Source organism: Aegilops tauschii, chromosome 6 (assembly GCF_002575655.3).
Source record: "Aegilops tauschii subsp. strangulata cultivar AL8/78 chromosome 6, Aet v6.0, whole genome shotgun sequence".
In the NCBI taxonomy this organism is placed as follows: Eukaryota; Viridiplantae; Streptophyta; class Magnoliopsida; order Poales; family Poaceae; genus Aegilops; species Aegilops tauschii.
Window position 1 is genome coordinate 297,137,934 of NC_053040.3, and position 72,089 is coordinate 297,210,022.

Consider the following 72,089-nt stretch of genomic DNA (forward strand, 5'->3'; position numbering starts at 1 on the left):
AGGGCTCCGGCGGAGCTGTTCTGCCAGGGAAACTTCCCTCCCGGAGGGGGAAATCGAAGCCATCGTCATCACCAACGATCTTCTCATCGAGAGGGGGTCAATCTCCATCAACATCTTCACCAGAACCATCTCCTCTCAAACCCTAGTTCATCTCTTGTATCCGATCTTTGTCTCAAAACCTCATATTGGTACCTGTGGGTTGCTAGTAGAGTTGATTGCTCCTTGTAGTTGATGCTAGTTGGTTTATTCGATGGAAGATCATATGTTTAGATCCTTAATGATAATTAATACTCCTCTGATTATGAACATGGTTAGGTTTTGTGAGTAGTTACGTTTGTTCCTGAGGTCATGGGAGAAGTCTTGTTATAAGTAATCATGTGAATTTGGTATTCCTTCGATATTTTCATGAGGTGTATGTTGTCTTTCCTCTAGTGGTGTTATGTGAACATGGAATACATGACACTTCACCATGATTTGGGCCTAGGGGAAGGAATTGGGAAGCAATAAGTAGATGATGGGTTGCTAGGGTGATAGGAGCTTAAACCCTAGTTTATGCGTTGCTTCGTAAGGGGCTGATTTGGATCCATATGTTTCATGCTATGGTTAGATTTATCTTAATTCTTCTTTCGTAGTTGCGGATGCTTGCGAGAGGGGTTGATCATAAGTGGAGGCTTGTCCAAGGAAGGGCAGCACCCAAGCACCGGTCCACCCACATATCAAAATATCAAAGTAACGAACGCGAATCATATGAGCATGATGAAAACTAGCTTGACAGTAATTCCCATGTGTCCTCGGGAGCGCTTTGCTTTATATAAGAGTTCGTCCAGGCTTGTCCTTTGCTACAAAAAGGATTGGGCCACCTTGCTGCACCTTAGTTACTTTTGTTACTTGTTACTCGTTACGAATTACCATATCACGCAACTATTTGTTACCGATAATTTCAGTGCTTGTAGAGAATACCTTGCTGAAAACCGCTTGTCATTTCCTTCTGCTCCTCGCTGGGTTCGACACTCTTACTTGTCGAAAGGACTATGATAGATCCCCTATACTTGTGGGTCATCAAAGACGAACCCACTCCACCTCCCGCCTCTGTCTTCCAGCTCTGCTCCACGAACGATGCTCCCAAGAGAGAAAACGACACTGCAATACTGTCATCGTCCGATCTGGAAAGACCAGATCCCAGGGTTTCCCCCGGAGCAGCACGAGTGGTTCGACAGTAGTTAGACGACGATGCCTTCATCAAGGTAACAAAGCAGCATGCCGCCATCGCCTGCCATCGGCTCGGTTTTCACCAACAACTATGTCTTCCCGACTCGCAGCCGGAACTAGATGGCGGATCTTGAGATCTGACCATCCAGCCTCATGCTGACCACCTCCGACGGAGGAGATAGCCACCGCCGCCAGCGGCACCGACCAGATCAAATCTGACCGGAGGCGCCGCCGACCAGTCAACCATGGACACATCCCCTCCTGATCCGCCCTCCCGCGAAGCCGTCGGAGCAGCGCCGAACTGCCAGGAAAGACGAAGACTGACGGGCGACCTCACGCCGCCGGTCCCTCCAGACCGCGGGGCTGCAGCCTAGATCCCCGCTGTCCCCATCATCGGCGGCGCCCGAGCTTAGCCGGCGCACGTCTCTGGGGACGACGAGGTGGAGAAGAGGGGGAGGGGGCGGCGACCGGGACGCTGGGGTTGGCCCCCTGATTGCCCTGGAGGGAGCGATCGAGGGAGCCCTCAAGCGATACGAGGGGAGGGAGCGATCTGATTGATCTGATTCCAAATTGGAGGAGACTATACACTCATCCCTATAAACGTACGCACACCTTACCCCTATGGGCACCTTCGAAAGACTGAGGCAGCACATTATCTTAAGATCGACGAAGTCGTCACAGACACCATCGTAGTTAACGGGAACGTCTCCTCCCACTGAACACACATCGGTGGAAGGACTGGAATAAATTCAAGAAAATGCGAGCGTAAGTGTGAAGTCTAGGACTTGAACTCTAGTGAGCTGGGGATACCACTGTCTTCTAACCATCCAACCATAAGTTCGTTCACACCATGGTTATGTCACGCGCGTGTTTTTTCATTTTCTTATATTTTGAAAAATACTAAATACATATATTATGGGAAAATAATTTTGTTAATTTTGTTAAAAGTGTTTGTCGCATATTTAATAAATGTTCATGCAGTGTAATAAATATGTATGTGACATTTAAAAAATGTCCATGCATTTCAAATAAATGTATGTGACATTTGAAAAATATATTATAGAATGTAAAAAATGTTTGTATAATTTAAGAAAGTGTTTCACACCATTTAGAAAAATCTATGTTATATTTTAGAAAATGTTCGCATCTTTCAGAAAAATGTTTGTGGCGTTTAAAGCAACTTATACAAGGTGAAAATGTTCGCATATATTAAAATAAATGTTTCATATCGTACAAAAAGATGTTTCTACTTGTATTTGAAAAAAACTGTTCAAAACATGTTTTGGAAAGTAAAATTCAGGGTTTGAAATAGGCTAAATATAAATAAAAATGTTTATATGTATACAAAAAATATAAAACATGTATGTATAAAAGTAGACATCAGAGCTTATACTTGAAAATATGTTGATTGTGTATAAAAATTATTCTTGATGTATATGAAAAATATACAATGTGTATGGAAAAATTAGACTTCTGGTGAAAAAAGGAAAATACAAAAATGAAAAAAAAATGAAGAAAGAAATGAAGAAAACCAAATAAAAAAGAAAATAGAAAGGCAAAGCCAAAGAAAACCCTAGAAAAGACAATGCAAAATAGTAGGAAAAATGATTAAAAAACACAAAAGGAAAAAAAACTAACGCGCAACTATAATATCGGCCGGGCCAATAACACCGCCGCCTAGTAGGCGAGACGTATTTCTCTAGCTAAAAGCGAGACATAGCTCCCGCAATCCAGTAGCTCGCTCGCCAGCCAGTAGCTACTAGTTCACGGGAAACGGCCAAATCTAATATTTTATACATTCAAAAATGCAAAAAAAAAACTTCAAATATTTCAAAAATATATCATTTTTAATTATAAATTCTAGAAATATACATGATGTTTTAAAAAATTACGGAATTGAAAAATGTTCTCAAGAAGTTTAAGAATTTTAAATAATGATCATGAATTTAAAATTATTCATAATTTAAAAAATGATCATGGATTTTAAAAATCTTCCCACGTCGAAGAAGTTCATGAATTTGAAAAATATCGAAGTTCAAAAATCTTCCCACGTCAAAGTTTTTCTAAAGAAACAAAAATAAAAGAAAAACAAAGTAAAATCCAGAAGAAAAAATAAAGTAAAAACCAGGGGACATTTTAAGGCTACTCATGGTGGGGAATATCATATATACTAGTAATGCATATGATACTAGTGTATGATACTACCTTCATAGTGCATAGTATCATATTATAGTATTGTAGATGATCATATTTATTGTCATGGATGACACAAAGTAGCATATCATTTAACATGATATGGTATCTACCTATGTTACTCTAACCATCTCTCTCTTCTTTAATTCTTTGCCACATCAGCATGTTTGTTACTCCTGAGTGCATGATACTGGCTATGATGCCATCACTATGGTCAGCCTAAGCTTCCAAACACCGAAAAACTGCGGTCTACATGTGCTGCCCTTTTTATGTTTTGGGGGTGTGCCCCCTCGTTTAGGTAAGAGCAACTATAATAGAACCTCTTGAACCCTCCTTTAATGTCCGGGCCGACAATCTAAACACCACCCACATAAAAAAAACTCCACCCAATCGATCCCTACAAATGTCTTGGTTGTACGACACCCCTCAAACCCAGCTCATGTGGGGAGGATTTTGTGCTGCTCGGGCATGCCCAAGCGTGTCCACCACATTAGACCGGTCCAACCTGACACCACATATATCTCGTCCCCATCTGCACCCCGGACCCAGCCCTAGCCATTTTTGCCACTCCACTCCACTTTCAATCCTCTTCGATCAGCTCACCTTCGATGATCTCTCACCATTGCCATCATGGCAGGCAACAGATCTGAGTCCGGCAACTCCTGACCAGTCGATTGGAACCTTGTCTCTTGCACAAACGAGGAGGAGATAGCCATCCGGCTAGATCTCCGTCGGTCATGACACGATAACCAAGCGTCTGGGTCTCTGCGCCATAGGAGCCAGTGGGGCTTGGATCCAGCAGCGGCAATGTGCCCGCTTCAAAGCCGGAGCCATTGCTGACAAAGGCGCGTGAGGAACCCCTATGTTGGGTCATTGTCGTTGCGACGTCGGGCTTCGAGTCCGAGGCCCGGGGTACCTGCAGTACCCGTAGTGGGAGGGCCAAGGTGCGTCGTGTTGAATACGAAGGAAATATGCCGTAGAGGCAATAATAAAGTTGTTATTTATATTTCCTTATATCATGATAAATGTTTATCATTCATGCTAGAATTCTATTAACCGGAAACTTAGTACATGTGTGGATACATAGACAAATAGAGTGTCCCTAGTATGCCTCTACTAGACTAGCTCGTTAATCAAAGATGGTTAAGTTTCCTAACCATAGACATGTGTCGTCATTTGATAAACGGGATCACATCATTAGAGAATGATGTGATGGACAAGACCCATCCGTTAGCTTAGCATAATGATCGTTTAGTTTTTCTGCTATTGCTTTCTTCATGACTTATACATGTTCCTCAAACTATGAGATTATGCAACTCCCGAATACCGGAGGAACACCTTGTGTGCTATCAAACATCACAACGTAACTGGGTGATTATAAAGATGCTCTACAGGTGTCTCCAATGGTGTTTGTTGAGTTGGCATAGATCGAGATTAGGATATGTCACTCCGTGTATCAGAGAGGTATCTCTGGGCCCTCTTGGTAATGCACATCACTGTAAGCCTTGCAAGCAATGTGAATAATGAGTTAGTTACATGATGATGCATTACGGAACGAGTAAAGATACTTGCCGGTGACGAGATTGAACTAGGTATGATGATACCGAGGATCGAATCTCGGGCAAGTAACATACCGATGACAGAGAGAACAACGCATGTTGTTATGCGGTTTGACCGATAAAGATCTTCGTAGAATATGTAGGAGCCAATATGAGCATCCAGGTCCCGCTATTGGTTATTGACCGGAGATGTGTCTCGGTCATGTCTACATAGTTCTCGAGCCCGTAGGGTCCGCACGCTTAACGTTCGATGACGATTTGTATTATGAGTTATGTGATTTGACGACCGAAGTTTGTTCGGAGTCCCGGATGAAATCACAGACATGACGAGGAGTCTCGAAATAGTCGAGAGGTAAAGATTCATATATTGGAAGGTTACATTTGGACACCAGAATGGTTCGGGTCGTTTCAGATTAGTTTCGGAGTACCGGGGGTTACCGGACCCCCCCCCCCCCGGAGTTAATGGGCCTTCATGGGCCCTAGTGGAGAGAGGAGGCGGCGGCCAGGTGGAGGTGCGCGCCCCCAAGCCCTAACCGAATTGGGCTAGGGTTGGGGGGGGCCTTTCCTTCTTCTCCTCCACCTCCTTCCCCCCCTTCTTCGGAAAGGAAAGGAGGGGTCGAATCCTACTTGGACCCACTACAGAAAATGACACTTCCGTGATGATACGTGTTTGTCATAATAGGTCACATTTTCTGTGATGCATGTACATCCATGACGATTTTATGACAGAATCAAGATAGCCATACCTGTGATGTCGTAGAAGTGTTCCATGACATTACCAAAATTATCATCACGGAAGTGTTTGCTTCCATGACGATAAATGTCGCGTCATGGAAGTTCTTTCGTCAAGGGTGACCGACACGTGGCATCCACCGTAACGGGTCGCCGTTAAGCTATCGGGTCCAGTTTTGGATCCGATAACCCGCTAACAGCCACGACCAATGACGATTTTCCACGTGTAAAATTCTCATCGGCCGACGGAACCACGTGTCAGCTCCGCGTTGGCACACGTGTCACTCATCCAATGGGCGAGATGCGCCTATGATATGTTGACACGTGGACCGGCCCAAAAGTGGCCCTTAAAGATTAAATGGGCCGGCCCAACTAAAGGCCCACGGGATTTTGCGTACCATAATGGGCCGGCCCAGCTAAAGGCCCACGAGATTTTGCCGACCATAATGGGCCGGCCCAGCTAAAGGCCCACGAGATTTCGCCGACCATAATGGGCCGGCCCAGCTAAAGGCCCACAAGATTTTGAGGGCACTAATGGGCCGGCCTGTTAACAGGCTGCCATGTTTTGGGCCGAATGCCGGCCCATATTTGATCCGGTCCATTAACAACCTGCCACGTTCCGGGCCCAATAAAGGCCCATATGAGATCCGGCCCGTTAAATGCCTACCACGTTTTGGGCCAAATTATGGCCCAGATCAGATCCGTCCCTTTAAGAGGCTTTGGGCTAAATTATGGCCCATATCAGATTCAGCTCGTCAACTGGACGCTATGCTTTTGGGCCTGCTTGCTAAAGGCCCATTTAGTAATTCTGTCTGATATTAGTTTCGGCCTATTAAAGGCCTATTTAACATTTCGACCCTATATTTATTTCGACCTGTTAAAAGCCCGTCATATAGTTCGGCCTAACTACGGCCCGGTTTGCATCCGGCCTGCTCACAGCCGATAATCTGATTGGGCCAAACAAGGACCGAGACAATTTTGGCATGTTAACGGCCCGTGATGTGATTGGCACAATCATGGTTCGGGGTCTATTTTGGCCTGCTGCCGGCCCATGAGCTGTTCGGCACGTTTCAGGCCCAACCTACTTTTCAGCCTCCTAAAAGCCCATTGAGTTTTCTTGCAAAAATAGGGCCGGCGGTTTACTCGGCCTATTAGAGGCCCAAATCTACTAGTGGGCCAGTTTATATTTAGGTCTGTTAACGGACCGATTATGTAGTGATTTGCATGACGACCCGATTATGTACCATAATTTTACGGTTTGGCCGGTTTACTGCGAAGACATGATATATATACAGTAAAATAATTGCAGCATCGTGAATAAGAAAAAATCTGGACTATACAATAAAGAAATTACAACATATTACATCCACTGGGCATCAAAGTTCGCCACTATGATAATAAAGCACAAGCAGACAGCAGATTACATACACTGGGCATCAAAGATCACCACCAGTGCAAATAAACACGCGACAAAATAATATACAAAACCGACAGCACTTTAATAGAGTTCAAGAAAGGTTAGCCCTGCTCGGGAGCTGCAGCGCAAGCAGCTGAGCAAGTGCATGAGACTGCGCTTGTTTGACACTTATATCCTCCTCACTCTGAAAGATAAACAAGCAGACAGATGACAGGTTTTGCACATATAAGTATCAGTGCTGACAATTCAACACATTTCTTACTGACGAATAAAGTGACACAGTTTAAAATAGCATTAACACAATATGGTATTGTTCAGGTTAAGACATGGCAGGAAATGACATTGTGAAGGAGTTGGTAGCTTCACGACACCACTGGATTACAGATCAAGAACTCATAAGTATCAATGGTTAATGTGCTGTCAATTTACCCCGTTTCAGATTGGCAAATAAAGAGACGGTTTAAATAATAGTAGAATGATATGACATTGTTCATAGTTAAGACATTGCAGAATATGACATTGTGCTGTAGTGGGTAGGTTCACCACACCACTGATTACGGATCAAGAACAGAAGCATACATGCAGTGCAAAAGAAGATCAATTTCTCTATATAGTTTAATTTACATGGTATGAAGAAGGAACTTGGTTGTACAACTGAAAACTTAAGTTGAGAAGGACAAACTTTTGTTTATGAACTACATAATAAACTTTAAACATGCAATTTGATGCAAACACCAAAAATAAACAACTGTTGCAGTCATGCCTAACCAAATATACACAACAAAGTTTGAAGGCTTGAGAAGGACAAACTTACATTATTGGTGAAGACAGGCTCTATAAAGCCCTTGTCCATGCTGATGGGGGGGTGCAATTCAAGAAGTTTACCACAGAATCTTCTTGATAAGCATTGCCTTTATTCTACATTTTGTTAAGAGTAAATATAGATGTGATAATATAAGAAAAAATGGAGAATATTTAAGATAAGATGAAGAGTGATGCTACATGACCAAGTAGCTATAAATGTAAGTACAGTGATACAGGCAAAAGGTACAGCCAAGAGCAATGCAGACCTAAACTTCTTCAGGACCATCGGTGTTATCCAACCTTATGGTAAGAGTAAATATAGATCTGATGCGTAGAAAATGGAGGGCAAAGGAAAATAAGCTACAGAGTAATGGTACATGAACAACTACCTGTCAATATAACTACACTGATAAAGGATAGCAGGTACTTACAAGAACAATGGAGTGCTAAAAAATTTCATTGGCATTGGATATATTCTACACTAATGTAACCATTCATACAGATCAGATAATTTGGAGCGAACAATTGATAAGCAAGCTATCATGCATACTGCTGTCACATAATGAACCAGGTATGAATGCAAGTACAGTGATACAGGACAACAAGTACTAACAAGAGCAAAGCAGTGAGCAACATATTTGCAATATCCTGTCGTTCTTTTCAAACCGGAATTCTTCTTCGAGCTGATTTCCTGCAAAAAAGATCCGTAAGGCACATGCGAAAAAGTAGAAGTTCAAATTGTCATGTGATATCATAGACAATACCTCATCCAGGGAACGAGACCAGTGCATAACAAGGTTTTTCCATTCAATGTCTTCTAAATTTAGCACAGGAGACTTCACCGGAAATTCGTTTATAGACTTGCCATCAAAGTGTGATTTCCTCAGGTAACACCGATACTGCTGCAATGCTTCCTTGAAAAGCGCAAGCAAGCTTTGCTCGTCATGACTATCCAGATTGACCCTCGCCTACTTACAACAATGTAATGTAAATCATTGATGTGTTCAATCAGCAGAAAACAGGAAAATAATCACCATGAATAATAGCACTTACACGTAAGTGGGACAGGAAGATGTGAAAATGGTGTTTGTCTTCACTATAATCTTCCCATGATGGGAATATATGCACGTAGTCCCTAACAACATTGAAAGCATTGTCTTTAAAACTGGGAATAACTGGAATGTGGTTCCAATATGCAGGAATTGGTCGTCTCTGCAGTTGGGATAGGTCTTCGGCCGGTGGACTTGTTGTAGTTTTTGCTGGACTGGGATTTTTCTGTGGTACGGCTGGTGCTATGGCAACTGAAATCGGCATACCTTTTGCTGGAGTGCGGGTCCTATGTGGTGGGGCTAGTGGTGTGGCCAGTGAAGTATGGGTACAGTCTGCTGGAGTCGGACCTACGTTTTGTGTCACTGGTTGTACATCCAATATAAGTGGGGTGATGTCTGATTTCTCCGGCACCACCACATTTTTCAAGGACTTTGCTGGTGCTCCTTCAGGTTCGGCAATCACCCTCTTCCTTTTTGATGTCTGATGCACAAGAACAGCATTTGAGTGGAAAAACATGGTATGATGACAGATGGAATATGTATTGATAATGGATGGGCATGGCATCTTGACATATATGATGAGTAAACTAAGCAGATGGCGGTGCAACAAAGTAGAAGAAATGCAAGACAACATATGCAAGATACGTGCAATCAATAAAACCTTGCCAAATTAGAACATGCACCTTGATGGGTGAACAGGACATGCCATCTGCCTTTGACTCCTCGAGGTTAGAATAGTCATTAGGATCATATTCTGAACAAGAATCTACAGGTGGGGAGCGTATGAGTCTCATTGCATCCAGAATGGCACTCAATGCCTTGGTGCCAATTTTGGAAGTCGTTGCAGTGTTCCACAATATTCTTCTGATGCGCGGATTCTGATATTCATTGTAATTACGTATAATATCTGAGAACCATGAAAACATAAATAGTAGTGAGATTATCTTTGTAATGCAGAGGATATTCTAATATAGGGGCGCCCCTGTAAACCCTTGTGTGCTATCACTGGATTCTGATGAGAGAGCTCATGTGTGCTGTAATATGGTGCATGCATTAATATAATCTGGCACAACTACACAAAAACTAGGTTCCAGAAGTAAGGATAGTTGGCATATGATAGGTTCATAATATACTGTATAGAGATTTTATTGCAAAACCATGATAAAAAGAGCACACAGCAACTAGGCAGATCGTAGTGCACATAAAAGTGGTACACCATAACCACGATATATAAACTACGAAAGTGGAACTGGCTAGAAATATGGTGTTGTATTGCCACTACTAATTGAAAGCCTATCGATCACGTACAGGCCAGCTCTATCAGCTGTTGACTGCAGATGTCCCTGCTCCCCTTCCGGACAAGGAACATATTGTACGTACTAAATACAGAATAACAAAAGAGGAACATGTTAAAGAACAGAAGAGGAAGCATATTCTTGAGGTTCCACTTCATTGCATACAATGTTGGTTGCCCACTCATGATGAATCACAACGCCCAAAGAAATGCAATTCCATGATGTCTCTCTATATGTGGCCACATGCATTTGGAAAATCAAGTGGGAGCATTACCTGACCAATTAAATGTGTGTCTATTAACTAATATCAGTATCATATCACAATTCGTATTTGAAGAAGTAAGCTTTGGACTTATGATTGGTGTGTTGTTTAGCTTCAAGAGTGGACTGCTGCTAGTGCGACACATAGCAGCTACACAGATCATAGTGTAGATATAACGGGAAAAGCGTAAGCATCAGGAGTAAAATCAGCAAAGTGGAACTTGCTGGAATATATGTGCTAGTATTGCCGGTACGGCTAGAAAGGCTTCGGATACCAGCTCTCTTCCACTGAAGGTGCGGTACTGTTAATATTAGTGTAACTCTCAAAGGCGACACAGCTCCTCGCATTTCCTTGCTAATCTTATAGGATTCAAGTGGGCAGGCCACTACAAATCCTATTCCTATGTTTACAAAATACTACGAACCAAAGAGGCCCGAAGAGTTCAAAGTGTCCATCACAACCGACCGTATAGACCTCTACACTGCAAATATCCCTGCTCATCTTCACTACAAGGAACATACTGTACTACTATCATACTCCCTCCGTTCCAAAATATAAGTCTTTGTAGAGATTTCCACTATGGATCACATACAGATGTATACAGATACATTTTAGAGTGTAGATTCACTCATTTTGCTCCATATGTAGTCCATGGTGGAATCTATACAAAGACTTGTATTTAGGAACGGAGTGAGTACTTATTAAAGAAGAACGGAAGAGGAACATGCTAAAGAAGAGCAAGCAGATTTTGGATAATAAAATGTTCGTTGCGCAGTGCTCACACATGATGAACCAGAGCGCATTAAGAATACAACTCCCTGCTGTCTCTCTATATGTGGTGCACATGCTTTTCGAAAGTAAAGTAGGAACATTATCTCACCAATTAAACGTTATCTGTTTTAGTAATATCAGCATCATATCAGATTCGTATTTGAGCAACAAGTTTGGAATTATGAGTGGCACATTGTTTAGCTTGATGGATTCAGGAGCAGTGCTAAGCAGGTACGATGATGGTACTGAATATAAAGGCATGTCTGCATGCAAGTCACGTGACTTTTGTCATTTGGGCCAGTCAACCATTTCAGGCGGTTGGATGAAGATCCTACGTCTCCTAACCCTTCTTCTTCCTCGTCTCTGATTCTTCCCATACAGAACACCGCACGGGCCGCCGGCCGAACCATCGGCCCCAACCCCCCGCCCTCCCCTGAATCGCCCCCACCGCCTATGTTCCTCCGCCACCCCCAGCCCCCACCCTCGCCCCACCCGCATCGAGTTTTCTTCGTTCGGCGAGGCCCCACCACCGCCCCCACCCGAGCTCCTTCCTTCGCACCGGCGAACTCCGGCGAGCTCTAAAAAATGACTGACCCAATTTTGAAATTTAGTCTACTGTCATTTAACTAGTGTGGAATATAAAAGGGGAAAACCATAAGCATTGCGAGTATAGTGTTGAGTGTGCCATGGCGGATCTGAAGGTGCATACCGGACAAAGGCAACTTCGCAACCAATGTTTGCTTTCAACTAACAAGTAAGTGATGGACAAGAAATCAGAGTAAAGCAATGGCGATCTATTTTCTTGCTACGATAAATAAGTTGAGCAGATACGAAAGAGTACCACCTCTGGTGCGGACCCATGTATGCATCTGCTGAGAATTTGACGGTGCTGCGGTAGCAATGGCTGTCAGCGGCGTGGAAGCAGATCTAGGAGGGTAGACGGTGGCGGCAAGGTGCGGTAGACGAGGCGGTCGTAGGAGCGGCGCCGGCAAGGTGGACGATGGCGGGGATGAAGCGAGAGGACGGGATGCAAGGATCCCGGTCCGAAGCCATGATGAGAGAGGTCGATCTCTTGTAATGGACGACGGTGTCGGGGTATCAGCTCAGGCATGGTGGAGGAGGACAGCGGTGGATGGGGTGGCGGACAGAGGAGGCTGGGGTGGAGAGGGTGTTTTGGCGCCCACGGAGTACCAATGGGGAAATGGAGGGAGAGAGGAAGGGGGGAACCATGTCTTCAGGGCGCGCTTGTCTCAAATGCCAGGAAATTTACAAACTTAGTGTTGGGGAACGTAGTATTTCAAAGTTTCATACGATCACACAAGATCTATCTAGCAGAAGCATAGAAACGAGCGGGGAGAGTGTTTCCACGTACCCTCGTAGACTGAAAGCGGGAGCGTTAAGTAACGCGGTTGATGTAGTCGAACGTCTTCGCAATCCAACTGATCAAGTACCGAACGCACAGCACCTCCGCGATCTGCACACATTCAGCTCGGTGACCTCCCTCGAACTCTAGATCCAGCTGAGGCCGAGGGAGAGTTCCGTCAGCACGACGGCATGGTGACGGTGATGATGAAGTTACCGGCGTAGGGCTTCGCCTAAGCACTACGACGATATGACCGAGGTGTGTAACTGTGGAGGGGGGCACCGCACACGGCTAAGACAAATCTTGAGTGCCTTTGGGGTGCTCCCCTTCCCCGTATATAAAGGAGGGAGGGAGGAGGCGGCCAGCTTAGGGGGTGCGCCAAGCATAGGGAGTCCTACTAGGACTCCCAAGTCCTAGTAGGATTCTCTTTCCTATTCGGAGTAGGAGAGAAGGAAAGAGAGGGAGAGGGAGAAGGAAAGAGAGAGGCTGCGCCCCCACCCCTTGTCCAATTCGGTTTGGCAACGGGGGAGGTGCGCGCCACCTCTTGGCCCTTCTCCCCTCTCCACTAAATCCCAATAAGGCCCATTACTTCTCCCGGTGAATTCCCGTAACTCCCTGGTACTCCGAAAAATACCCGAATCACTCGGAACCTTTCCGATGTCCGAATATAGACTTCCAATATATGAATATTTACCTCTCGACCATTTCAAGACTCCTCGTCATGTCCGTGATCTCATCCGGGACTCTGAACAAACTTCGGTACATCAAATCACATAACTCATAATACAAATCGTCATCGAACGTTAAGCGTGCGGACCCTACGGGTTCGAGAACTATGTAGACATGACCGAGACACATCTCCGGTCCATAACCAATAGCGGAACCTGGATGCTCATATTGGCTCCTACATATTATATGAAGATCTTTATCGGTCAAACCGCATAACAACATACGTTGTTCCCTTTGTCATCGGTATGTTACTTGCCCGAGATTCGATCGTAGGTATCATCATACCTAGTTCAATCTCGTTACCGGCAAGTCTTCTTTGCTCGTTCCGTAATGCATCATCCCACAACTAACTCATTAGTCACATTGCTTGCAAGGCTTATAGTGATGTGCATTACCGAGAGGGCCCAGAGATACCTCTCTGTGACGCCCCCGATTTGAACGTACACTAATCATGCACGCAAATGTGTACGACCAAGATCAGGGACTCACGGGAAGATATCACAACACAACTCTAAAACATAAATAAGTCATACAAGCATCATAATACAAGCCAGGGGCCTCGAGGGCTCGAATACAAGTGCTCGATCACAGACGAGTCAGCGGAAGCCACAATATCTGAGTACAGACATAAGTTAAACAAGTTTGCCTTAAGAAGGCTAGCACAAAAGTAGCAACGATCGAAAAGGCAAGGCCTCCTGCCTGGGACCTCCTAACTACTCCTCGAAGCCGAACTCCATGTAGAATCATCCTCGGGATCTCTAGCTCCTGGACTCCAGCATCTGGTTGCGACAATCCGGTATAGAAAAAGGGAAAAGAGGGAGAAAAGCAACCGTGAGTACTCATCCAAAGTACTCGCAAGCAAGGAGCTACACTACATATGCATGGGTATATGTGTAAAGGGCCATATCAGTGGACTGAACTGCAGAATGCCAGAATAAAAGGGGGATAGCTAGTCCTGTCGAAGACTACGCTTCTGGACATCTCCATCTTGCAGCATGTAGAAGAGAGTAGATTGAAGTCCTCCAAGTAGCACCGCATAGCATAATCCTACCCGGCGATCCCCTCCTCGTCGCCCTGTTAGAGAGCGATCACCGGGTTGTATCTGGCACTTGGAAGGGTGTATTTTATTCAGTATCCAGTTCTAGTTGTCATAAGGTCAAGGTACAACTCCGGGTCGTCCTTTTACCGAGGGACACGGCTATTCGAATAGATAAACTCCCTGCAGGGGTGCACCACATAACCCAACACGCTCGATCCCATTTGGCCGGACACACTTTCCTGGGTCATGCCCGGCCTCGTAAGATCAACACGTCGCAACCCACCTAGGCTCAACAGAGAGGTTAGCACGCCGGTCTAAACCTATGCGCGCAGGGGTCTGGGCCCATCGCCCTATGCACACCTGCACGTTGCGTACGCGGCCGGAAGCAGACCTAGCCCCCTTAATACAAGCGCGAGCTTATGGTCCAATGCGGCGCGCGCCACTCAGTCGCTGACGTCAAAAGAGCTTCGGCTGATACCACGACGTCGGGATACCCATAACTACTCCCACGTAGATGGTTAGTGCGTATAGACCAAATGGCCAGACTCAGATCAAATACCAAGAACTCGTTAAGCGTGTTATGTATCTGCGAACGCCGACCAGGGCCAGGCCCACCTCTCTCCTAGGTGGTCTCAACCTGCCCTGTCGCTCCGCCATAAAGTAACAGTCGGGGGCCGTCAGGAACCCAGGCCCACCTCTACTGGGATGGAGCCACCTGTCCTTTCAGCCCCCTCTTCAGAATCACTTGCGGGTACTCAACGAGCCGACCCGACTTTAGTCACCACATGTGTCATGTATATAGTATATAATATATACCCGTGATCACGGCCCAGTAGTATAGCATGGCAGACGGACAAGAGTGTAGGGCCACTGATGGAACACTAGCATCCTATACTAAGTAGTAGGATAGCAGGTAAGGGTAACAACTGTAGCAACAATGACAGGCTATGCATCAGGATGGGATTAACGGAAAGCAGTAACATGCTACACTACTCTAATGCAAGCAGTATAGAGAAAGAATAGGCGATATCTGGTGATCAAGGGGGGGGGGCTTGCCTGGTTGCTCTGGCAAGAAGGAGGGGTCGTCAACTCCGTAGTCGAACTGGGCAGCACCAGTGTCGGTCTCGTAGTCTACCGGAGAGAAGAGGGGGAAGAAACAGTAAATACGGAGCAAACAAAGCATCACAACATAAGGAGGCAAAACGCGGTGCTAGGTATGCCCTAACGCGGTAGTAAGCGATACCGGTGAAGGGGGGAAACATCCGGGAAAATATCCCCGGTGTTTCACGTTTTCGGACAGATGAACCGGAGGTGAAATGTTGCAGGTTCACTATGCTAGGGACGTGTGGTGGACGAACGGACTGCGTATCTTGATTCGTCTCGTCGTTCTGAGCAACTTTCATGTTGAAAATATTTTAATCCGAGTTACGGATTAAAAGATATGATTTTCTAAAGATTTTATTAATTTCTGGAATTTCCTGGAATTAAATTAATTCGAAAATAATTTAAACGCTAAATGCTATGGGTACACAGAAGTGTACCCATAGATGTTCATGTGTGGCTGACAAGGGGGCCCAGTTGACTGGGTCAACTGCCCAGTCGGCAGAGGCTGACTGGTGGGGCCAGGGGGCTGAGTCAGCATGTACAGTCAGCAATTTACCAGTCAACGTTGACTGGTCAACAGGGTCAGCGGGGTCCACATGTCATTGACTCCTACCTTTTAACAGGGTCTTGTTTTAATTTAATTTATCCTAATTAGTAGGTGGGGCCCTGCTGTTCGTGTCTATTAGAGGGTAGCTAGTTTGGCTAATTAGATTAGTTCCTAATCTAATCTGCTGGGGCCCGGGTGTCGGTGGCACGTGCTGCTCACGCACGAGCACACCCAGAGGCGGGGCGCCGGCGGTTGGCGAACGTGGCCTACGGCCACGGCGGAACGGGTCCGGTGAACCACGGGGGAGGGGCTCCGGGAAGCTACGAGAGCAGCGGCGGCTGGAGTCGTCGCGGGCGGGGCCAGCGGCAGGCAACACGGCCGGGCGGCACGGGCGGAGGCGGGGGCCCGACGGGAGCGGCGGCGGTGGGCACGCACAAGGATGGTGCGCGGGTCTGCGGGGACCGAGCGCGGCCACGGCGTTGGGACGGAGGGGGGAAGACGGACGGGGCCCGACGGGGAGCTCACCCCCGTTGAAGAGAAGAGGGCGGCGAGGCGCGGGGAGGACCGACGAAGGAGACGCGGGGACGACGCGGTCCGGCGAGGGAGGTCCGAGAGGTGACGGGGTTCGGCGTCGATCGGCGCAGGTGGCGGCGGGACGCGCCGGGCGGCGGCGTCGCGACGTCGGGAGTGAGCGATGTGCGCCTGCGTCGTGGAGGGCGGCGGCGCTAAGGGAGAGCGAGGGGAAGGGAGGTCGGGCGTGGAGGCGCCTGGCGGCGGGGGGAGGCGCCAGGGGCGCGATCCAGATGTGGATCGTGGGGGGGGGGGGAAACGGGGACCGTGGGGGAACGAGGTGAGAGTGGGGGTAGGTCGTGTGGGTAGTTAGGGTTTGGGGGGTGGGGGTTATCCAGTCGGGGTGGGCCAGCTGGGCCGCGTGGGTGGCCAGCTGGGCCTGTTGGCCCAGTTGGCCGGGGGGGTCCTTTTTTTGTCTTTCTCTTTTCTTATTTTTGCTTTTTTTTAGTTTCCTTTTATTTTAGTTTTAGTAAATTACCAAAGTGACACCTAAATAGATTTTACAAATTATGCCACTGCCACAATAGTTTAATACTTATAACAATTTAGTTTTGAAAATGTTTATTATTTTTAAAGCATTTAAATAATTGTATTTGCTACTGTTTTATTCATTTTAGAGTATTTAAACATTTTATAAAAGTGTGGTTTCTCCACCATAATTACCTATGCAATATTTGGTTCACTCCGAACATTTTAGTTTTAATATTTGAAAACTTTTATTGTTTGCTTTTATTTAAATTTTAAATTTGTTTCAGTTCTGAACTATCGAGAGTTTATCAACAGTAACCGCGGTGACATGGCATCATTAGCGGGGGATCACTGTAGCTTAATTATCCGGGCGTCACAATTCTCCTCCACTACAAGAAATCTCGTCCCGAGATTTAAGAGGGGAGTAAGGGGGGAAGGTTTGGTAACGAATCTAGCGGGTCTTCTCATCCTGGCTTGCACTTCTGGAAGAGGCTGGTCCAATACATTGATGTCTTCATTTCTCTGCTTCGGTCATCATGATGAAGTCGGCGTCCTTTCTTCAGGAACTCCATCGTACTTACGAAAGAATAAGGGGTGGGCATTCTGGGAGAACGGGCCTCGACAAGGTTGTCTATCGGGTCGACAACATCGAGGAAGGTGGCGAAAAGTAACCCTCGAATAGAAACTTAAGAAAATATCGAGAGCAAAGTAAGGAGGTAACCTGGGGAGTTTCGAGCGGGCAGGCAATCGTTCGATGCCTGTTATAGTGCATGAAAGGGTCAAAGCAACGGGAATAAGTATTGTGTCCGATATCAGACCTGAAGGTGGCTCGTGAATTACATACGAGGCCAGGTGCGAGGAACAACCTTGGAAACAGGGGGTGTACATAAGAGTCAGGTTTCGATCCTGTGGAACTGTGGGTTATGGGCCCACCATGTGGGTTAAAAGTAGGAAGGGCGGTGACATCTTGCACGATCATGATAGCAAGGCATGGCAGAGGGTAGCCTGTCAGTTATATGTCAGCAACATCGTCGGTACCAAGGGCGAGGGACGAAGAGAACCATTTTCCTGCTCGTTGAAACGAGGCGGACCATTAGGCAAAGTTCTCGTCCATCGGTGGTTACCGAAATGTCACCAACAATAATAACAGGGTCTTACTGACAGAGTTGTACACCGAGGTGTTTACATAAGCAGGAGAATATTACTGCTTAGATCATATAGTTCACCAGAAAGGTTAAACCACACAATGGAAAGGAAAATATGATTATCAGATTAAACAGAAGAATGGAAAGGAAAATGTGTTTAAACACATATTTCAAGGTTATATCCTTCCCAAGGACAAGCTGAGCATGATATTCATGACAGGATATAATGTAGAAAACTCTTTAGGTAGGGGAGAGAAATTTCATGACATTACCCATACAACGGTGTTTGGATAATTGAGCAGGAAACATTTAGCATTGGGCTTCAAATGTTCCTGTTGAAAATCGGAGTACCATAGACATGCTTCGAGATAGCATTGACATGGTCAACAGGGGAAGATCAGACTTTGGAAACAAAAAGGAGAGATAATTGCACGTATCGTCCTGGAAGTCGACGGCGAGGTCCAACATGATCCTGAAAGTTGAGAAGTGCTTCAATACGGTCCCGATACATGGAAATACGTGATCAATACGGTCCTGGAAGTTGAAACGACAGTCCTAGCTCTACACGCTGCATACATATTGCATATTCTCGCGTACTACATGTCAGCACGGGGCCACGTCCGTATAGGACCCATGTGTCAGTGGGCGCCAGAAATAGAAGAAACAAAAGGCGGTGGGGGGTTTCAAACCTGCGACCTCGGCACATACGTCGCGTGTGCTTAGCCACCAGACAAGCGCTTTTTCTTGATTGCTGTAGGGATGTATTTCCTACTCCCTCTCTTCCGAAATAGTTGTCGTTGGGGTTTTTTTTTCAGACCAGGTGAAAACGAGCAAATGTACAAAAATACCCCTGATTTGAAAACGAGTCGTCGTCTTCCTCCGCCTCCACCAGGCTCCTCCTCGTAGCCTTCCTCCGCCAGGCCACCTGCGGCCTCCACCTCCTCCAGCTGCTAGTCCGGCCACCACCTCCTCCGCCCTCCACCTCCTCCTCCTCCGCCCTCCACCACCTCCTCCTCCTCCGCCCAGTCTGGTGGCCACCGCTCCCAATTTGATCGCCGCCGCCCCAGCCTAGCCGCCGCCACCTCCTCCTCCTCCTCCGCCCAGTCTGGTGGCCACCGCTCACTGCACTGACCAGCCTGATCCTTGCCACTCCCCTGCCCGGTCCTGGCTGCTCCCCCACCTGGTCCTCGCCAGGTACTCCTCGTTGCTCCCAATTCATATCAGTTTTTGCCAGATGCAGAATTGGGAGAATTTTTCGATGCTTATAGGTACAATAGTCTGTAAAATTGATCAGGAGACATTCAATCAGGAAGAATTTGTTAAGATCAATAACTATAGCAATCAGACAAGATCATCACCCTCATAATTGGCATCAAAAGAAATTACTGGAGTGTAATGATCAATTGGGAAACCTGTAATGCATGAGAAAATGATGTTGTTGCTGTCCTCCTGCTGATGTTGTCCAATTGTCAAATTTAGAGATTGATGTTGCACATGTAGCCTGGGCCATTGGTTGCACCCACACAATAGCTGTTTGAACTGACACATGCATAACCCATTGGCCCCGTTGCTCCATCCTTTGGGTAGGAGCCATTTCTGATGGCCCAGTCAGAAATAACAGGGACACCTCTCTTGGCTCTCTTGTTGATGAACCCAAGATGCCTGACAAGGTCCTGTTGACTGAAGCTGTACCATCCAACCTCTGCAAGCATAGCGTAGAAGCATGGGTTGAATGTCCATACACTGCTCTGGTTGATGATCAAGAGCGCCGCAAAGTTGGTGAGGTTTGGGGTGATGGTGGTTTTGCAGCAGCCCTTCCTAGTGCACGGCGCACCGTTGGACATGTTGTTGATGCCCTGGCAGTAGGAGTAGCAGCCGACCACGTACAGGTCTGGGTTGCTGTGCAGGTAGCCACCAATGATACCCATGGTGTTGCAACCGATGACCATGAAGCGGTTGCGCGTGGTCGATGGAAACAAATTCAATAGACTATTTGAGATCAATACTTGGATATTTAAAGAACTTTCTATAAAACGGTGTATCCTGATGAATGATGCCAACATTAAGAAAAGCCAACAGTCCTGGCAGTAAATAAGAATGAAAATTGTGAAAAGTGTGAATGACAGATGTGGAAAACTAAAGTGTCAACAATGTCCACATGCTTCTAATAATGAGGAAAAAAAGAGGTATCTCAATCCAATGGGAATATGGGATCATTTACTCTGTTGACATAGTGTGTGATCCTTGTAAAACATGGTGTGTGTTGATGGTCTCACTCACAGGATGGTGTGCGTGTCAGGGAAAAGAAGCAATAATCCATCCTGTGAGTGAGACCATCAACACACACACACACACCATGTTTTACAAGGATCACACACTATGTCAACAGAGTAAGTGATCCCATATTCCCATTGGATTGAGATACCTCTTTTTTTCCTCATTATTAGAAGCATGTGGACATTGTTGACACTTTAGTTTTCCACATCTGTCATTCACACTTTTCACAATTTTCATTCTTATTTACTGTCAGGACTGTTGGCTTTTCTTAATGTTGGCATCATTCATCAGGATACACCGTTTTATAGAAAGTTCTTTAAATATCTAAGTATTGATCTCAAATGGTCTATTGAATTTGTTTCCATCGACCACGCGCAACCGCTTCATGGTCATCGGTTGCAACACCATGGGTATCATTGGTGGCTACCTGCACAGCAACCCAGACCTGTACGTGGCCGGCTGCTACTCCTACTGCCAGGGCATCAACAGCACGTCCAACGGTGCGCCGTGCACTAGGAAGGGCTGCTGCGAAACCACCATCACCCCAAACCTCACCAACTTTGCGGCGCTCTTGATCATCAACCAGAGCAGTGTATGGACATTCAACACATGCTTCTACGCTATGCTTGCAGAGGTTGGATGGTACAGCTTCAGTCAACAGGACCTTGTCGGGCGTCTTGGGTTCATCAACAAGAGAGCCAAGAGAGGTGTCCCTGTTATTTCTGACTGGGCCATCAGAAATGGCTCCTGCCCAAAGGATGGAGCAACGGTGCCAATGGGTTATGCATGTGTCAGTTCAAACAGCTATTGTGTGGGTGCAACCAATGGCCCAGGCTACATGTGCAACATCAATCTCTAAATTTGACAATTGGACAACATCAGCAGGAGGACAGCAACAACATCATTTTCTCATGCATTACAGGTTTCCCAATTGATCATTACACTCCAGTAATTTCTTCTGATGCCAATTGTGAGGGTGATGATCTTGTCTGATTGCTATAGTTATTGATCTTAACAAATTCTTCCTGATTGAATGTCTCCTGATCAATTTTACAGACTATTGTACCTATAAGCATCGACAAATTCTCCCAATTCTGCATCTGGCGAAAACTGATATGAATTGGGAGCAACGAGGAGTACCTGGCGAGGACCAGGCGGGGGAGCAGCCAGGACCGGGCGGGGGAGCAGCAAGTATCAGGCTGGTCAGTGCAGTGAGCGCTGGCCACCAGACTGGGCGGCGGAGGAGGAGGAGGAGGTGGCGGCGGCTAGCAGGGCCGGTCCTGGGGCAGGGCGAACGGGGCGGCCGCCCCGGGCCCCCAAAAGTCAGGGGGGCCCTCCCAGGTACATATACGTTTGTACGTACAGGCATGCAGTTCTTCGATTGAAAAAAATTGAAGCCAAGCTGAACGCCTCGCTCAGCCTCTGGTGTGCTAGCCTAAGAAACTAAAAAAGATATGGTGGGCCTGGCCCATGTTTGCACGTACGTGGAGACCGGAGAGGAAAAGGGGTCGTTCGATTCACTAATCACGATTTCTTGTAACTTCGGATCGGTTGTTCATGCCCTTTTGGCTGTTCCGCCATTCCTGTTCGTCTAACCCTCTTTGAATCTGCCTCCTCGTGAACGACGCGATGACTGCAGCAGGTACGTCTCGTCGCGCCCTCTTCCTTCGCATGTTCTTCTTCCTTTCTTTTATTTCTGGTCCTGGTTCCCAACTTGTCGATCGATTGAACATGTTAACAGGGAATTGTTGTTAGGGCGCTCGAATCATTGCGTGCTTGTAGCCACATTAGATTACGGAGAGAAGTTACTATACCATGCCTAGCAGATTATCATTAGCTTTGCGCTAATTTTATAAGCTAATTTGTTCCTTTTAAATTTCAGTAGGGTCATGTCGAGTTCGGGTAGAAATTATGCATCCGGAAGTGATAAAAGAAAAAGGAAGAAGGAGGCAGTTGAGGAGATAGAAGAATTAAGAGGATCTCTTTCTAAATATATTGTAAGAGCGATACAAGCACTCCAAGAAATCCCGACGAGTTGGTAATAGTTATTGCGGGTGACCAAAACTAATTGCAATCAGGAAGATGATGGTCATACTCCAATAGAAGGCAATGTTGACATCAACATGCATTATAGCAATGTGAGTGTCCAAGTGATCATGAGCCCATATTTATTTCTATTGCATATCGGATTTTCTTTACTATGCATGTTACTGAAAGAAAGTTTTTCAAAGTTGAAATTGTTGAAGAACTACCTAAGATCTACAACGTCGCAAGAGAGGTTAAATGGCTTGACAACTTTATGCATTGAGAAAAAATTGCTTGATGAAATTGATATTGATACTATCATTAGTGATTTTGCATCTCATAATGTTAGGAGAATTTTTTTTGAAGGTAATATGTAATACATTATGTGATATGTACAATCATTTTGGACGCACTTAATTATTTTCTTTGACACAATTATATCTTCATATGATGATTAATAATTAGACATTTATATTAAGGGCCCGAGGGGCCCCGAATTGTAGTTTCGCCCTGGGCCCCCGAATTCTCAGGACCGGCCCTGGCGGCTAGGCTGGGGCTGCGGTGATCAAATTGGAGCGGTGGCCACCAGACTGGGCGGAGGAGGAGGAGGTGGTGGAGGGCGGAGGAGGAGGAGGAGGTGGAGGGCGGAGGAGGAGGTGGCCGGACTAGCAGCTGGAGGAGGTGGAGGCCGCAGGTGGCCTGGCGGAGGAAGGCTACGAGGAGGAGCCTGGTGGAGGCGGAGGAAGACGACGACTCATTTTCAAATCAGGGGTATTTTTGTACATTTGCTCGTTTTTACCTGGTCTGAAAAAACCCCAACGACAACTATTTTGGAACAGAGGGAGTATTTATTAATATCGATAGCCCTGGTTGAGTTGGCTAGCACGTGCGAGCGAGCGAGCGAACATGCATTCTGCCTGGTCGTGTGTTCGACTCGCTAGGCGATAGCAATTTTAACTTGTATTTTCTCCTCGCGCTCACTGACAGGCAGGTCCCACACAGGTGGAGAGAGAGTTGACCTGTTGTCCAGCAGCGCGTTACGCAATACGTATGCGATGTGTAGAGCCAGGACCGTCGTTCCATGTATCAGGACCGTATTGATCACGTATTTCCATGTACCAGGACCGTATTGAAGCACTTCTCAACCTCGAGGACCATGTTGAACCTTGCCGCCGACTTCGAGGACGATACGTGCAATTATCTCCAAAAAGGATCCATCAGGAACAACTTATAGAATAAGTCTTACAATTTCCTCATGGAAGAACAGCTAACCTTGCTAAAAGGAAAAACTTATAACAATAGGGCCTCCCGCCAGGTGTGCTGGGTATCATCACCTTACCGGGTCATAAATAGGCCAATGTTATAACTCTTGGAAATATGTTCCAACCATCATATCTGACCGAGATTCAGATCTGATTGGTGTCAGGATAACTCAGACTTACGAGGCCTGAGAAGAAAAGGTGCAACACAAATTGTCGAAACGACATCGAAGATTCTCGGGAGATGAACTATGGAAGCGAGTTCCGAACAAGGGTTCATAATTAAATCAAGGAGAGGTGAGGAGGTGACTGCTTGACTCAGCGACAATCCATTGAGATTTCCCAAAAGATGGATTTCCACCACTATGTGAACAAGGAGATAACATTAGCTAGATCGAATGACTTAATGATGTATGCTCGAGGAAAACATACACAGTTAAACATTGGTTGAAATGTGCACCCGAAATATGGGCTAGGTAGCACAATCAATGTTCGAATGATGATTCATTAAGCCATAGACGTAGAATGAAACTATAGACCAATGACTTCAAATCAATAGGGTTGCTAGAAGTTTAGAATTTACACATCACAGACCATTTGTTGGTATTCCTTTTAGAAACAACACGGGGACCAAGAAGAATGGTGATGGGGAGAAGTATCACTGTACCAAGATGTCATGCGAGGTAGTGAAATTCTTACGACATACTTGACATAAAAGATGGTAATACTCCAAGGTAAAGAAGAACAATTGCTGGATAGCAAGGAACTCAAGGTATAACACCAAACACGAACAAGCTTGTGTTGGTGGGAAGGCAATAAAGTGGTCGATGATAACACAGATCATCAAGGGCAAGGATGGTATTTCTCATCATGAACTCAATCGATATCCTGGAAGAGCGCATAAGGTTGATGATGATCACGACACATTTGTCGAGAGATTTCATGAAGATGTAATCAATCAGCGACGACATCAAGTCAAAGGAATGATGAAGCAGACGGTTATTGGAACCATGGGTAGGACACACGCTTGAAATCAAGCTTGTTGTTCCAGGTGAAAGGGTATGAGAGGAAGATCGGCGTAAGCTTAGCTCATCATCGAAAGTTGTGCTCCGGGGTTAAGGACCAGGTAGCATAGTTAAAATTTAGCACGCTAATGATATAGCCGATCAGGCTAGGAATGACTTAATGATTATTAAACTCGTAAGCAACGAAAATTACCTAGAGTTATTGAATCGGAGTGCGGACTTGATTCACTATTTGGTGTTCTCGGTTGACAAACAACCCAGAGCCCATGAAGTGACAAAGACAAGGTAAGGTAGTACTTCATCAAAGTTTATAAGATGTACTGCAATGGTAAGATATCCCCGAGATACCAGGGGTAATACTCAAAGGTAGATCATAATAGAGGTTGGGCAGGCGTATTGACCTGCAGAAGACAAGTGATTTAACTTGTCCAAGAAATGGTATTTAAAGGAGAACATGGTCGGAACCACGATTGCAAAAGGCCAGATCCCAGATATAAGATGAACTTATACCAAGGGAATAATTAATTTAAGAGAAGCTTTTAATGATAAGATCTACATCGTGTCCATGGGCATGAACGCAAAGTTCAAGGTCGACTCCCACTTCTTCAATGCATAACCTTCCCTTCGCCTCTCGTATTTTGATAATGACATTAGTTGTCGAAAGTTTTACCTGGTGCAATACCAGATAAGTATGTCCCGCGAAATCTTTCGGGTTCACACAGATTAAGGAAGGCATAGGTTCAACCCATCGGGGCATCGAAGAAAGATATACTACAAACTTCAGGAGTAAATAACACAAGCTCAGAAGTAGAGCATGGTCGACAAAGCAGAGGATACAATTTACCAAAGGCATCATGTATCCGAGGAAAAGCTCACAAGCTTATTTAATATGGAGGACATTGTCGGATAAAATCCGACAAAAGGGTCTGGTGGTCCACAAGGGATCTGATGTGAGCATCAGTACTCAACCAGAGGAAGAAAGAATGCAAGGAGATCTGATTAAAGAAACAACTGACTAACTCAAAGTTCAAATGCAAAAGAATTATGATTTCCAAATCATGGGGTCAGAAGCAACGCTCTGATCAAGGATGGATAAGTTGGGTAGGCTTAGGGGTACAATCGATGGCAATTTGATAGGTCGAGATCCAGCTCACATTTAAAATGTCGTCTGAGCCGGAAGAATGAATTCTAGGGTATGATTGAGGATTGCAAGCATTCGCAACAAATTGAATCAACGGACTCAAAATGATAGTGACAAGAGATGCCAATAAGATTACGAGACTTATGGGATTAACCATAATGCAAGCAAACAAGAATTTCAAGAGCAATAGGCTCCTGAGGATTTTCGGAAGATCGAATAGTATTTTGAAGACTATTGTGGAATACTTGAATCAACTGGGGATGAGCGGATACTCGGTAAGTGCAAGGATTATCCGTAGGGGTATTCAGGTGTCAAAGAAAAGCAAGGCAGTAAGCTCAAAGGATTCTCGGAACAACAGAGAAAATTTCGGGGTACCTTGTAATAACAAGATCATCTGGGAAACATTGTATGAATGGCGAGTATACGTGGTTATCCATAGGAGTTTATCGATGAAAGGGAATTGTAAAAGCGATGAACACAAGTTCTCGGGTTGTCAGCGGAGAGTATCTTCAGGGTCTTCACGTGCAACAGACGATCATCAGTAATAAGGGGCTCTCCGGGTGAAAGTGATAACGAGATCCTAATGTTAGATTTAGTAAAATCATTTAACCCGAATAGAAGAGAGATCAGAGTCCCAGAGTATAGGCAAGGAGTAAAAGATCCTAATACCACCCAATGGCGACGTGGGCCCGTAAGACACACAGCCATGTTAGTAAAAGTTTTTGAAATGTCTAGACTCGACTTCGGCCAAGGAGTTGGAAAGGGGGATTCCTACAGGCAGTTGGCTCTAATACCAACTTGTGACGCCCCCGATTTGACCGTACACTAATCATGCACGCAAATGTGTACGACCAAGCTCAGGGACTCACGGGAAGATATCACAACACAACTCTAAAACATAAATAAGTCATACAAGCATCATAATACAAGCCAGGGGCCTCGAGGGCTCGAATACAAGTGCTCGATCACAGACGAGTCAGCGGAAGCCACAATATCTGAGTACAGACATAAGTTAAACAAGTTTGCCTTAAGAAGGCTAGCACAAAAGTAGCAACGATCGAAAAGGCAAGGCCTCCTGCCTGGGACCTCCTAACTACTCCTCGAAGCCGAACTCCATGTAGAATCATCCTCGGGATCTCTAGCTCCTGGACTCCAGCATCTGGTTGCGACAATCCGGTATAGAAAAAGGGAAAAGAGGGAGAAAAGCAACCGTGAGTACTCATCCAAAGTACTCGCAAGCAAGGAGCTACACTACATATGCATGGGTATATGTGTAAAGGGCCATATCAGTGGACTGAACTGCAGAATGCCAGAATAAAAGGGGGATAGCTAGTCCTGTCGAAGACTACGCTTCTGGACATCTCCATCTTGCAGCATGTAGAAGAGAGTAGATTGAAGTCCTCCAAGTAGCACCGCATAGCATAATCCTACCCGGCGATCCCCTCCTCGTCGCCCTGTTAGAGAGCGATCACCGGGTTGTATCTGGCACTTGGAAGGGTGTATTTTATTCAGTATCCAGTTCTAGTTGTCATAAGGTCAAGGTACAACTCCGGGTCGTCCTTTTACCGAGGGACACGGCTATTCGAATAGATAAACTTCCCTGCAGGGGTGCACCACATAACCCAACACGCTCGATCCCATTTGGCCGGACACACTTTCCTGGGTCATGCCCGGCCTCGTAAGATCAACACGTCGCAGCCCCACCTAGGCTCAACAGAGAGGTCAGCACGCCGGTCTAAACCTATGCGCGCAGGGGTCTGGGCCCATCGCCCTATGCACACCTGCACGTTGCGTACGCGGCCGGAAGCAGACCTAGCCCCCTTAATACAAGCGCGAGCTTACGGTCCAATGCGGCGCGCGCCACTCAGTCGCTGACGTCAAAAGAGCTTCGGCTGATACCACGACGTCGGGATACCCATAACTACTCCCACGTAGATGGTTAGTGCGTATAGACCAAATGGCCAGACTCAGATCAAATACCAAGAACTCGTTAAGCGTGCTATGTATCCGCGAACGCCGACCAGGGCCAGGCCCACCTCTCTCCTAGGTGGTCTCAACCTGCCCTATCGCTCCGCCATAAAGTAACAGTCGGGGGCCGTCAGGAACCCAGGCCCACCTCTACCGGGATGGAGCCACCTGTCCTTTCAGCCCCCTCTTCAGAATCACTTGCGGGTACTCAACGAGCCGACCCGACTTTAGTCACCACATGTGTCATGTATATAGTATATAATATATACCCGTGATCACGGCCCAGTAGTATAGCATGGCAGACGGGCAAGAGTGTAGGGCCACTGATGGAACACTAGCATCCTATACTAAGTAGTAGGATAGCAGGTAAGGGTAACAACTGTAGCAACAATGACAAGCTATGCATCAGGATGGGATTAACGGAAAGCAGTAACATGCTACACTACTCTAATGCAAGCAGTATAGAGAAAGAATAGGCGATATCTGGTGATCAAGGGGGGGCTTGCCTGGTTGCTCTGGCAAGAAGGAGGGGTCGTCAACTCCGTAGTCGAACTGGGCAGCACCAGTGTCGGTCTCGTAGTCTACCGGAGAGAAGAGGGGGAAGAAACAGTAAATACGGAGCAAACAAAGCATCACAAAACATAAGGAGGCAAAACACGGTGCTAGGTATGCCCTAACGCAGTAGTAAGCGATACCGGTGAAGGGGGGAAACATCCGGGAAAATATCCCTGGTGTTTCACGTTTTCGGACAGATGAACCGAAGGTGAAATGTTGCAGGTTCACTATGCTAGGGACGTGTGGTGGACGAACGGACTGCGTATCTGGATTCGTCTCGTCGTTCTGAGCAACTTTCATGTTGAAAATATTTTAATCCGAGTTACGGATTAAAAGATATGATTTTCTAAAGATTTTATTAATTTCTGGAATTTCCTGGAATTAAATTAATTCGAAAATAATTTAAACGCTAAATGCTATGGGTACACAGAAGTGTACCCAGAGATGTTCATGTGTGGCTGACAAGGGGGCCCAGTTGACTGGGTCAACTGCCCAGTCGGCAGAGGCTGACTGGTGGGGCCAGGGGCTGAGTCAGCATGTACAGTCAGCAATTTACCAGTCAACGTTGACTGGTCAACAGGGTCAGCGGGGCCCACATGTCATTGACTCCTACCTTTTAACAGGGTCTTGTTTTAATTTAATTTATCCTAATTAGTAGGTGGGGCCCTGCTGTTCGTGTCTATTAGAGGGTAGCTAGTTTGGCTAATTAGATTAGTTCCTAATCTAATCTGCTGGGGCCCGCGTGTCGGTGGCACGTGCTGCTCACGCACGAGCACACCCAGAGGCGGGGCGCCGGCGGTTGGCGAACGTGGCCTACGGCCACGGCGGAACGGCTCCGGTGAACCACGGCGGAGGGGCTCCGGGAAGCTACGAGAGCAGCGGCGGCTGGAGTCGTCGCGGGCGGGGCCAGCGGCAGGCAACACGGCCGGGCGGCACGGGCGGAGGCGGGGGCCCGACGGGAGAGGCGGCGGTGGGCACGCACAAGGATGGTGCGCGGGTCTGCGGGGACCGAGCGCGGCCACGGCGTTGGGACGGAGGGGGGAAGACGGACGGGGCCCGACGGGGAGCTCACCCCCGTTGAAGAGAAGAGGGCGGCGAGGCGCGGGGAGGACCGACGAAGGAGACGCGGGGACGACGCGGTCCGGCGAGGGAGGTCCGAGAGGTGACGGGGTTCGGCGTTGATCGGCGCAGGTGGCGGCGGGACGCGCCGGGCGGCGGCGTCGCGACGTCGGGAGTGAGCGATGTGCGCCTACGTCGTGGAGGTCGGCGGCGCTAAGGGAGAGCGAGGGGAAGGGAGGTCGGGCGTGGAGGCGCCTGGCGGCGGGGGGAGGCGCCAGGGGCGCGATCCAGATGTGGATCGTGGGGGGGGGGGGGGAACGGGGACCGTGGGGGAACGAGGTGGGAGTGGGGGTAGGTCGTGTGGGTAGTTAGGGTTTGGGGGGTGGGGGTTATCCAGTCGGGGTGGGCCAGCTGGGCCGCGTGGGTGGCCAGCTGGGCCAGTTGGCCCAGTTGGCCGGGGGGGTCCTTTTTTTGTCTTTCTCTTTTCTTATTTTTTGCTTTTTTTAGTTTCCTTTTATTTTAGTTTTAGTAAATTACCAAAGTGACACCTAAATAGATTTTACAAATTATGCCACTGCCACAATAGTTTAATACTTATAACAATTTAGTTTTGAAAATGTTTATTATTTTTAAAGCATTTAAATAATTGTATTTGCTACTGTTTTATTCATTTTAGAGTATTTAAACATTTTATAAAAGTGTGGTTTCTCCACCATAATTACCTATGCAATATTTGGTTCACTCCGAACATTTTAGTTTTAATATTTGAAAACTTTTATTGTTTGCTTTTATTTAAATTTTGAATTTGTTTCAGTTCTGAACTATCGAGAGTTTATCAACAGTAACCGCGATGACATGGCATCATTAGCGGGGGATCACTGTAGCTTAATTATCCGGGCGTCACACTCTCGGACAATCGGAGTGACAAATCCTAATCTTGGTCTATGCCAACTCAACAAACACCATCGGAGACACCTGTAGAGCATCTTTATGATCACCCAGTTACATTGTGACGTTTGATAGCACACTAAGTGTTCCTCCGGTATTCGGGAGTTGCATAATCTCATAGTCATAGGAACATGTATAAGTCATGAAGAAAGCAATAGCAACAAACTAAATGATCATTATGCTAAGCTAACGGATGGGTCTTGTCCATCACATCATTCTCTAATGATGTGATCCCGTTCATCAAATGACAACACATGTCTGTGGCTAGGAAACTTAACCATCTTTGATTAACGAGCTAGTCAAGTAGAGGCATACCAGGGACACTCTGTTTGTCTATGTATTCACACATGTACTAAGTTTCCGGTTAATAAAATTCTAGCATGAATAATAAACATTTATCATGATAAAAGGAAATATAAATAACAACTTTATTATTGCCGCTAGGGCATATTTCCTTTAGTCTCCCACTTGCACTAGAGTCAATAATCTATTTCACATTGTCATGTGATTTCACACCAATAGTTCACATCTTTATGTGATTAGTTCACATCTCCATGTGACTAATACCCTAAGGGTTTACTAGAGTCAATAATCTAGTTCACATCACTATGTGATTAACACCCAAAGAGTGATCATGTTTTGCTTGTGAGAGAAGTTTAGTCAACGGGTCTGCCACATTCAGAGCCATATGTATTTTGCAAATTTTCTATGTCTACAATGCTCTGCACGGAGCTACTCTAGCTAATCGCTCTCACTTTCAATATGTATCCAGATTGAGACTTAGAGTCATCTGGATCAGTGTCAAAGCTTGCATCGACGTAACCTTTTACAACAAACTTTTTGTCACTTCCATAACCGAGAAACATGTCCTTATTCCACTAAGGATAATTTTGACCCCAGTGATCCACTCATGGATCTCTATTGTACCCTCTTGCCAAACTCATGGTCAGGTACACAATAGGTCTGGTACACAACATAGCATACTTTATAGAACCTATGACTGAGGCATAGGGAATGACTTCTCATTCTCTTTCTATTTTCTGCCGTGGTCGGGTTTTGAGTCTTTACTCAACTTCACACCTTGCAACACAGGCAAGAACTCCTTCTTTGACTGTTCCATTTTGAACTACTTCAAAAACTTGTCAAGGTATGTACTCATTTGAAAACAATTATCAAGCGTCTTGATCTATCTCTATAGATCTTGATGCTTAATATGTAAGTAGCTTCACCGAGGTCTTTCTTTGAAAAAATCCTTTCAAACAATCCTTTATGCTTTCCAGAAATTTCTACATTATTTCCGATCAACAATATGTCATTCACATATATTTATCAGAAATGTTGTAGTGCTCCCACTCACTTTATTGTAAATACAGGCTTCACCACAAGTCTGTATAAAAGTATATGCTTTGATCACACTATCAAAGCATATATTCCAACTTTGAGATGCTTGCACCAGTCCATAAATGGATCGCTAGAGCTTGCACACTTTGCTAGCACCTTTTGGATCGACAAAACCTTCTGGTTGCATCATATACAACTCTTCTTTAAGATATCCATTAAGGAATGCAGTTTTGACATCCATTTGCCAAATTTCATAATCATAAAATGCGGCAATTGCTAACATGATTCGGACGGACTTAAGCATCGCTACGGGTGAGAAGGTCTCATCATAGTCAACTCCTTGAACTTGTCAAAAGCCTTTCGCAACAAGTCAAGCTTTGTAAACAGTAACATTACCGTCATCGTCAGTCTTCTTCTTGAAGATCCATTTATTCTCTATGGCTTGCCGATCATCGGGCAAGTCAACCAAAGTCCACACTTTGTTCTCATACATGGATCCCATCTCAGATTTCATGGCCTCAAGCCATTTCGCGGAATCTGGGCTCATCATCGCTTCCTCATAGTTCGTAGGTTCGTCATGGTCCAGTAACATGACTTCCAGAACAGGATTACCGTACCACTCTGGTGCGGATCTTACTCTTGTTGACCTACGAGGTTCGGTAGTAACTTGATCAGAAGTTTCATGATCATCGTCATTAGCTTCCTCGCTAATTGGTGTAGGAATCACTGGAGCTGATTTCTGTGATGAACTACTTTCCAATAAGGGAGCAGGTACAATTACCTCATCAACTTCTACTTTCCTCCCACTCACTTCTTTCGAGAGAAACTCCTTCTCTAGAAAGGATCCATTCTTAGCAATGAATATCTTGCCTTCAGATCTGTGATAGAAGGTTTACCCAAAACTCTCCTTTGGGTATCCTATGAAGACACATTTCTCCAATTTGGGTTTGAGCTTATCAGGTTGAAACTTTTTCACATAAGCATCGCAACCCCAAACTTTAAGAAATGACAGCTTAGGTTTCTAGCTAAACCACAGTTCATACGGTGACATCTCAATGGATTTTTAGACGGTGCCCTGTTTAACGTGAATGCAGCTGTCTCTAATGCATAACCCCAAAATGATAGTGGTAGATCAGTAAGAGACATCATAGATCACACCAAATCTAATAAAGTATGGTTACGATGTTCGGACACACCATTACGCTGTGGTGTTCCAGGTGGCATGAGTTGCGAAACTATTCCACATTGTTTCAAATGAAGACCAAACTCATAACTCAAATATTCATCTCCACGGTCAGATCGTAGAAATTTATTTTCTTGTTACGATGATTTTCCACTTCACTCTGAAATTCTTTGAACTTTTCAAATGTTTCAGACTTATGTTTCATCAAGTAGATATACCTATATCTGCTCAAATCATCTGTGAAGGTCAGAAAAACACGATACCCGCTGCGAGCCTCAACACTCATTGGACCGCATACATCAATATGTATTATTTCCAATAAGTCAGTTGCTCGCTCCATTGTTCCGGAGAACGGAGTCTTAGTCATCTTGCCCATGAGGCATGGTTCGCAAGCATCAAGTGATTCATAATCAAGTGATTCCAAAAGTCCATCAGCATGGAGTTTCTTCATGCGCTTTACACCAATATGACCAAAATAGCAGTGCCACATATAAGTTGCACTATCATTATTGACTTTGCATCTTTTGGCTTCAATATTATGAATATGTGTATCACTACGATCGAGATTCAATAAACCATTTATATTGAGTGTATGACCATAGAAGGTTTTATTCATGTAAATAGAACAACAATTATTCTTTGACTTAAATGAATAACCGTATTGCAATAAACATGATCCAATCATATTCATGCTCAACGCAAACACCAAATAACATTTATTTTAGGTTCAACACTAATCCCAAAGGTAAAGGGAGTGCGCGATGGTGATGTTATCAACCTTGGAATCACTTCCAACTCACATCATTACCTCGCCCTTAACTAGTCTCTGTTTATTTTTCAACTCCCGTTTTGAGTTACTACTCTTAGCAACTAAACCAGTATCAAATACTGAGGGGTTGCTATAAACACTAGTAAAGTACACATCAATAACATGTATATCAAATATACCTTTGTTCACTTTGCCATCCTTCTTATCCGCCAAGTATCTAGGGCGGTTCCACTTCTAGTGACCATTTCCTTTGCAGTAGAAGCACTCAGTTTCAGGCTTGGGTCCATTTTTGGGCTTCTTCATAGGAGTGGCAACTTGCTTGCCATTCTTCTTGAAGTTCCCTTTCTTTCCCTTGCCCTTTTACTTGAAACTAGTGGTCTTGTCAACCATCAACACTTAATGCTTTTCTTGATTTCTACCTTCGCTGATTTCAGCATCGCGAAGAGCTCGGAAATCATTTTCGTCATCCTTACATATTATAGTTCATCACGAAGTTCTACTAACTGTTGGGTAACGTAGTAATTTCAAAATTTTCCTACGCACACGCAAGATCATGGTGATGCATAGCAACGAGAGGGGAGAGTGTTGTCCACGTACCCTCGTAGACCGATAGCGGAAGCGTTATCACAACGCGGTTGATGTAGTCGTACGTCTTCACGATCCGACCGATCAAGTACCGAACGTACGGCACCTCCGAGTTCTACACACGTTTAGCTCGATGACGTCCCTCGAACTCCGATCCAGCCGAGTGTTGAGGGAGAGTTTCGTCAGCACGACGGCGTGGTGACGATGATGATGTTCTACCGACGCAGGGCTTCGCCTAAGCTCCGCAACGATATTATCGAGGTGTAATTTGGTGGAGGAGGGCACCGCACAAGGCTAAGAGATCAATAGATCAATTGTTGTGTCTCTGGGGTGCCCCCTGCCCCCGTATATAAAGGAGCAAGGGGGAGGCAGCCGGCCAAGGGGAGAGGCGCGCCATAGGGGGGAGTCCTATTCTCACCGGGAGTAGGACTCCTCCTTTCCTTGTGGGAGTAGGAGAAGGGAAGGGGGAAGGAGAAAGAAGGAAGGGTGCGCCCCCCTTCCCTAGTCCAATTCGGACCAGACCATGGGGAGGGGTGCGGCCACCTTTTGAGGCCTTTCTCTCCTTTCCCGTATGCCCCATTAAGGCCCAATACGAATTCCCGTAACTCTCCGGTACTCCGAAAAATACACGAATCACTCGGAACCTTTCCGAAGTCTGAATATAGTCGTCCAATATATCGATTTTTACGTCTCGACCATTTCGAGACTCCTCGTCATATCCCCGATCTCATCCGGGACTCCGAACTCCTTTGGTACATCAAAACTCAATAAAACTGTCATCATAACGTTAAGCGTGCGGACCCTACGGGTTCGAGAACTATGTAGACATGACCGAGACACGTCTCCGGTCAATAACCAATAGCGGGACCTGGGTGCCCATATTGGCTCCCACATATTCTACGAAGATCTTTATCGGTCAGACCGCATAACAACATACGTTGTTCCCTTTTGTCACCGGTATGTTACTTGCCCGAGATTTGATCGTCGGTATCTCGATACCTACTTCAATCTCGTTACTGGCAAGTCTCTTTACTCGTTCCGTAATACATCATCCCGCAACTAACTCATTAGTCACAATGCTTGCAAGGCTTATAGTGATGTGCATTACCGAGTGGGCCCAGAGATACCTCTCCGACAATCGGAGTGACAAATCCTAATCTCGAAATACGCCAACCCAACAAGTACCTTTGGAGACACCTGTAGAGCACCTTTATAATCACCCAGTTACGTTGTGACATTTGGTAGCACACAAAGTGTTCCTCCGGTAAACGGGAGTTGCATAATCTCATAGTCATAGGAACATGTATAAGTCATGAATAAAGCAATAGCAACATACTAAACGATCGGGTGCTAAGCTAACGGAATGGGTCAAGTCAATCACGTCATTCTCCTAATGAGGTGATCCCGTTAATCAAATGACAACTCAGGTCTATGGCTAGGAAACATAACCATCTTTGATTAATGAGCTAGTCAAGTAGAGGCATACTAGTGACACTCTGTTTGTCTATGTATTCACACATGTATTATGTTTCCGGTTAATACAATTCTAGCATGAATAATAAACATTTATCATGATATAAGGAAATATATAATACTTTATTATTGCCTCTAGGGCATATTTCCTTCAGTCTCCCACTTGCACTAGAGTCAATAATCTAGTTCACATCGCCATGTGATTTGACATCAATAATTCACATCACCATGTGATTAACACCCATAGTTCACATCTCTATGTGACCAACACTCAAAGGGTTTACTAGAGCCAATAATCTAGTGCACATCGCTATGTGATTAACACCCATAGTTCACATCTCTATGTGACCAACACTCAAAGGGTTTACTAGAGTCAATAATCTAGTTCACATCGCCATGTGATTAACACCCAAAGAGTACTAAGGTGTGATCATGTTTTGATTGTGAGATAATTTTAGTCAACGGGTCTGTCACATTCAGATCCGTAAGTATTTTGCAAATATCTATGTCTACAATGCTCTGCACAGAGTTACTCTAGCTAATTGCTCCCACTTTCAATATGTATCTAGACTGAGACTTAGAGTCATCTAGATTTAGTGTCAAAACTTGCATCGACGTAACCTTTTACGATGAACCTTCTGTGACTTCCATAATCGAGAAACATATCCTTATTCCACTAAGGATAATTTTGACCGTTGTCCAGTGATCTACTCCTAGATCACTATTGTACTCCCTTGCCAAAATCAGTGTAGGGTATACAATAGATCTGGTACACAGCATAGCATACTTTACAGAACCTATGACCGAGGCATAGGGAATGACTTTCATTCTTTTTCTATCTTCTGCCGTGGTCGGGCTTTGAGTTTTACTCAATTTCCCACCTTGTAATACAGGCAAGAAACTCTTTCTTTGACTTTTCCATTTTGAACCACTTCAAAATCTTGTTAAGGTATGTACTCATTGAAAAAAACTTATCAAGCGTCTTGATCTATCTCTATAGATCTTGATGCTCAATATGTAAGCAGCTTCACCGAGGTCTTTCTTTGAAAAACTCCTTTCAAACACTCCTTTATGCTTTGCAGAATAATTCTACATTATTTCCGATCAACAATATATCATTCACATATACTTATCAGAAATGCTGTAGTGCTCCCACTCACTTTCTTGTAAATACAGGCTTCACCGCAAGTCTGTATAAAACTATATCCTTTGATCAACTTATCAAAGCGTATATTCCAACTCCGAGATGCTTGCACCAGTCCATAGATGGATCGCTGGAGCTTGCATATTTTGTTAGCACCTTTAGGATTGACAAAACCTTCTGGTTGCATCATATACAACTCTTCTTTAATAAATCCATTAAGGAATGTAGTTTTGTTTATCCATTTGCCAGATTTCATAAAATGCGGCAATTGCTAACATGATTCGGACAGATTTAAGCATAGATACGAGTGAGAAACTCTCATCGTAGTCAACACCTTAAACTTGTCGAAAACCTTTTGCGACAATTCTAGCTTTGTAGATAGTAACACTACTATCAGCGTCCGTCTTCCTCTTGACGATCCATTTATTCTCAATTGCTTGCCGATCATCGAGCAAGTCAACCAAAGTCCACACTTTGTTCTCATACATGGATCTCATCTCAGATTTCATGGCCTCAAGCCATTTTGCGGAATCTGGGATCACCATTGCTTCTTCATAGTTCGTAGGTTCGTCATTGTCAAATAACATGACCTCCAGAACAGGATTACCGTACCACTCTGGTGTGGATCTCACTCTGGTTTACCTACGAGGTTTGGTAGTAACTTGATCTGAAGTTACATGATCATCATCATTAACTTCCTCACTAATTGGTGTAGGAGTCACAGGAACAGATTTCTGTGATGAACTACTTTCCAATAAGGAAGCAGGTACAGTTACCTCATCAAGTTCTACTTTCCTCCCACTCACTTCTTTCGAGAGAAACTCCTTCTCTAGAAAGGATCCATCTTTAGCAACGAATGTCTTGCCTTCGGATCTGTGATAGAAGGTGTACCCAACTGTCTCCTTTGGGTATCCTATGAAGACACATTTCTCCGATTTGGGTTTTGAGCTTATCAGGATGAAACTTTTTCACATAAGCATCGCAACCCCAAAATTTTAAGAAACGACAACTTTGGTTTCTTGCTAAACCTCAGTTCATAAGGCGTCGTCTTAACGGATTTTGATGGTGCCCTATTTAACGTGAATGCAGCTGTCTCTAATGCATAACCCCAAAATGATAGTGATAGATCGGTAAGATACATCATATATCGCACCATATCTAATAAAGTATGATTACGACATTCGGACACACCATTACACCGTGGTGTTCCAGGTGGCGTGAGTAGTGAAACTATTTCACATTGTTTTAACTGAAGGCCAAACTCGTAACTCAAATACTCTTCTCTACGATCAGATCGTAGAAACTTTATTTTTCTTGTTACGATGATTTTCCACTTCACTCTGAAATTATATGAACTTTCAAATGTTTCAAACTTATGTTTCATTAAGTAGATATACCCATATCTGCTCAAATCATCTGTGAAGGTGAGAAAATAATGATATCCGCCACGAGCCTCAATATTCATTGGACCACATACACCTGTATGTATGACTTCCAACAAATCTGTTGCTCTCTCCATAGTTCCGGAGAACGGCGTTTTAGTCATCTTGCCCATGAGGCATGGTTCGCAAGCATCAAGTGATTCATAATCAATTGATTCCAAAATCCCATCAGTATGGAGTTTCTTCATGCCTTTTACACCAATATGACCTAAACGGCAGTGCCACAAATAAGTTGCACTATCATTATTAACTTTGCATCTTTTGGCTTCATTATTATGAATATGTGTGTCACTACGATCAAGATCCAACAAACCATTTTCGTTGGTGTGTATGACCATAGAAGGTTTTTATTCATATAAACAGAACAACAATTGTTCTCTAACTTAAATGAATAACCGTATTGCAATAAACATGATCAAATCATATTCCTGCTCAACGCAAACACCAAATAACACTTATTTAGTTTCAACACTAATCCCGAAAGTATAGGGAGTGTGCGATGATGATCATATCAATCTTGGAACTACTTCCAACACACATCGTTACCTCTCCTTTTACTAGTCTCTGTTTATTCTGCAACTCCCGTTTCGAGTTACTACTCTTTAGCAACTGAACCAGTATCAAATACTGAGGGGTTGCTATAAACACTAGTAAGTACACATCAATAACATGTATATCCAATATACCTTTGTTCACTTTGCCATCCTTCTTATCCACCAAATACTTGGGGCAGTTTCGCCTCCAGTGACCAGTCCCTTTGCAGTAGAAGCACTTAGTCTCATGCTTAGGTACAGACTTGGGCTTCTTCACTTGAGTAGCAACTTGCTTGCCGTTCTTTTTGAAGTTCCCCTTCTTTCCCTTTGCCCTTTTCTTGAAACTAGTGGTCTCGTCAACCATCAACACTTGAAGTGATCTCGTCAACCATCAACACTTGATGTTTTTCTTGATTTCTACCTTCGTCGATTTCAGCATCACAAAGAGCTCGGGAATTACTTTCGTCATCCCTTGCATACTATAGTTCATCACAAAGTTCTACTAACTTGGTGATGGTGACTAGAGAATTATGTCAATCACTATTTTATCTGGAAGATAAACTCCCACTTGATTCAAGCGATTGTAGTACCCAGACAATCTGAGCACATGCTCACTACTTGAGCGATTCTCCTCCATCTTTTAGCTATAGAACTTGTTGGAGACTTCATATCTCACAACTCTGGTATTTTCTTGAAATATTAACTTCAACTCCTGGAACATCTCATATGGTCCATGACGTTCAAAACGTCTTTGAAGTCCCGATTCTAAGCCGTTAAGCATGGTGCACTAAACTATCAAGTAGTCATCATATTGAGCTAGCCAAACGTTCATAACGTCTGCATCTGCTCCTGCAATAGGTTTGTCACCTAGCGGTGCATCAAGGACATAATTTTTCTGTGCAGCAATGAGGATAATCCTCAGATCACGGATCCAATCCGCATCTTTGCTACTAACATCTTTCAACATAATTTTTCTCTAGGAACATATCAAAAATAAACACAGGGAAGCAACAACGCGAGCTATTGATCTACAACATAATTTGCAAAATACTATCAGGACTAAGTTCATGATAAATTTAAGTTCAATTAATCATATTACTTAAGAACTCCCACTTAGATAGACATCCCTCTAATCCTCTAAGTGATCACGTGAACCATATCAAATAAACCATGTCCGATCATCACGTGAGATGGAGTAGTTTCAACGGTGAACATCACTATGTTGATCATATCTACTATATGATTCACGCTCGACCTTTCGGTCTCCGTGTTCCGAGGCCATATCTGTTATATGCTAGGCTCGTCAAGTTTAACCTGAGTATTCCGCGTGTGCAACTGTTTTGCACCCGTTGTATTTGAACGTAGAGCCTATCACACCCGATCATCACGTGGTGTCTCAGCACGAAGAACTTTCGCAACGGTGCATACTCAGGGAGAACACTTATACTTTGATAATTTAGTGAAGGATCATCTTATAATGCTACCGTCAAACAAAGCAAGATAAGATGCATAAAGGATTAACATCACATGCAATCAATATAAGTGATATGATATGGCCATCATCATCTTGTGCTTGTGATCTCCATCTCCGAAGCACCGTGCTTGTGATCTCCATCTCCGAAGCACCGTCATGATCACCATCGTCACCGGCGCGATACCTTGATCTCCATCGTAGCATCGTTGTCGTCTCGTCAATCTTATGCTTCTACGACTATCGCTACCGCTTAGTGATAAAGTAAAACTATTACATGGTGATTACATCTCATACAATAAAGCGACAACTATATGGCTCCTGCCAGTTGCCGATAACTCGGTTACAAAACATGATCATCTCATACAACACATTATATCACATCATGTCTTGACCATATCACATCACAACATGCCCTGCAAAAACAAGTTAGACGTCCTCTACTTTGTTGTTGCAAGTTTTACGTGGCTGCTACGGGCTTAGCAAGAACCGTTCTTACCTACGCATCAAAACCACAACGATAGTTTGTCAAGTTGGTGCTGTTTTAACCTTCGCAAGGACCGGGCGTAGCCACACTCGGTTCAACTAAAGTGAGAGAGACAGACACCCGCCGGTCACCTTTAAGCAACGAGTGCTCGCAACGGTGAAACCAGTCTCGCGTAAGCGTACGCGTAATGTCGGTCCGGGCCGCTTCATCTCACAATACCGCTGAACCAAAGTATGACATGCTGGTAAGCAGTATGACTTATATCGCCCACAACTCACTTGTGTTCTACTCGTGCATAGCATCAACGCATAAAACCAGTCTCGGATGCCACTGTTGGGTAACGTAGTAATTTCAAAATTTTCCTACGCACACGCAAGATCATGGTGATGCATAGCAACGAGAGGGGAGAGTGTTGTCCACGTACCCTCGTAGACCGATAGCGGAAGCGTTATCACAATGCGGTTGATGTAGTCGTACGTCTTCACGATCCGACCGATCAAGTACCGAACGTACGGCACCTCCGAGTTCTACACACGTTCAGCTCGATGACGTCCCTCAAACTCTGATCCAGCCGAGTGTTGAGGGAGAGTTTCGTCAGCACGACGGCGTGGTGACGATGATGATGTTCTACCGACGCAGGGCTTCGCCAAAGCTCCGCAACGATATTATCGAGGTGTAATTTGGTGGAGGGGGGCACCGCACACGGCTAAGAGATCAATAGATCAATTGTTGTGTCTCTGGGGTGCCCCCTGCCCCCGTATATAAAGGAGCAAGGGGGAGGCAGCCGGCCAAGGGGAGAGGCGCGCCATAGGGGGGAGTCCTATTCTCACCGGGAGTAGGACTCCTCCTTTCCTTGTGGGAGTAGGAGAAGGGAAGGGGGAAGGAGAAAGAAGGAAGGGTGCGCCCCCCTTCCCTAGTCCAATTCGGACCAGACCATGGGGAGGGGTGCGGCCACCTTTTGAGGCCTTTCTCTCCTTTCCCGTATGCCCCATTAAGGCCCAATACGAATTCCCGTAACTCTCCGGTACTCCGAAAAATACACGAATCACTCGGAACCTTTCCGAAGTCTGAATATAGTCGTCCAATATATCGATTTTTACGTCTCGACCATTTCGAGACTCCTCGTCATATCCCCGATCTCATCCGGGACTTCGAACTCCTTCGGTACATCAAAACTCAATAAAACTGTCATCATAACGTTAAGCGTGCGGACCCTACGGGTTCGAGAACTATGTAGACATGACCGAGACACGTCTCCGGTCAATAACCAATAGCGGGACCTGGATGCCCATATTGGCTCCCACATATTCTACGAAGATCTTTATCGGTCAGACCGCATAACAACATACGTTGTTCCCTTTTGTCACCGGTATGTTACTTGCCCGAGATTTGATCGTCGGTATCTCGATACCTACTTCAATCTCGTTACTGGCAAGTCTCTTTACTCGTTCCGTAATACATCATCCCGCAACTAACTCATTAGTCACAATGCTTGCAAGGCTTATAGTGATGTGCATTACCGAGTGGGCCCAGAGATACCTCTCCGACAATCGGAGTGACAAATCCTAATCTCGAAATACGCCAACCCAACAAGTACCTATGGAGACACCTGTAGAGCACCTTTATAATCACCCAGTTACGTTGTGACGTTTGGTAGCACACAAAGTGTTCCTCCGGTAAACGGGAGTTGCATAATCTCATAGTCATAGGAACATGTATAAGTCATGAAGAAAGCAATAGCAACATACTAAACGATCGGGTGCTAAGCTAACGGAATGGGTCAAGTCAATCACGTCATTCTCCTAATGAGGTGATCCCGTTAATCAAATGACAACTCATGTCTATGGCTAGGAAACATAACCATCTTTGATTAATGAGCTAGTCAAGTAGAGGCATACTAGTGACACTCTGTTTGTCTATGTATTCACACATTTATTATGTTTCCGGTTAATACAATTCTAGCATGAATAATAAACATTTATCATGATATAAGGAAATATATAATACTTTATTATTGCCTCTAGGGCATATTTCCTTCACTAACTTGGTGATAGTGACTAGAGAACTCTGTCAATCACTATCTTATCTGGAAGATTAACTCCCACTCGATTCAAGCGATTGTAGTACTCAGACATTCTTAGCACATGCTCACTGGTTGAGCTATTCTCCTCCATCTTGTAGGCAAAATACTTATCACGGGTCTCATACCTCTCGACTCGGGCATGAGTCTGAAATACAAATTTCAGCTCTTGGAACATCTTATATGTTCCGTGGCATTCAAAACGTTTTTGAAGTCCCGGTTCTAAGCCGTAAAGCATGGTGCACTAAACTATCAAGTAGTCATCATACCGAGCTTTGCCAAACGTTCATAACATCTGCATCTGCTCCTACAATAGGTCCGTCACCTAGCGGTGCATCAAGGACATAATTCTTCTGTGCACCAATGAGTATAATCCTCATATCACGGACCTAGTCCGCATCATTGCTACTATCATCTTTCAACATAGTTTTTCTCTAGATATCCCTCTAATCATCTAAGTGATCACGTCATCCATATCAACTAAACCATGTCCGATCATCATGTGAGATGGAGTAGTTTTCAATGGTGAACATCACTATGTTGATCATATCTACTATATGATTCACGCTCGACCTTTCGGTCTCAGTGTTCCGAGGCCATATCTGCATATGCTAGGCTCGTCAAGTTTAACCCGAGTATTTTGCGTGTGCAAAACTGGCTTGCACCCATTGTATGTGAACGTAGAGCTTATCACACCCGATCATCACATGGTGTCTCGGCACGACGAACTGTCGCAACGGTGCATACTCAGGTAGAACACTTGTACCTTGAAATTTTAGTGAGAGATCATCTTATAATGCTACCGCCGTACTAAGAAAAATAAGATGCATAAAGGATAAACATCACATGCAATCAATATAAGTGATATGATATGGCCATCATCATCTTGTGCCTTTGATCTCCATCTCCAAAGCACCGTCATGATCACCATCGTCACCGGCTTGACACCTTGATCTCCATCGAAGCATCGTTGTCGTCTCGCCAACTATTGCTTCTACGACTATCGCTACCGCTTAGTGATAAAGTAAAGCAATTACATGGCGATTGCATTTCATACAATAAAGCGACAACCATATGGCTCCTGCCAGTTTCCGATAACTGTTACAAAACATGATCATCTCATACAACAAACTATATATCATCACGTCTTGACCATATCACATCACAGCAAGCCCTGCAAAAACAAGTTAGACGTCCTCTACTTTGTTGTTGCAAGTTTTACGTGGCTGCTATGGGCTTAGCAAGAACCGTTCTTGCCTACGCATCACAAACCACAACGATTTTTTTTTGACTGGTGACTGTAGGGAAAACCCCCCACAACATTCAACATTTATTCATAATGTAAAAATACAATGTACATGGATTACAAGGGGTAATCAAAAAGGAAGAAAAGAAACTAAACTAAGAAGTTAGCTTACAAAACCTCATGAACGTAGAAATGAAATCCATCTTAACAGCTCCTCCTTATATCTTTGCTTGACTCTGTGCTGCATGAGTGTGATATCATGGATGAAGGCACCCCTCCATCTATTAAAACTCTGTCTCTCATATCTGAACACTCTTGCATTCCCCATTATCCAAATGTTCCAGCAAGCAACAAAAACAACCTCAGTAAAGAAAGGTTTTGCAAAATCTTGCTTAGCTTGCATCACAATAGTGGACATGTCATCCCCAGGTGGCCATGAGATTTGGAGATAATTCCATATTCTCTGACTGAAATTACATTCAAAGAATAAGTGATTCCTCGTCTCACGTGTCAACAGGGGACAAAAGCACACAATTAACCCCATCATCCAAATGCCAGTGCCTTCTTTCAACCATATGTTTAGTGTTCAGCCTATCCATAATTAGCATCCAGGCAAACACTTTTATTTTCATTGTGCAGGAAGATCTCCATATCCACAAAAGGAGAGGATTGAAAGACATGGTTGAATGCATGAAAGAATAAAACAACTTGGGCTTGAAGGTATGACAAGTCCCCTGCCAGTACCAAATGTCATTTGCATCCACTTCCCTATTGCAATTGGCCATCAGATTCTGCACTGTCATACACTCCTGGTATGCCTGTGCAGATAAAGGTAAGTGTAACATCTGGGTGATATCCTATGATTGGAAAGCCTCAGAAACTATAAGCCAGGATCTTTCACATAGGAAAAGAGCCTTGGAAATCTTGTTCGCAATGGGGCCACTGAGTCATCAATCTTCCACTTATCAGACCAAAACAAAGTTGAGTTCCCAGAATTGATTTGTACCCAAGTTGTGTTTCTAAAATGATCCAGCAATTTACAAATATCCTTCCACCAAAAAGAACCACAGCTATCAGTCCCCTGAGGTACAGAAGAATGATAATATGTATCCCAAATAAGTGAGACCCATGGCAGATCCATCCTATTTAACAATTTATGCAAATGCTTAAGCAAAAGAGCCATGTTCTGTACGCCGAGGTTTAAGATGCACAGTCCACCTTTATTTTTGGGCCTACAAATTAGGTCCCAAGCTGCCAAGGATGGTGAGGGATCATCTCTATGCTTTATCCATAAGCACTGCCTTTGTATTCTCTCCAACTGCTTTAAAATCCCAGCAGGAACTAGTAAGCTTCCTAGATAGAAGATGAGCATGGAAGATAGGGCAGAATTCAAAAACTGGAGTCTTTCCCCCTGATTTTTCGTCAAGTGTGCTGTTTTAACCTTCAACAAGGACCGGGCGTAGTCACACTCGATTCAACTAAAGTTGGAGAAACAGACACCCACTAGCCACCTGTGTGCAAAGCATGGCGGTAGAACCAGTCTCATGAACGCGGTCATGTAATGTCGGTCTGGGCCGCTTCATCCAATAATACCGCCGAATCAAAGTATGACATGCTGGTAAGTAGTATGACTATTATCGCCCACAACTCTTTGTGTTCTACTCGTGCATATAACATCTACGCATAGACCTGGATCGGATGCCACTGTTGGGGAACGTAGTTTTTCAAAATTTCCTACGATCATGCAAGATCTATCGAGGAGAAGCATAGCAACGAGCGGGGAGAGTGTGTCCACGTACCCTCGTAGACCGAAAGCGGAAGCGTTAAGTAACGCGGTTGATGTAGTCGAACGTCTTCGAATCCAACCGATCAAGTACCGAACGCACGACACCTCCGCGATATGCACACGTTCAGCTCGGTGACGTCCCTCGAACTCTAGATCCAGCTGAGGCCGAGGGAGAGTTCCGTCAGCACGACAGTGTGGTGACGGTGATGATGAAGTTACCGGCTCAGGGCTTCGCCTAAGCACTACGACGATATGACCAAGGTGTGTAACTGTAGAGGGGGGCACCGCACACGGTTAAGACAAATCTTGAGTGCCTTTGGGGTGCTCCCCTCCCCCGTATATAAAGCAGGGAGGGAGGAGGCGGCCGGCCTAGGGGGCGTGCAAAGCATAGGGAGTCCTACTAGGACTCCCAAGTCCTAGTAGGATTCCCTTTCCTATTCGGAGTAGGAGAGAAGGAAAGAGAGGGGGAGGGAGAAGGAAAGGGAGGGGTTGCGCCCCCACCCCTTGTCCAATTCGGTTTGGGTAGGGGGGAGGCGCGCGCCACCTCTTGGCCCATCTCCTCTCTCTCCACTAAAGCCCAATAAGGCCCATTACTTCTCCCGGTGAATTCCCGTAACTCCCCGGTGCTCCGAAAAATACCCGAATCACTCGGAACCTTTCCGATGTCCGAATATAGCCTTCCAATATATGAAGCATTACCTCTCGACCATTTCGAGACTCCTCGTCATGTCCGTGATCTCATCCGTGACTCCGAACAAACTTCGGTACATCAAATCACATAACTCATAATACAAATCCTCATCGAACTTTAAGCGTGCGGACCCTATGGGTTCGAGAACTATGTAGACATGACCGAGACACATCTCCGGTCAATAACCAATAGCGGAAACTGGATGCTCATATTGGCTCCCACATATTCTACGAAGATCTTTATCGGTCAAACCGCATAACAACATACGTTGTTCCCTTTGTCATCGTTATGTTACTTGCCCGAGATTCGATCGTCGGTATCATCATACCTAATTCAATCTCGTTACCGGCAAGTCTTCTTTACTCGTTCTGTAATGCATCATCCCACAACTAACTCATTAGTCACATTGCTTGCAAGGCTTATAGTGATGTGCATTACCGAGAGGGCCAGAGATATCTCTCCGACAATCGGAGTGACAAATCCTAATCTTGATCTATGCCAACTCAACAAACACCATTGGAGACACCTGTAGAGCATCTTTATGATCACCCAGTTACGTTGTGACGTTTGATAGCACACTAAGTGTTCCTCCGGTATTTGGGAGTTGCATAATCTCATAGTCATAGGAACATGTACAAGTCATGAAGAAAGCAATAGCAATAAACTAAACAATCATTATGCTAAGCTAATGGATGGGTCTTGTCCATCACATCATTCTCTAATGATGTGACCCCGTTCATCAAATGACAACACATGTCTATGGCTAGGAAACTTAACCATCTTTGATTAACGAGCTAGTCAAGTAGAGGCATACTAGGGACACTCTGTTTGTCTATGTATTCACACATGTACTAAGTTTCCGGTTAATACAATTCTAGCATGAATAATAAACATTTATCATGATATAAGGAAATATAAATAACAACTTTATTATTGCCTCTAGGGCATATTTCCTTCACTTAGCCCCCGTTTAAAATTTCCTACATCACATCAATATTAGTCGGTTGGGGATAGGACGGTAATATCGCATACACCGAATATTTGCCGACGAGAGTTTGCTTTTGGCGCCCATCGTGTATGAATTGGGGAGGGAGTCGATTTTGGCCGAGGAGACACTGTGTTTTGGCGCCCACCGTGTATGAATCCGGGTGAGAGGCGGTTATGTCACCTTTGAGTGAAATTACAAACCTACCCCTATCAAAACCTATAGAAATATAGCCGATAGGCTTTGCGTGTCAGGGATAGGCAGTAATTTCCATCTCGTGGATTTTGGTTTCGGGCGGTTACTGCGACTTTCCGCGCTTCGTTCAAATTTTTGCAAAGCAAGAGTGCACGTTTACCGTGCCAACTCAATTCGAATCCAGTTTGTATTCTATTTTTGTTTGGGGAGGATCCATTTTCGATTGGAATAAAATTCTATATACATCATTTTTTATATATACTTTCAAAAGCACAACAAAGAATTCAGCTCATTTATATGTATATAATATGATTTACAAATACAATGATCTCAAAATCATAAGGTTGAATTCAAAAAAAATTGAAACAAATTATGTTCTACTAAAATGTATGGATCAGTAATATCTACATATTAAATAACATAGATGCGCGTGAATTCATATGAGTATGCATGTTTGATAGATCAATTTTGGTTCGAGTATGAATTACATGTATTATCATCTCGAATTCAAATATTTGAATCCCTTTTATGTTGACTCCTTTCACGCCCATCTCTCTCGCATGCTCCTTCATGTAGCTATCATTCTCTTTTCTCCAGCTCACCCGCACGCTCACTTCATGTTTCTCCTATCTTTGCAAACATGGTCTCTCGACGTCTCCCTTGAGAAGTGTCACACTCTCCCTATCATTATACATTACACGGTTTTCATTGTCTCTCACGTCTCTACCGTTCTCTGGTATCACTAGGTACCTAAGCTTTCTTTTTCACCGCCACACACACAGTCTCACTCATCTTTCACTTTGTCTTTCTCTCTATGGGGTTCTCTCACACACCCTATATGTCTCTAGATATGACTCATACCACTAAAATTACTCTCTCCTGCAGACACAACGTTTGTTGCGGTCTCCTTTCCGTCTCCATCCCAGTTATAAACTGACATTATTCATTTGTTTACCGATCAGACAAACTCCCCCCCCCCCCGCTCTCTCTCTCTCTCTCACAAACACACACAACTCCTGCTTCCACTCCCCTTCCCGACTATCGCGTCTCTCTCACACACACAAAACTCTCGCTTCCGCACCCCCAACTCGTATTTCTCTCACATCATTGATCGACGAGCCTCCAGATAGGTTTATACACCCGCACACTCGTGCTTCCACTATCGCGTACATGTCTCTCTCGCGCTCCTTGTATCTATGTAGATTTTTCGTCCCTTCTTGAGACACGCCCTCTCGATTGTGCACACACACACACTATCACCTCATTTTATGCTGATACCTCTCGCACACACACTCTTTGTGTCTTTGTCACACATGCACTCCGTCCTCCTCCTCTCTCCCTCTCTCTCACACACACAACACACACACACATGGGCTTTTTGCAACAACTAGCAAGATGCCCATGCGTTGCATGGAACATCAAGATGCATTTGTATGAGTAGTTTATCTTGTGGGAGAAAAGGATGAACAAGGGAAGGCCTTATTTGCAAATGTGGAGAGGGGTGTGGGTATTTTTTTGCAAAATTGCCACAATTTCCTTCCTATCCGTCAGATATAAATCGGACGGCCTATATTGAAGGATGGCAGGCACACCATCATCACCAACTCTGTTTTTTATCTCAACTAGCAAGAGGCCCATGCGTTGCATGGAGCATCAAGATGCATTTATACGAGCTGTTTATCTCGTGGGAGACGAAGATGAACGAGGGAAGTCCTTGTCTGCAAATGTGGAGAGGGGTGCGAGTATCTTTTTGCAAAATTGTCATAGTTTGCTTTCTATCCATCAGATATAGACCGGACGGTCTATATTGCAGGATGGCAGGCACACCATCATCACCAACTTGGTTTTTTTATAAGAGTAGAGACTCTTATAAAAAGCATAGTCGATGATGATGGTGTGCCTGCCATCCTGCAATATAGGTCGTCCGATCTATATCTAACGGATAGGAAGGAAACTATGGCAATTTACCCGCACCCCTCTCCACATTTGCAGATAAGGCCTTCCCTCGTTCATCCTTTTCTCCCACAAGATCTTGATGTTCCATGCAACGCATGGGCATCTTGCCAGTAAGAATAGAAATTAGAGATATACCACTTCTCGAATCTTGAAACCAACAACATTCCTCCCTTATCTCATCAAAACCGCCAAAGGAATATATTTTGAGTGAAACATAAGATATTTTTAGTGATACACGTATATCAAAACCAAACACTTTTTCTATCAAATCGATGAATATGTATTAATCTACTTTGATCGTGTGGCAACACATTGGCACATTGCTAGTAGTTATTACTACTGTATAATTTTTTGGACACAAGACAAAAGGTGGAGTACATATACGAAGAGAAGAGGCGCACGCACGCAATCGGTCCCTCGCTGTCTCGCACACATGAGAGTTACGTAAAGGCACCGTTAACAAATAAACCCTAAAACCCTAGGTGCACGATTGCTGCATCCGCGGGTACCGGGTACGTGGTGGAGCGCACCTTTGTAGGAATAGTCAGCTCGCGTGATAATTTGATCCGTAGGAGTTGATGGTCGGGACCACAGGTGAGCGACTTGGAGGCGGTGGCTCACCAGTTGCCACAGATTGAGTAGCCACGTTTAAAATATCATTTTTTTAGCGGGGTAAGAGTTCCGATTTTCAAGAGCGCGTTATAAGTACTTAAGTAGTTTTTAGAGTGATTGGTATGGAGCGAAAATGGAATTCATAACTACTACCTCCTTGGCGTATGGTTGTATGGGTTTATGTTGCGAGATGTTGAACCTGGTAGTTCTAGGGCAAATACTATGGTTTAGATGTTGGTTTTCAGTAATGAAAATCGGAAGGGGGAAACCCTTCTTTGATCGAAAAAAAACTACTACCTCGTCCTGGTTTACTAGTCCCCATCGTATTTTGGGTCAAAGTTTGTCCACGAATTTTACTTGTAAAATGTGAATGGAAAATGAGATTTTGTTATACCCAAACAAAAAAGGACTGGAGGGAGTGATTGCTCCAACACGGACGCGACCTCTCATAGCGCAGGCATTGAACCGGCGCGCCGGACAAGAGGGCCCCACTCGCTGCAGGCCCGGCTGAACACGCCTCCTCGCCGCATGCAACCGGCTTCAGACTGCCCCGCCTGCCTCCATTGAATCCGCGCGTGTGTCTGCAACATGTCCTTCCGTGAGCTGGCCGGCATTTTAGAACACAAAAAATGATCAAAATATAATTAATTACGCATGGTCTTGACTTGTTGTGCTCGCACTGGTAGCAGGAACTAGTGGTTTTTCTTTGTTTATAACTCTCCTCACATTGTTTTTGGCTTTGAAGTGAATCATGGTTGTGGACATTATCTATCAATGTGCAAATATCTGTGAACATGAGTTTGATGTGGAAGTTGAACCTGGAATGTTGGGCTTGCGCGTGAACTATACCATGTCCAATGCTTCGTCTGTTATTGTTTGGAAAGTAATTACTGTTATTACATGACCCTAAAAAAATTATTTTGTGCCACATCAGTAGATGCACGGACATCACAACAGGCATGCTGACTGGATAAACATTTGAACCTTGCTATTATGAAGGAAAATTTGTATTGACAACAGTTTTAGATAGCAGGAGATGCCTAGCCTGCTCTGCCTCTGCTAGCTTCTTTCTGGCTTCTTCCATCTCTTCTTTGGCTTGGGTGAAGAGAGCATCTGATTGATCTTTTTGCTACTTCGGGAACTCAGCTACATTCTCAAGGGCTGCTGCACGCTTTCTTTCAACCTTTACTAGAGCCACGAGGACACGAACAGTTGACGACTCCACCTGGCTTGTGTGTAATCCATCATCATCTCAGAATTTGCACCTTGTGTCTAATCCAGCATCATTAGGGAACTGGTACCTTGTGTGTAATCCAGCCTCATTTTGGAAACATGATCTCAAGGTTGACCATACTTCCCTTCTCGCAGGAACTGCATCCTGACATGAAGTTACTTCTTTTTTAGATCAATACTCGGAGCAACCCACATCCATTTAGTAGAAGCCAGATAAACAGGACTCGGGGATGTGAATTCAAAAGGAAAAATATAAAAACAGACTACAGGGTGAGAACACCCACTTCCTACATCAAGCTAAAAACGAAAGCACTAGGACGAGTAAGACTCTTCTTATTACACATCGAAGAACACGAGGCTAAGAGAAACATAAACTACAACATATACACATCGAAGAACACGAGGCTAAACGGAAGTAATTGAAAGGGTGTTACTTACCAAAGCTCGTTTTACAGGTTCGGTGCAGCTCCTCTTTAACTTCCCACGCTCCTTGAAGATGTCCCCAATATCCCGTGTTTGGTCTTCATTGCTCCTCTGCATGTTCGCACTCGTGGTTTTAAAATCTCAACATGGCAAGAAAAATATACTAGTAGTACTCACGCATCTCTTGGGCAACATTAAACCACTCGTCGAGGCCGAGGCGCATCCCGCAGAACCAGATCTCGACGGAGAATCCGCCGGAGGGGCACACGCGGACGCCGCGGTATCCCCAAGTTTCCCGACGACGCGGCGGCGGCGAGGCGAGAAAGAGCGGGGAGAGAGCGGTGGCGAGGCGCAGAGTGGGGAGAGAGCAGTGGCGAGGCACAGAGCGGGGAGAGAGCAGTGGCAAGGCACAGAGCGGTGGGAGGGCGTTTGATTTTATAAAGCGCGCCGGACACCGCGCGCCAAAACTAGCGCGCGCCCGGCCGCTTTTTCCCCGTGCGCGCGATCCTTTCCCGACGTCCCTGCTATCTCTACTCTCTTCTCTACTATTATATTTATTTTATATTTAATATTTATCTCTACTCTCTTCTCTACTGTTATATTTATTTTATATTTAATATTTATCTCTACTCTCTACTCTTTTTTTCTACTTATTTCTTAAAAAAACAGAGTTGGTGATGATGGTGTGCCTGCCATTCTGCAATATAGGCCGTCCGATTTATATCCGACGGATAGGAAGGAAACTATGACAATTTTGAAGAAAGATACCCACACCCCTCTCTAGATTTGCAAATAAGGCCTTCCCTCGTTCATCCTTTTCTCCTACAAGATAAACTACTCATACAAATGCCTCTTGATGTTCCGTGCAACGCATGGGCATCTTGCTAGTTCTAAAAAACTTTCCATCATTTGCCACACTACTGGTTGTAGATGAAGAACCTACCCAAGCACTGCGCGATACAGGAGCGACGCACAATTACAAGCTAATATTGTGTTGGACAATGGAGGCTATAACCAATTACTTTTACGGGAACAATAGCAACCAGGAAATTTGAAGGGTAGGTATGAACAAAACTGGAACTGCACATGTACTGCTAAGTGATTTAATACAGACATTACCAATCGAGGAGGAGAACGGTGGTCGTGGCGGCCTCTGTGCATCATGGTCGGCAACGGGAGTCAGTTCATTGTCCACGACGGTGGTGCTTCTGCGCTTGGCGTCGGCTTCCGGGAAGCAGATCCGAGACCGTGGAAGACGGTGTCGGGGAAGAGGCTCCGTGTACGATGACAGTGGACCGGCTCCCGTGCGGCGTACGAGGTCATCGATGAGGCAGATGCGCTGCGGTGGACGAGTGCGCCGATGGAGAAGGGGAGGAGCACGAAGGCTGCGGTGCCGTGGAGAAGTCTATTTTTGTGTGGGGATAGAAAATGGGGAGTATTCAGGTGTACTACTCTGGATGCCGGGGTGGGGTTGGCTGGGTAGGGTGAACCTGAAGTTACGGTAACAGGCCCCTACCAAGCATAATCCGTAGACCTGTTCCGAAGGTTATGATGGTAACTTCGCACTGCTCGAATCAGGATCGCGGGAGATTTTCCCGCCGACCTCAAAATTTTGTGACACTGAACTCCCCGTGTGGCGTGTTGGGTGATTGGGCTAAGCAACTAACGAGTAGTACTAGTAACTACTAGTACTCCCTCTGATTTTATTAACTCTGCATATTAGATTTGACCAAAGTCAAACTTCCTAAATTTTGACCAAGTTTATAGAAAAATATAAACATTTACCATAACAAATATGTATTATGTGAAAGTACATTCAATAATGAATCTAATGGTATTTATTTGTTATTGTATATGTTAATATTTTTTGTTATAAACTTTCTGAGAGTTTACAAAACTTGACTTTGACCAATGCTAATACGCAGACTTAAATAAAAACGGAGGGAGTACACATTTGTTTTCTTAGTTTGTAGTGAATTAATCATTTGTTGTAATTGTGAAATAAATATATTAGGCTACTGACTTCGAATGTAATGGTCTATACAATTCAATAGTTACAATCATTGTTGAACTCCAAGATGTATACGAGGTTTATAGTACTTCACAAATATGCTCAAACTCACATAATCCCAATCAAATGAGAATCTAAATGCATTTCATAGTTATTACTTTGTAGGATGCAACAAAACCAACCATAACTCTACATCATCCATTATAAAAGCAACATTTTGAACACATCCCAATGTGTGAATGAAACGTGTAGAGAGAGCTTGCGAAGATGGAGCAGATAGGGCGGTAAAGATTGTGTGTATGTGGACAAGAGAGTAGGAGACAAACCTAACGAGAGAGAGAGAGAGAGGAAGAAGTTAGGTCTGTGAGATAGATGGAGACATGTAATATACGTGAGATGTGTGTGCATCCAGATTCTGTAGACGTGGAAGGAGAAGAGACAACATGTTTGATGAGAGAGCTGGAAAAACACGGACAAGAGGGGAAGGATCTCGTGGGTTGAGGGATTGATAATTTTGTGCGGGAGAGAGAGGGATTGGTAATTTTATGCGGGAGAGAGGGGGGAGGAGTCAGTGAGCTGTCGTCACATCATCCTGCTTCCAAATGGCCACGCATTCTCTAGTGCAGTGTGGTCGCCGTCTTCGATCTTCTCGATGCCCTCTTTGAAGGTTGAGGTGTTGTGCATGCCGGGGTGCAGAGAAGCACAAGCAAGAGTGGTCACCATATAGCCTTGGATGGGGATGAATTGTGTGCTCGGGGGAGGGGGAGTGTGTGTGTGTGTGTGTGTGTGGTATTGAGAGAAATCAAACCTATGGAGAGAAATCTGTGTGTATGTGACGGAAAGCTACATGCTAAATAGGGTTTTCACGAAGAGGTTGTGCGTGCGAGATAGAGAGCGATGTGCGGGCCTTGAGGTGGGCAGGGGCCGAGTGAGGGTGTCAAAATGTGTGCGTTGATGCATGTGTTACAAGCGATCGTGCGAGGGACGGACGAATCAAGAGAGATGGTTGTTGTGTTACGGATGCTCCTCTCTCTCACACACACACAAGTACAAATAGAAGACCGTTCTCTCATGTATACACAATGTATCGGCATCTGTCTATGTCTCACTCATGCATGATCATTTGCACATTCACACCTCTCTATGTCTCTATCACACGCACACCGTCTCCACATTGCCCTTCCGCCACAACACACATATGGACACATACACACGTTCTCTCTCAGTCACACACACAAAATCAGTATTAAAAAAACTAGGGCGCACCTAAAACGTCCAAATCCAAATAAACACAAACTGGAGCTAAATTCAAATATATGGAAATATTGTAGCGTCAAGAACTTTTCTAGGAAAAAAGTTGAGTAATATTCGGGGATTGTTTTCACACACACAAAAAGGTTCGGTGGATGTCCTTCGAGCGTGACATGATGACGCACCATTCGATCGACCACGCGGCCGCGGTTCACGCGCTTGCACAGGATTCTGTATCGTGGCTGTGGTAACTAATATAAGTGCTGCCTCAGTCTAATGTTTACGTGTACTAGTACGGTTTTCTTTTAAGTTTGACCAACCCTATATAAAACTAAACTAAGCTCCCATACGCGCACTCATCAGTATGCCGCCGACGTCGTTGCGCATGTTGGCGCCCACCCGCTCCGGCCAACCATTTCTCGCCCATCACCGCCGTGTCACCGCCATCCCTGTACCATGAAGACGAAGGCTCGCCCGCTCACGTCGTCTGCAGTCCCTCCTCGCGATGCCGCCGCGCTGCCAAGCACGCGAGCAACTGGTGGAGCCACGTCCATGCATGCAGCGTACGAAGAGGAGGATGAGCATGTGCTCCAGCACGCCCGCGAGGAGGAACTAGTGTGTCATTGTCGTCTCCGCCCGCGCGGAGGAGGCGCGCATGGTGGTTGTCGCGACAGAAGCCGGTCGCGCCCGCGCCGAGCCCGCAAACCGGGTGCGGACGCGGAATCTACCTTCGAGACCTTGAATGCCACGTGGATCCTGCAATCTGAAGGAGCAATTTGGGTCAGTCGACTCTTGTGAGCCGTTGGATGCAACATGGATGGCTAGAAGGGCTTCTTCAACCTCCAAAATTGATGCACTGTTCATCTTCTCAATCCGCCACACGCCTAACCGCCTGCCGCCGCCGCCCCGCCCTCCCCTGAACCGCCTGCCACCGCCATCCTCCCCCCACCCCCGCCATCCGTTTAACCCCGGGCATGATCCATTTTTTGGCGAACTGCATTCCACACCCAACACTCATAAGATAGATCATGGGCACCCTTTCACCCTAATATAGATGCTGGGGTAGCTTCTATGCCGTCTTCTTCCTTTGCTCCGTCGAACTTCTTTCACAAATCGACTGACCCAAATTATACTACTAGTATGAACGTATTAAGTACAGTAGGAACACGAAGATACGAGCAGTAGTACCAACTGCAAGAAGAACAATAGTAAGACATAGTACTAGTACTATTGTACGTACTAAAGAGTTCAAATAACGAGAAAGAACATAAAGTTCAAATAACGAGAAAGAACATAAACATAGTTCTGCTCGGGGCTCAGCACAACACACCCCTGAAATAAAACTAAGCAACTAGTCCGCTTGACACTGTAGTAGAACCAGCATGAGCGATGGCACTGCCACCTTACTCGGAGTCCGAGTCCACGTCCTCGACTTCGTCCTCGTCCCTCTTCCTCTTCCTCTTCGCCGCCGCTTCTTTGCTTGAACCGGACACTGGGCTCTGCTTCTTCATCCAACCCTTGTAGATATTTAAACAAAGGTAGGCATCCATTGCTGCATACAGGATGTGATCTTCATCTATTGTCTTCGACTCCCATGCATGATGAAACTCGTGGTGAGGTTTCTTCAGTTTAGCATATGAAGGATCAATCATGGCTGCTGCCAGGGTCAGCATTGAAGGCTAAGAGGAGGACACCAGGCTTGCCTTCTGGAGATCGAAGGACTGGCCTACAATGAGGCATATCCGACCCAGGACATCCCTGTCATTCCTAAAGTCTACAGTAACGAATTTCAGTCTTTTGTCCTTGAGGAAGTTCTTAAAATCATGGCACTCAACGTCGGCATGGCATATGTGGTAGACCAAGCACACGTTATGTATGCAAACCTGGATCACGTCGGGCTTCTTCTTCTCTGCCTCCCTTAGAATCTTCTCGCTTTGCAGGACTGTGGTGTACTCAACATCTAGCACAGCGACCCACTCATCCTTTGAACTGTTGAACATGCGAAGGAAGCGAGCAAGGCATGCTTTCACCGTCGCGGATCCACGGGTGTAGATGACGATGAACTCATCGCCGGTGATGTCTCTAACCTGGTACTCAGCGGCGACCATGGAGATTTGGGAGGCCATGGATTTTGGAGGAGGGTTAGGAGAAGTTGAACTGGTGTAATGTGAAAGGACGGGACGACTGGGAGCGAACTATTGTAAGGTAGAAGACGGGGACGAGTAGGGCGTGCGAACGGCGTGGGGTTGTTGGCTTGCCCGGTGGATAAACGGCTGCAAGCCCCTAAAGTGTTCTCGAGTACTATGTGGGACCCACTAGATGTCATGTCTACTAGACCCATATCGTAGGCCTGACGGTATAGCTTCTGCCTGTTCGCACGCCATGCCGGCGCATGGATGTAACTTCACTTAATTCCCTCAACCGTCGCGCCTCCCTCGCGCGGTCGCGCCCATTGAGACTTCGACCGGCTATAAATGAGCAATTCTTTTGCCTACTCTGCATGCATGATACTCCCTCTGGTCCTTTTTACTTCCGTCAACCGTTTGCAAAGTTTTTGACCAAATTTATACTAAAAATATCAATATCTGCAATACTGATTATAATGAGTATAAAAACTACGTTTTATAATGAGTATAAAAATATTGATTTGGCATTGTGAATGTGGATGTACATTTTTTTATAAGTTTGGTCAAAGTAGAGGTACATTGACTTCAGACAAAACTTAAATGCGCAATGCAGACTAGTTTCTCCATCCAGGTGCGTGCCATGTCCTATCTAGTCATCATAACAAGGTTAGCTATTAGAGTACCACTACCTCCCTTCTAGTTTAAAGGGCTCGATTCAAAAATTTCACCTACTCTTACCAAGATAGAGGCGGTGGAATAGTTTTTGTAGTGGTTTCTAGAGTCTGGACTCCATCTTCAGGAACCTTCGCCGCCGGTGTCAAGAATGCAAGGAGATGAACCAGAAAGGAAATGAGTCTGGAATGAGTAGTTCCGTATTTTATACAGTGGCAGAGGTGGGTAAATATCTGCTATACAGTACCTCCGGTGGCAAGGCCATGTCTCTATGCACACACATCTTAGCCGTTGTTTCCAAGTAGATCGAACGACTCACGTTGTCCAGAGGCAGACATATCATCACCACCAACTGAGATTTTTATAGTGGTCATGCATGCATGTGGTGTAATTAATGCATCGGTTTACACAATTTTTTTAGAAAAACGGGAGTACTAATTAAGTGCTTTTGCAAACTACGGAATTAATTCCACCATTCATCATCTACCTTGGTTGAAGAGATTTTCAAATTAAGCCCTATAAACCGGAAAGGAGGGAGTACCACATTACCACCACTATGGCCAGCCTTAATCATCGCATGCAATAATTTAGTGCACCTTGAAATCTGAACGCCTGCTTGACTCTCCTTCTCCCTCCAGCAGTCCCACCACTCCACCCCGTGTGGAAAAAATCTGCATGCATGACTCTCCTCCCCCGCGCTCGTCCAATCCGTTATGACCAGCAATATTTCCACCCCTTCCCTCACCCGTAATTTACTCCAACAAATATGCCCACGTAGCTCCTTTAGTTACTTAACTGTAGGTGCATTGGGTCACTGACATGTGGGCCCAACAGGCATCTGGCCCACATGTCAGTGACGCAACTGGACCTGCAGTTAAGTCAGTGAAGCTCAGTCCATATATTACGTAGGTGTGCCATTGCTCGCTATAAATATTGTGCCTCCCATGGCATTCGGAAGAACGCTCATGTTCATCGCTATCTCCTCCCCTCCCTCTCACATCAACCACCATGGCATCCCCCCTCCCAAGCCCTAGGCGCCCCTCGCTGCACCGCGTGGACGGTCACGCGTCGTCGTTCCGTTCCTCGCCGCCACTAGTCGAGGAGGACGCGTTGCCGTTGCCGTTCCTCGTCGCCACTAGTCGAGGAGGACGCGTCGGCGTTCCGCTCCTCGCCGCGACGCGTCGAGGTGGACGCGTTGGCGTTCCCAATCTCGCCAACACGCGCGTCGGAGGACGCGTCGGCTACCCGCTACGAGGAGAACACCGTGCCGCCCGCCGAGCCCCTTAGCCTTGAGGAGCTTTGGAAAGAAATGGATGTCGCCTTGTGGGAGGCTTTGCCTCCGGCAGAGCGCGCCAAAATAGAGGCGGAGAAGAAGGCCGATGATGAGAAGCGCGCCGGGGGGCAAGCTGCCTGGCAAGCCTATGTCACGTCCGAGAGAGTCAGGCAATTGGCTCTTTGGCAGAAGGCTCGTGCGACGGCCGTGAGGGTGGCGGAGGACGCCCGTGCCAAAGCCCTGAGTGCAGTCGGGCCCAAGCGCCTCATCTACACTTGGCGGTACGTGGACCGGGTGCACGCTTCCAGCGAGGAGGAGTACCTGTTGGCGCCGGATCACCACACCGGTGAGATCGCGCTCGCCCGCCGGCAAGCCGCCAATCAGCACCTCGCGAGTTGCGAGGCTGAGGAAGAGGCGTTGTGTCAGCGCGCTGGGAAACGACCGCGCACCAGGGCACTCGTGGCGCGCCACAAGCGCTCCTGCGAGCGTCGTGGCTTTTATTACGAATATAATTTAGTTTCATAAGGCGATCTCATTAGTTTTGGGAAGCAAATGATAAATCCCGAACGTTCATGAATTATTAGCGTCCTTAATTAAGTATGTAAAAGGAAAAGTTTGGAAACCTTGTGTATCCGTACGCATTTTGTAAGTACGTGCATATGTCACATGCACTAACATTTTATGAGTTAAATCTTTGGTCAAAATTTAGCACAACATAATATGTGGAAGTATCGACGTAATTTCATAGAGTCATTCGATCTGAATGCTACATGAAGAACATAAGCCAGATGACGGTTACAATGGTGACGAATAAACCAAGACGGAGGAACTAGTAGTAGTTTAGAAGCCCAAATAAATGAGTGAGGCGCCTTAATGTTACTCTCCACTGTGACTAGTCTTATGGGAAAAGCTGGGGAAGATACGGCTTATTTTTTTAAGCCGCCAAAAGAACTGGCCGTAGGAGTAGTAGCTAGGGATACTAGGAGTAGTAGCTAGGGATCGAGTGTGCGAGATGAACCGGAGAAATTAAATGCTGAGAGATGAAATGCAAAAAAGACGGAGGGATGTGATGGTTGCTTGTCCGTTTATTTTACCAGGCCACTTATTACTGGGAGTGGTTGGGTTCTGTGATATGACGGCTTTACTGCCGCGCCACGAGTGGGGTGAGACTCGCGTGCCGCGCCGCCCTCTACACTAGTACTACATCGGTCATGGTTTATTAGTCCCCCATTGAATTTGGCTGAAGATTTAACTAACAAAATGTTAGTGCATGTCAACAAAAACTATATCGTTGGATTCGTATTTGAACATAGTTTTCAATGATATAATTTTAGGTGACATGCATCAGCATTTATCGTACTATATATAATGTTAGTTCAATTTTTGGTCATACTATAATCTATAGTAAGGTGCCCATGCGTTGCACGAAATAGTGAAATGCATTGATCGGGGAGTTGTTTATTTTGACAAAGGATGTGGGGGTCATCTCATGTGAAACGGGTATCGATAGGTTTATTCGGATATTATTTCATCTCTAGAGCTCACAAACATCCGGGTGAAATAGATAAAAAATATCTTTTGCAAACAAAAGCGTTCAACTGTTCAACCTGCATCCAAAACTTGTGAAGAAATAACACTTATTGTGCTTTGCAAGAAATGATCTTTAAGAATTAGTTTTTGAGTATCGATTGTTATACATGTTGGCTACAGATGACATGGCACTTTCTTATAGTCAACAGTTGGCTATACTATTAAGTATTAACCATGCCCTTATACACCTAGACGGAGGGATTAAATCAGGATGACTTGGAAGGGGGCAGAGGAGATGTAAGAAATGGTTCATCATAAGTCTTTCACTAGTACTATAGTAAAAATTTCATACATGGAAGATTCTAGACTAAACCATAAATGGATACACTTTTATTCATGTGCGATACTCCAATAGAGCAAGATCATGCATGGAAGTCTCCACATGCTTAGATAGCGGATTACATTGAGCGAAGACTAATGATCAACATTTAACTTGGTAATGCATATGTCCAGGTGAACCTCCTTGGAGTCCTCGTGCACCACGTTGGGGGCCAAATCATACCATGTGTTTTCTGTGTCCACATCGGCGGGAAGGTCCCAGCTCGGCATAGTCCTAGTCAGCTTGATGTAGCACTGTAGCCACCCACGTACCTCTGAGGGGTAGTAACAGTGAGCATGCACCCGTACATCGGCCTCGTGTCAGTGTCAGCGTCAGCGGCGTCGCCCCTGACGCACACTACAGAGACAGGGCGGCGGCCTGCGCGGGCCTCGCCGGTGCCCACGATCAAGAGGAAGACGCTGTCGTCCTCCTCCGAGACTAGCAGGCGGCGATGATCCTCCAGCGACTCCGGCATGGTGAACGGGTAGCACGTCTCGTACTTGATGTTCTCCGCCAAGGGCCAGTAGTGATCGCCGCACGCCTGCGTGAGGTCATGCACGATGTCCGCTGGCAAGCCCCAAAACGGCATCGGGCACTCATAGTAGTAGACGAAGGGCTCCTTGGAGGCATCGACCAGGCCATCCATGAAACGGGAGTGGCTGTAGGGGACGTTGCGCCAGTTGAATATATGAGCAAGTTACTACGAGATTTAGTCCGAATAAGCACAAAATAAATCATGACGGCTATAACCGAGATTAAACTAATCATGTGGACTAGCATAGTAACAGATCAAATCTAGGACACAGACTAGAAACATGAATTCTACCACGATTTCGAACAGGAAGGACAAAAACACATACGGTGCAACGGGAGCAGCACCGTTGGCATTGAGGTTGTCGCCCATGTCGTTGAGGAAGAGGTTGCCGAGGTCGGGGAAGAAGTCGTCGTCGGTGAAGTCATCGCTACCAGTAGTCGCGAGAGTGTGCTCCCCAAATTTTAACAGCGCCCGCTGAATGGAGCACAGGAGGGAGTGGCTGTAGGGGACGTTGCGGCCGCTGAATGGAGCGCAGGAGTAGCACACGAAGCAGTAGATGGTGCTCCTCCCTAGACTCTATCTCTACTCTTATCTCTATCTCTACTACTCTTCTTTCTTTTTTATAATATACTGGTAGCTGTCAAATCCAATAGTACTGCGCCGCCCGCTGCATGCCCGGCTGAACACGCCTCCTCGCCTCCATCAAACCCCTCAGTTAAACCCGCATGCAAACCGGGAAACCTACTCCAGCCCGCGGGAGGAAATTTGCCGGTTGCCGTTGGAGAATAATAGAGTCAAGTCCAATCCATTTGAGTTAATTGCGTGTATGATTCTCCCTCTATAAAAAGTTAATTGCATCCTTAATCTTGTATTCTAAGTACTCTGTGGGTTCCACTGTCAGTACAGTGTACATTACTTGCAGGATGGCTACAGATTCGTACAGAAAGTCAGAAAGAAACGAATCCATCCTTAATCTTGTATTCTAAGTACTCTGTGGGTTCCACCCCCAGTACAGTAGCGAAAGAAGTATATATTAAAAATATATAAAAAGCTACAGTTTAGGACAGAATTCGAACTCTTGCCATTGCGCTGCAAGCATCCGGCCCGAACCAGTACACCAGGTGTTCGTTGCGGACGATGCAAGAGATAAACCTCTATAGCAATGAGCCCGTCCGTTGCAACAGATCCAAAGTAGAATAATACATATTCACAAATTTGGAAGAAAATAGTTTAGCTTTGATATACATATCACTAAAAATATCTTATGTTTCAGTCCAAATATATTCTTTGGGTTGTTTTCATGAGGTAAGGGAGGAATGTGGTTGATTTCAAGATACTAAGGGATTTTGTGTAAACTGGAGCAGAGAAGTGGGAATTGTTGTAAAAGGCCACAACTTACATCACAGCCATTAGATGCAGATCTAATGCTCAGAAATGGCAGATGGCAGACACACCATCATCACCAACTGAGTCTTTTATAGGAGTATAAGTATAAGTAATATAGGAGTAGGAGTAGAGAAAAAAACCGAGTTGGTGATGATGATGTGCCTTCCATCTTATAGTATAGACCGTCCGATCTATATCTGACAGATAGAAAGCAAACTATGACAATTTTACAAAAGATACCCGCACCTCTCTCCACATTCACAGATAAGGCCTTGCCACGTTCATCCTTATCTCCCACAACCTCATTGCCGAGCAATTAAAAAAGGAAGTCTATGGAACAATCTGGCATGGTGGCCGCTGCCGGTGCCGTCCATCGCCATGCCTCCGCCCAGTGCGACCGCCAGTCACCACCACGCCCCACTCCTCCTCACCTTATCTATCATCTTTCTCGAGATATCACTTTTTTGATGAAATGGTCGAGATACCATGTTTCTGATAAAATTCTCGAGATATCATTAGTTTTTATACATGGGATTACTCCTGCATGGGTCAATCACAACAGGTGTTTTTAAAAAAAATGCATCTTGATGTTCCGTGCAATGCACGTGCATCTTGCCAGTTTTTTTGCATATAATTCCAAACACCACGTAGACACGGTCTTTGACCATTTTACAACTATGTTAGTATCATTGTTAGTGGTCAGTCGGTGCAAGTTATAGCCCCGGGTGTTTTAACCTTTTTTTAGTAATGATATCTGGCAATTGTTCACCACGAGCTCAATCATGGCGAATCCCACATAACCGTCAGATTTCCATCCGACGGTGGCCTGTTTTTAAGCCATAGTATTTGACAAAACCGCCACCCTTACACACGTACTGTAACTGAGTCGCGTGCGTTTGCAACTACCATGTCTGCCAGCGAACGTTTGTTGGGGATTGGAGTTAGCACCGATGGCGGTTCGTAGTCATTCCACGCTCGGGCATTGAAGTTTGTAACTATTTTAGATTAGAATATACTAATCCTCCGGTGCTAGTAGTAGAGCAGAGTCCTACTCCACTACTACTCTAGTCAAGCAAGTTAGGGCATAGTAGTAGGTACTGTAGGCAGTACCAGTACTGTGGTCACTCAAGCAAGTTGTCTGGCATCGATATGACCCTACATTGCTGGTATGTGTCTCGTAAGTCAAGCGGCGTGTTGTAGTCATCTTCACCTGTCCACTTCCTACATCACATATTCACTTCTCCATCCTTGTCCGCACATAATTGTCCAATCTTCCATCCCCGCTAAGGCGCCTCCCCCCTCTTCCGAAACCCAAGCACTAACAATGGCAGAACCGAGCAGCGTCCGCCAAAAGAGTGGCTGGAATTCGCTCCCACAGAGGTAATCAAGCTCATTGTTTCGCATGTGGACAATCTCAGTACCATGCCGCTCGTCGCGTGCTCGTCAGGGCTGTACCGTTTACTCAAAGCCCTCAGGCTGGAGCTTTTTAAGCCAGCTCCTTGCTTGTTGATGCCGCCTGACCTTCAGAAACGGCGTGTCACGCTGCATAACGATCGTAGGGTGGCGAGCATCAGCCCTCTTGACTGCGATCTGATCCCCGTCATCGTCAACTACATTAACGGTATGTACTGGGTCGGCATGAACACGTCTTGGATGGTGCTCGTCGACGGTGGCCGCAGCTTGATGCTCGTGGAGGTCTACACCCGGCGATTGACCCCCCTTCCTTCGATTAACACTGCACTGCTTTGGCACCGCGGCCCAGAATACTCGGAATCTTACAGTAGCCAACATCATACCAAGTTTGATTTGCTCAAGGTTGTAATCTGCCAAGTGCCCACAGGATCTGCGAATTATAAAGACTTTAGGCTAATTGCGTTTTTCAACTACGGTCTTGCCTATCTAACAGGTCACTGTGGTAAGTGGATAAATCTGCACGTCCATCGCAGGATCATACATCCTCCATGGTTCTCTGATGCCATTGAACACAAGGGCTTCATTTACGATGTCGACTCCTTCTATGGCTGGACGTATTGCTGGCCTACTCCAGTCATCGCTACAAATGGTAGTCACGGCAGTATGTTACTTTCCTATGATATCATGATGGCTTGCTTATATTACTGTCAACATTTACTAAAAAAATATTCATGCTCATAACATGTTGTTCTTAAGATTGACTACATTAAGAGCCCTTTTTTATTTGACTCCAACTTGATATGATGTTGTAGGCCGCCTAGTGTCCCTACCCTTCCTAATACCAAAACCTTTCAAAGAAAAGCGGCATGGCAGTTGCAGGTGGTTCCTGGCTCGATCAGATGACAGCGAACGATTGATGATCGTTCGCACGTACCGGACGTGTTGTTTCGCGGAATATAATCACAGTCACTGCAAGGTCTTTGAGCAGGATCCCAGCTTCTCTGGGCCTTCAGGAATTTTGACTGGAGGCTGGTAAGTAGCCTTGGTACACGCTCTCTGTTTCTCGGACTGAATTATCCGATTAACCAGGAGATAACCAACGGAAAGGATCATGATGGCAGCGCGGTTTCGTTCATCAAGCGAAACTGTGTGTACACAGCGTACAATGCGTCTCTCCATGCACCATACCCTGATATGTGCCGCCACGCTCTGCAACCCAAAGTAGGAGAGAGGGTCGCAAGTATCAGACTTCAACCTGCTGGCTAGAGTTTCCCCCGTCAGGCACCCATCTGGTTCAAGCGGTCAGCCAATCTCCACAGCTTAATAAATAGTAACGTCTAACTGAGCCAGTTAGTTAGATGCGGACACTTGGTGTAGTAGGATCTTTATTTAGTTTGATGCATACACTTATTCTTTTTTGGTAGCCCTTTTGTAATGATGGCTGATGATTGGTTTGGAAGAGAGAGCTGCGTCTTTACCCTTCTGGCCTGCTTACTGCTTTTGTTGCACCCCCAGCCCTAGTTGCTGCTGTTGTTTTCAATGTACAATCAGTAGTATATTTCATCTGTTGGTTGAATAAATGTGTTGTTAGAACGACAAACACAATGTTTTGGAAGTCGTTGCACGGTCCGATCCTTTAGTGCCCCGTACCGTACGTAGCGCATAATATTTTTCGTATGGAACACATTTTCCACTTGTTGATAACATGCAGCCCACTGATGAAGGCCCAATAGAGGAGCCCATAATTAACTGGAAGGGAGGCTCTCACATGAATCCGGCCCAGGTACATGCTCATGGTCCCCTAAAAATAAATAAGTAAATAAATAAATAAAGCTAAATGCTCATGCACCAGTTCTTTAAATTCATGATTTAATAGGAGGATATTATTTCCTATGATAGTGTCGTTACATTCAGTCGATATAATTCTTAGGCAAAGATAGCGACCAGTCTTCTTTCTCCCCCCATTTTCTTCTTGCAACCAGCGGACCCATGCAAATCGTAGTCAACGTCGTAAATAGTTCCGGTCCATTTTTATTTTTCAATAAGAATGTCCAACCCAGCCCAGCACATTGGCAACAACACTTTATCCTCCGCCTTGGTGCGCTCGCTGTGGCGCCGCCGTCCGGCCCTGCCAACATAGTGAATCGGGAGAGGACTGTAGTTGTGAGTATGACAGTACGAACCCACCAGGTCCACTCCCGAACACAAGCAAAGTGCCTCTTTTACTATTCAGATGCACCCCTCGTTTTTTTACTCTAATCCACCCTGCTGATATCTGGGACCCACATCACTTTCAATGTATAGTCCATTAACGACGGAATTGCACAATTTTTTTGAGGATTTGTTCGGAGGAGCAGGCTATAAATGTAACACCCCGGATGTAACTTTCCATATTTGTAACTCCAACTCTTGCCATTTTCGGCTATGTGTTATGATATTCTCTTCGTGGTCGGGTTTTGTCTTTCGTTTTGCATTTTGTTCAGGTCATGCATCTCATATCATGTCATCATGTGCATTGCATTTGCATACGTGTTCGTCTCATGCATCCGAGCATTTTCCCCGTTGTCCATTTTGCAATCCGGTACTCCCACCTCCTCCGGCGCACCCCTCTTGTTTCTTTTAGTGAGCGGGTGTTGAACGCTCTTGGAATGGACCGAGGCTTGCCAAGTGGCCTTGGTAGACCACCGGTCAAGTTTCGTTCCATTTGGAGGTCGTTTGGTACTCCAACGGTTAACCGGGCATCCGCAAAGTCCGTTTGTGTGTTGCAGCAAAACCCCCCTCAAAACCAGCCCAAACCCCCTCTAAGTCATCTCCATGCTCTAGGTCATTCGATCACGATCGTGTGGGCGAAAACCACACCTCATTTGGAGCCTCCTAGCTCCCTCTACCTATATATACACCTCCCCTCCCGAGACATTCGCAGTCCAAACCCTAGAAAATCGCCTCCGGTGCCGCCGGACGTGTCCGTACCGCGCCGGACAAACCCGCCGCCGCCCGCAGCCACTCCGCAGCCGCCACCTGTCGCCGCAGCGCAGTCCCCGCCGCCGGCCCGCCAGGCCCGCCACGGGCCCCCGAAGCCCGTTGCCCCGCCGCCCAAGAGTGCGCCTCCCCGCGCGCTCGCGCGGCCCAAGCGCCGGCGCGCCACCGCCGCCTCGCTCGCCGGCCGGCGCCGCCCTCGACGCCACTGCCGGTCGCCGCCGGACCGGCGCCGCCGCCGCCCTCCGCCGCGCGGACCCCGCCGCGCCGTCGCCTCCTCCACTCCCTCCGACCCGCGCCTCGCCGTCCTCCTCTTCCTCCGTCGCCCGGCCGCCGTCGTCTCCTCCCGCAGCTCCAGCGCCGTCGACGAGCCCGAGCCGAGATCCCGATCCAGTCAACCCTCAGGTTGACCCCGAGATCCCCCGAAATATTTCCAAGTCATGTTATTTTTACAGTATATTGCCATGTTCATCGCATCATAACTCTCTGCATATAGCTCCGTTTCGCGCGTGTAATATATCAAATGTTCGTGTCGTGATGCTCTTCATTTTGTTCCATTGCACCATGTTGATTTGAGTTCATCTTGATGCCCAAATCTCTGGTGCAAGAGTGCTAGTTGCTGTTATCTGCTGTTAATTATCAGAACTTGTGGATTTGTTATTTTTGTTGCATTTAATCTGTGCATCTTATGGGCATGAGCTCTACATGTGTTTTGTTGTGTGCCATGCCGTCTTTACAGAGGTGTATACCATGTATTTTTTTGATCTCTATGGTGACTAGCACAAGCATGCAAACTAGGCTCCGTAATGTTTCTGATTTCAGAGACTTAGTAATTTCTCCAAGTCTTTGTCTGCTGTTATTTAGTTGCCATCTATACTTGATGCTACAGAGAGATCCATGCATATTTTGGAGATGTTCAGTAAGGATGCTTGTATATATTGTTGTAATTGATCCATTCTTGCCCTTGTGTGCATTTATGGAGTGCCATAGCATGACTCAATCTTGCTCTACGTTTGCTATAAAATATTTCTGGCAGATTGTTTACGTGTTATTCAATTGTGTCAAGCTTGTTGTAGTTGACCCATACATGCTATGTATTTGATCTTGCCATGGATAGCTTCATAAACATGCCATCTTGCTGTAGGTATGCTTGTTTTGTCATGCATTGCTTTTTGGTGAGTGCATCAAGCTCACCAAGATGCCCTCATAATGTCTGTTTCTGCCATGCTCTGTTTTCTGCTAAGTCTGAAACCTGTTAACGAAACTTGCTATGTTTACATGGTTGCCATCATATCTTCTGGTCCTTTTTGGCTTATGGTCAGTAAGGGACTTTTGTCATATGAATCTAGTAGAATACTGCCATACCTTGTTTTGCCATGTTAATTTCCTGTAGCATGTTCATTTCGTGCTCTGAACATTGCTACCTGATGCTGTTTCAGGCATGTCCAGTAATTTCACCAAGTCTGTGAACCTGATATCTTTTGCACTTTTGCCATGCTTGTTTGAGCCTGTTATGTTGTGATCTAGCCGTAGCTCAGTGTTCATCTTTTGTCAAGCATCTCCTGTAGATTACTGTCAAATGCTTTGTTGCTATGTTGGAGTGCTGTAGCATTGCTACTTATTGCATTTTAAGTGCTATCATGCTGTTAATCTCAGATTCGTGTCATTCTTGTTTTGCTTGCCATTTGCAAACCGTGCATCCGTTTCCGGTGATCTTTATATCGTTTTCGACCGAAATCATCTCATCTTTCCAGTGGCATGCTTGGTTTGCCAAGTTACTGCCTTGTTCATCATTTTTCTTCCGGAGCACGCATATGCATCGCATATCATATCTTGCATATCATTCATGTTTTGCATCATGTTGCTTGTGCATTTTCCGTGATTGATTGTGGTTCCGTTGCTTGTGTTCTTGTTGTGGGTAGAGCCGGGAGACGAGTTCGTGAACGAGGAACCTGTTGAGTACGCTTACGAGGATCAAGTTTTCGACAACTCTGAGAACCTTGCAGGCAAGATGACCATACCCTCGAAATCACTTCTATCTTTGCTTTGCTAGTTGTTCGTTCTATTGCCATGCTGCGCTACCTACCACTTGCTATATCATGCCTCCCATATTGCCATGTCAAGCCCCTAACCACCTTTTCCTAGCAAACCGTTGTTTGGCTAAGTTACCGCTTTTGCTCAGCCCTTCTTATAGCGTTGCTAGTTGCAGGTGAAGTTGAAGTTTGTTCCATGTTGGAACATGGATATTTTTGGATATCACAATATCTCTTATTTAATTAATGCATCTATATATTTAGTAAAGGGTGGAAGGCTCGGCCTTATGCCTGGTGTTTTGTTCCACTCTTGCCGCCCTAGTTTCTGTCTTACCGGTATTATGTTCCTTGAGTTTGCGTTCCTTACGCGGTTGGGTGATTTATGGGACCCCCTTGACAGTTCGCCTTGAATAAAACTCCTCCAGCAAGGCCCAACTTTGGTTTTACCATTTGCCACCTAAGCCTTTTCCCCCGGGTTTTCGCGAGCCCGAGGGTCATCTTATTTTAACCCCCGGGCCAGTGTTCCTCTGAGTGCTGGTCCAAACTAAAGCACCGTGCGGGACCGTCCCTTGGCACCTTGGGTTATGTTGGTACCTGTACGCTTCGCTTATCCGATGTGCCCTGAGAACGAGATATGTGCAGCTCCTATCGGGATTTGTCGGCACATTCAGGCGGCTTTGTTGGTCTTGTTTTACCATTGTCGAAATGTCTTGTAAACCGGGATTCCGAGACTGATCGGGTCTTTCCGGGAGAAGGTTTATCCTTCGTTGACCGTGAGAGCTTATGATGGGCTAAGTTGGGACACCCCTGCAGGGTATTATCTTTCGAAAGCCGTGCCCGCGGTTATGAGGCAGATGGGAATTTGTTAATGTCCGGTTGTAGAGAACTTGTCACTTGGCTTAATTAAAATACATCAACCGTGTGTGTAGCCGTGATGGTCTCTTCTCGGCGGAGTCCGGGAAGTGAACACGGTTTGAGTTATGCATGAACGTAAGTAGTTTCAGGATCATTTCTTGATCATTGCTAGTTGACGACCGTTCCTTTGCTTCTCTTCTCGCTCTCTTTTGCGTATGTTAGCCACCATATATGCTTAGTGCCTACTGCAGCTCCACCTCATTACACCATCCTTTCCTATAAGTTTAAATAGTTTTGATCTCGCGGGTGTGAGATTGCTGAGTCCTCGTGACTCACAGATTCTACCAAAACAGTTGCAGGTGCCGACGATGCCAGTGCAGTTGATGAGATTGACCTCAAGTGGGAGTTCGACGAGGAACGTGGTCGTTACTATGTGTCTTTTCTTGATGATCAGTAGTGGAGCCCAGTTGGGGCGATCGGGGATCTAGCATTTGGGGTTATCTTATTTTCATTTGGATTTGACCGTAGTCGGTCTATGTGTGGATTTTGGATGATGTATGAATATTATTTATGTAATGTGTGAAGTGGCGATTGTAAGCCAACTCTTTATCCCATTCTTGTTCATTACATGGGATTGTGTGAAGATGACCCTTCTTGCGACAAAACCACAATGCGGTTATGCCTCTAAGTCGTGCCTCGACACGTGGGAGATATAGCCGCATCGTGGGCGTTACAAGTTGGTAATCAGAGCCATCCCCGACTTAGGAGCCCCCTGTTTGATCGAATCGCTGGCGTTGTTGAGTCTAGAGCAAAAATGTTTTGAGTCTTAGGATTATATATATCGGAGAGTAGGATTCTTTTTACTCCTCAGTCCCTTCGTCGCTCTGGTGAGGTCTCCTGACGTAGAAGTTTTGACTCTTCTCTCCTCAAATTTCACTAAATTTTTTTTAGGATCACGCGGGTATCTTGGAATCGTTCCGATGGTTTTGTGACGAGAACATTGTTCTTGGTGCCTCCTGACATTTAGGGGTTGTGGCAGTGTCCCGGGGAGTTGAGCTCCGAGGTGTTGTCGTCACAATTTTATCGTTGCAGTTCTGGAATACTTGAGTTTCGCCGACATCGAAATCTCTTTTATGCAGTTGTTGGTGAGATCACCTCGACGCCACCCAGTACTGGGGCGGGAGTTCGGGAGTATTGCCATAACTCGTATAACGGATGCTTTTCGAAGGTTGAGGTACACGATTTCCGAAGGTTTCTTGGTTATGTGTTGACGGATGGATATAGCTGGATCTAGGGATTGCTAGTTTGGGTGATATATTTTGTGTCCCCTGTATCCCCAACACCAGATTGCATAACCAGAAAGTTTCGGGAGTTTATTAGTGGGACAAGTAGCTCTTAGGATATCTTTCCGACAGACGCATGATATGAGATTGGGGTTCGACGTCTAGTGGTCCGCCTTTCCACGGTTGGTTTTACAGTGGTCTCGTAGTGTCTTAAAGAG

General features: G+C 45.5%; 2 protein-coding genes across 2 annotated transcripts; one reads left to right on the top strand and one right to left on the bottom strand.

The window, feature by feature from the left end:
* Positions 1-19,731: 19,731 nt before the first annotated feature.
* LOC109757167 (wall-associated receptor kinase 3-like) lies at positions 19,732-20,319 on the bottom strand. The gene has a single exon (XM_020316001.1). It carries the CDS (start codon positions 20,317-20,319, stop codon positions 19,732-19,734), a length of 588 nt encoding a protein of 195 aa, XP_020171590.1.
* Positions 20,320-20,509: 190 nt separating this feature from the next.
* Positions 20,510-21,585, top strand: LOC109757168 (wall-associated receptor kinase 3-like). The gene is made up of 2 exons (XM_020316002.4): positions 20,510-20,579; positions 20,863-21,585. The coding sequence occupies exons 1-2, from the start codon at positions 20,510-20,512 to the stop codon at positions 21,390-21,392; spliced, it is 600 nt and encodes a 199-aa protein (XP_020171591.3). The 3' UTR covers positions 21,393-21,585.
* Positions 21,586-72,089: the final 50,504 nt, after the last annotated feature.

Excerpts from the sequence above, each read along its gene's own strand:
- LOC109757167 (XM_020316001.1), bottom strand. The coding sequence starts at position 20,319 with ATGTTGGCATCATTCATCAGGATACACCGTTTTATAGAAAGTTCTTTA.
- LOC109757168 (XM_020316002.4), top strand. The coding sequence starts at position 20,510 with ATGGTGTGTGTTGATGGTCTCACTCACAGGATGGTGTGCGTGTCAGGG. Across the intron at positions 20,580-20,862 it reads AAGAAGCAATAATCCATCCT|TATTGATCTCAAATGGTCTA; the intron begins GTGAGTGAGACC and ends TAAATATCTAAG.